The 72,089-nt window shown below is 45.3% G+C and overlaps 1 long non-coding RNA gene across 1 annotated transcript; it reads left to right on the forward strand.

The window, feature by feature from the left end:
* Positions 1-12,619: 12,619 nt before the first annotated feature.
* On the forward strand, positions 12,620-59,795 carry LOC149992349 (uncharacterized). The gene is made up of 4 exons (XR_016508335.1): positions 12,620-12,721; positions 39,217-39,332; positions 47,929-48,055; positions 59,259-59,795. It is a non-coding gene; the product is annotated as an uncharacterized LOC149992349 (long non-coding RNA).
* The last annotated feature ends 12,294 nt before the right edge of the window (positions 59,796-72,089 follow it).

Genomic DNA, 72,089 nt, shown 5'->3' on the forward strand with positions numbered 1-72,089 from the left:
ATAAAATAAGTATCTGAAAACTGCCCTAAGGAAACACAGGCCTCAGGCTTGCCTGACAAAGACTTCTTAAATATGCTCAGTGAGCTAAAGGAAAACTGGGACAGACAACTAGAAGAAATCACAAAAATGGCATATGAACAAAATGATAATATTAACAGAGAGAGAGAACTTGTACAAAATAACCAAATAGTCATTCTGGAGCTGAAAACTGTAATAACTGAATTGAAAATTTTACTGGGATTGTTCAACATGAGACTGGACCACAAGGAAGAAAGAATAAATGAACTTTGAGACAGGTCATTGGAAACTATTGAGCTTGAAGAACAAAAAGAGAAAAGGGAAAAATGGGAGGGAAAAAAAGGTGAAGGGAGCCCAGGGGACTTATGGGACACCATCAAACGGACCAATATGCACGTTATTAGAGTCCTGGATGGAGAAGAGAAAGGGCAGAGAGGTTATTTAAAGTAATAATGGCTGAAAACTCGCCAGATCTGAGGACAAATATGAATAATACAAGAAGTTCAATAAATTCCAAGGAAGTTAAGTCCAAAGAGATCTACACGGACACATTATGATCAAGCCGTTGAAAGTCAAAGTCAAAAAGAGAACCTTGAAAGTAGTCAGAGAAGAGGGATACATAAGGGGATCCTCAGTGAGGTTTCCAGCAATTTCTCAGCAGACACCTTGCGGGCTCTAAGGCAATGGGATGATATATTTAAAGTGCTGAAAGAATAAAAAGAGAATTCCTTTTCCGGCAAAACTGTCCTTCAAAAATGAAGGAGAAATTAAGATATTCCCACATTAAAAAAAAAAAAAAAATCTGGAAGAGTTTGTTACCACTAGACTTGCCTTACAAGAAATGTTAAAGGGAGCCCTTCAAGTTGAAACAAAAAGCTGCTAGCTCGTCAGTTACTCAAAGCTGTATGACGTATAAAGTTTTCTGGCAAAGATGAATCTATGGACAAATACAAAACCCTGAATTATTATTATAATTTTGGTTATCACTCCACTTTTTATTGTCTTATAGGATTTAGAAGACAAAGGGATAAAATAATTATAAATATATGTTAACGTGTATACAATTTATAAAAATGTCCCTTGCAACACCAACATGCTACAACATGGTGGATAAATCTTGTAGACATTATGCCAAGTGAAATCAGTAAGTCACAGAAAGACAACTAGCCTATCACTCTGCTTATAGGAGATACCTAGGGGACTCAGACTGGTGGTTGCTGAGGTTTGGGGGCAGGGAATGGGAGTTGTCCCTAATAGGTACAGAGTTTTAATTTGGGAAGACGAAATATTCTGGAGATTAGTTGCAGAACAATCTGAACTGTACACTTAAGTATGGTTATTATGATCAATGTTATGTTAGGTGTATTTTCTCACAATTAAAAATGTAACATTATGGGCTTTGGGACTGGACAACCATGATTTTGCGCTTTAAGTTTCTTGATGTCCTAGCTGAGTAACTTTAAGCAAGTAGCCTGTACACTCGAATCTTGATGGTTGTGCTGAAGATACAAGAAGAACACGCAAGTCAAGTACCTGGGACACAGTAAAAAAAGTAATGAGGTGAGACAACCACCTTCTTGATGGTCGTTCTCAAGTATTAACTATTTCAAAAGGCTCAGATAATTGTCATTTTATTTCAGGAGTTTATTTTTGCAAATGTTTATATGGGCCAAGATTTTGGAACACCCCAAAGCCACACGGAAGCCCTCACAGGGGAATGGGTGAGAACAAGGACAGCTTTCTCACTGCTGGTGCTGTTACTCCCCAAACGAACTTCCTAAGAGCTTTCTGGGAGTGAGGAGGCAGATGGGGGAGGGGAGAGGGACTAAAGGAGATGTATGGATTGTTTCCCATTCTGTAAACATGTTCTAATCGGATGCCTCACTGACAGCTTTCTGAAAGCCCACATTTTGTCCTTTCCCATCACCTCTGTCCTAAGGGCCAGCACCCCTCACACAGTGTTTCATGCAGAGCCAACGTCCACAAAGAAAAGGTCGGGGACACCCTCTGTTCTTACTCCTTCCGCCTCCTCTGCCAGCTCCGGGGGCAGAATCCACGGCGAGGCTGCAGAGACACAGGTTTCTTTTTTTACTGCAATTGAAGGCTTGTCTTATCAGCATCCCGCCCAGGGAACCCCAGCTTCGGCTTCGGCCAGCTTTTCAGAGACTAGTTTAGATTTCAAAACCCTTGTTTATATGGATTTATTTGGAAAAACAAAGGCTTAAAATAGAAGTCCAGGCTTATCATGTGAAGGCCTTTTCCTACTAACTTATAAGCAACACACTGTTTGGTTTATTCTTTCCTTCTCTTTGAGATAGAGGCGTTTCCGAGAGGAAGTGGGTGTCAAGTATGTGGACACACAGCTGAGATTCGAGGACCGGCCTTCCTGGGGTGGGGGAGGGTTTCTTTGATACTTGCTCAGACTTGTGCGTTACAGGGTTGCGGCAATTATTTTAAAAATGAAAGAGAGAGAAGGAAAGAAAGAAAAAGGAAAGAAGGTTGGGAGGGGGGAGGGACGGAGGGACGGAGGAAGGAAGGGAGGCAGGAAGCCATTTTTATCCCACTAGGAGAAAACCTTTTTAACAGACCAGGGGGGGCGCATGGGACTCTGAGCATCAGCTCGGTCATCACCCCCCGCCTCTGTAACTGGTCTCCAGCGCCCCGATGGGAAGCTGCTCAGGCCGCCTGCGGAGCAGGGTCTTCCCAGGGGAAACCCAGCCACTCCTGAGCCCAAGTAGGGAAGCAGGTGACTCCATGGGGAACAGTTCCCGAATACAAACACTTTTGTTTTTGCTTTTCTTCCCGGAAGCAGCTCATGCCTGGGGAAATGGGCCTGTCTCACAGTTGTCCCCATCTAGTGATGGGGCATGATGGACCTGTGACCTGCGCAACAAAGAGAACTTGGTGGAAAGCAGTGGGTTTGGGAGCTCAGGGAGGGCTCTGCAGGTTCCCGCTGGCCTTGCCCCCCCCCCCCCCCCCCCCCCCCCCCCCCCCGTCTACAGGCAGTGGGGGTGGGTTGAGGGCAGAAAGCTTTGAAGGAGACCTCAGGTTCAGGGGGCGGGTGTGGGGCAGAGAGAAGGGGACCAAACCACACTCTGGGGAGCGACAAGCCACGCTGCAGGGAAGACTGCAGAGCTAAAAGCTCCTTCCAGAGAGAGACAGACAGACAGACAGGCAGGCAGGGACAGAGAGACAGAGACAGAGAGAGAGAGATATAGAGAGATTACATCAGCAGATCAAAGCCAGCACATTTTTGTGGTGGAATGGAGATTACAGCCCAGAGTGAAGGATGTTAAAAGCCTCCCCACGTTGCAGCTTGGTGCAGCCCCTCCCCTTCTGGCCACGGAGACTGTTCCCTGACAAGCACTACCCCTGGAAGATAAATCAAATTCGCCCGTGGCCTAAGGGTTGGGGCTTTGAAAAACAGCCACAATACAAAGACAACGAGTTATAAACCCTGGAATCCACAGGGTTCCCAGGAGAATTGCCTTGTGCTGTGTTCGGTCTCCAGCGTCTTCTCTGGGAGGGCTGGAGGGATGCTGGGGAGGCCCAAGGCTTTCAGGGAGCAGCCCCCCTTGTTGCCAAAACCCACTTTAGTTGTTTGGGGTCAAAAGGACAGAAACAAAAATTGCTTCTTTGTGGGCTGGGACAATGCGGGCACGGTGAAATAATTGTCCTGTCTTGCACACCGGTTGAGTTCTGGGTCATCTCATGAATTGTTTTCTCTAGAAGAGCTTCAGAAGAAACCAGGAGTGGACATTGGAAACTCTCTTGGGCTGGCGATCAGTGACATGAGCCCACGAGGCCACGGCTCCCATCACTGAGTCACAATCTGGACAGCTTGCTCCATTCTTTTAGTCTTTCCTTTTCTCCTAAACAGTATTCCTTCCAGATCCAAGTTATTAGTTTTCCTTCTTATTGGTTCATTTTGACTCTGTTCCCGTCATGACATTCCTCTTTATTTTCCGATGTCAGAATCCCGGAGAAAGTTAAGGTACACCTGACATGTCAGTGCTGGAGAACTGGGGACCCATATAAGAATGACAGCCCCCCCGACCCGCAGCCCCCAGAGGCAGATTTAATGGCAGGCACACCAGGCGCGTGCCCTGGGCCCCGACTTCTGAAGGGCCCCACAAAACTATGTATTTTTATTTTCCCTGTCTCTCTCTCACTGTTTTTAAGGGGCCCAATATTTTCTTTTGTGCCCGGGGCCTGAACCAACCTTAATCCGCCTCTGCCCCTGCCCCCCCATCCCATTCAGTTCCTTCATTGGTGCTATCTCTTGGAGGCTGTTCAACCTGTACGATGGGTTCAAAGCTTCTTTCATGTTCTGCAAAACAAATTTTTTTAACTTCATATTCAAAATCAAGATTGCATCTCATAGATACCACAGGTCCTGTGTGTCATACAGTAGCCATTTCTAGAAGCATCTTTTAGTCACCAAGAGATGCAGAGAGTTATTTTAGAGTTACGGCCTCTGCCACAGACTAGTTGTCAGACATGCCTCGTATCAACTGCTCAGAAGCGCTTAAGAAAAATGAGTTAGAAGCATATTCTGTGAGCTTCTTGGCTGATGGTTTTCATTGGTGAAAGCTGTCCTTCATATCTGTGATTACATATGTCTTCAGCTGGGACCTTCTCAGTTCTACAGAGACTGTTTAGTCTTTCCTAGAACTCTGGGTTACATTTGAAAGAAGGACCAGGCTTTATATTAATACCAGGGCTTTGAAACCACAGTGGATAATGACTCAACCAGCTGCCTTTCGTGGTCTTTAAGAGTGACCTCTTTTTAGGAATAACTGCCACCTAATACCTCCCTCTCAAATACTGGGTCAACAGAGAATCATTTGACAGATTTTTCCATCAACAAGCTGGGGAATTGGGAGTTGGCACCAACTGGTTATATACATTTCTTTCTTCAGGCTCTCTCTGTGCCTGTGTGTCATATTTTAATATATCTCTGATGAATACTAGTTGCCTCTGGTCACAGTATAATGATGGTACTACTGAAAGCCTTCCCTGCCAAGAAAATACACTGGTCCCCTGCCCCCACAAACATATACACTCAAAACGTGTGCTGATAGCATCTTTGTTACAGATACAGGCTCTGGATATTTAAATAGTGTTTGTGTTCAGCTTCCATCCTTACCCATCACTCTTTTGTCTTTGCCCAATTATGAAATGCTCCCACATCGGTCAATACCAAAGCATCCAGCCTCCGAGGAGGAGGGTTGGTGAGGTCAGAGCTTTTATTCCTTGGGTAACAAGCTTTCTGGGGTCAGGTCATGGGGGCCGGTAGTGATTGGTTGACATTCGTAGCAAGCATCACAAGAGGAAGGAACCCCAAGCCGGCAGATGGTCCTTGGGAAGAGATGACAAACTCAAAATGAAGTTGCCACTTTTTGGTCCTTTGGCCAATGTCCTTCCCAGGGTTTCAGACTCAGACGGTAGGTGTGAGAAAGTCTCTTTCCTGTGGGGTTGACGTCTGGCTGTCATCGTGGGGCTAAGAGGCACGGTTTCCTCACAACTGCGACTTGGGCTGCCTCGCTTTTACATTTTTGACTGTTTATATGTTATATATGATCAACCACAAATCATTAGTGAATGTATGTATGAGTAGAATTGTTCAGTATGTGATACCGTAGGCATTGGAGTCGGATATTTGTGCATTCAAATTTTGTCTCGATTTTGCTAGCTGTTTGGCCAGAGGAGGGTCATTGAACTGAGCCTCGTGACTCTGATCTGTAAGACGTGGATAATTAAGTCTGCTTTATGGGGTTAGTGTGAAGATTCCAAGGTAATGGATGTAAAGTGACAGCTATGGGGTTTTGCATACATTAAACACTCAAAATAATATGTTTTTATTTTTAATAATATTGATAGTTTATGATTATGCGAAAGGATTGAATTTATAGAAAGATACACACTGAATGAGGAAATAGTGTCTGAGATTGAGTGATGACCAAGTTCAAGGTCGTCTTGCTGTCTCTTTCAGCTACATGGACATGTTTCCACCCAAGTCACTAGGACTTTCTAGTTCTTGTTCAAGGGTCTGAAAACCTGGGAGCCATTTGGCCTTTTGAGTAGACACAAGAAGTTATTCTCATTGACAAATATTACAATCAGCCCCCTCCTTTCCTGTGAGACAGATACATGTTTCTAGGCTTAATGAAAACATTACCAGCTACGCAGAATAGTTTTCTGGTGACGAAGGTCTAGGGAAAAGACATAAGCAAAAGTCCACAGTGAAATAGTGGGTAATTATTTAACCATCTAAGTGTGAGTGGGGATGGTTGTCACAATCAAGAAAACAGGATCTTTCATTTTGTGCCGAGGGTCCATCCCTGCCCCCGTGACACTGCTTTGGAACTTCAAACGGAGTAGACAGTAGGGGGAAAACATGGCTTTTATATATTTTTTTGCGGAGAATAGAGGTAAAAGACACAGTTTCTTTGAGGGTTGGGGGAAGAAAAGAGAATTTGAAGCCAGGTACACATTCCCATTGGGGTAATAAGTCTCCTTGGTGATTTAGGGCTGCTTACGAAGACCATTTACAATGAGTCCCCTCCTCCCCTTCTCTTTGCTCCGCTCTCGCTTTGCAAAGCCCATGTGTTGTAACTGATACGAGGCGCCAGCTGCCTTGCCGCACATGTGAAGTTAATAGAGGCAAATTTAGGTGGAATCGTCCAGTCGTGCCAGTGGGTTTTCATCAGTGGCAACATCACAACGTTAATATGTTTTCCAAGCTGGTGGTGGAGTTCGGCTTCTCAACATGAGGGAGGGGCAGGAGGAGCTCAGGTGTTGTTTGGAAGCTGGGCCCTCTGAGCAGCTTGGTTCTGAGCATTTAGGGCCAGTTAGGACCAGTAATCATAACAAGCAACCTTCTGAATACCAGGAGCTCGGCAAGGACATTACATCTTCACGGGCATTGGCCAATCCCAAGACAGGAGGCATGATAAAATATACTCATCCTATTCAAAGCATTATCATCTTGTTATGAATTACATTACCTTTGGTGGAACATCTCCCAGCGCTTCTTGACTATCTTTTATCTTTGTCCATCATTTGCATTCTTGGTCAAATCTCTAAACTTTCTACTTTGGAAATGATAAAACTTCCAGCGGATTCCAGGATTCTTTCAAAGTCTGTTTTCTATGTGTCTTTGGTAAAACCTATGGTCAGGATGACCTCTCATTCTTTTTTAAAGTTGGATGTTGTATTGTTCCTTGGCTCTCTTTCTTATTACTGGATTCTGGCTAATCTTTGCCGATTTTCATTAACTTCTTATTGCAAAATATTAAGTAGTAACTCAAGACTCTTATATTTTGAAAACCACATCTCAAATTTCACTAGTGATTCTCCGACCACCCCCCACCCCCAAAGCCCAACAGATTCTTCAGAATCAGAGGCAAGTCAGTGTCTAGTTTCCAACAGAGAACCATAGGTGAGTGAGACCACTTTTTGCTTTAACATGGAATTTTAGTGAGCCCATGTGGCTCCTTTGTTTCTTGCCGACCATGATAGCAGTGACTGGGTCTGATCCTCCAGGCTGTTGAGTAAGTTGAAACAGGATAAGCCCTTTGTGATCAGTGAGCTTTGAGACAGGCTATGGAGGAAGATGCCAGAACTGCTGATAGGCTAAGAATGTTAAGATGAGGGTGGACTCACGAGGGTCCTGGGGCTCTGGAGGGCCCCAAGGAGTTCTGGCTTCCCCAGGAAGGCTCTCAGGTAGTTTAGATAGAAACAAAATGCACACCATGCTCTGAGTATTTCAGGATTCCTGAGTATTTGCTCCAGAATCCCCCAGCCGAGGAACTGAATAGAATAGACCTGCCCTTGTAAACCCAGTTCTGAACCCAGACTGAAGGAGTTCAGAAGCTGGTTTCAGAGGTTTTAAAATTCATGGTGGGATTCCTCATGCCCAGTTGTGCCAAGATGAAAGGAATATGGAGGTGGAGTTAGTGGAGATAAGAATGAGAGAATGCGTATATCGTGGAGTGAGATGTCATTATAAACTGTGATTGGTATTTTCCTAAGTGTGTGAGGTGAAAAGGAAAAGGAAAGAACACTTCTTATTAGTACTTCTTGTATCTCTAGCAGGATACTAAATTCTGCCAACTGTGAGGAGCATTTGGACTGGTATGTTGCTCTGTGTTCATCTTATTTGCAAGCTCATTTGATCAAGGAACACATGGTGTTAATTACATACAAATGAATTGGCTCTGAGGCAGGATGCTAATGCCTGTTTCCCATTCTCGGTTCCTGCTGCTGCCAGAGAATTGCTGGCAGAGTGTCAGAGTCTGCTTTTCTTGACCTGCAAAATGGTGATGATGGTCATATCCCCAGTGGAGAGAGAAATGGCATCTCACAAGGCAACTGTGGCATTTTGGAAAGAGCATGGGCTTTGGTATTTAGAAAATCTTGACTAGGGTCAAAATGATGGCATTTATGTACTGTACACCCTGGTTGCAATCACTTAATCTTCCTAAGCCTTCATTTCCCCAACTCTGACGTGAGGCTAGTAATACCTGCCTCATGGGATTGTTATGCTATGAGATGACAGAAAATACATTAATGTGCTTTGCAAATTTAACAAACACTTAGGCTGGAGTTGATTTGGTGGCCAGAAATTCTGATAGGGGCTGAAGATAAGTTGGTCAAGATCTGACAGAGATGTAACTGACTGATTATAATGATTCTAACCCCATACGGTAATGCTCAGTGGTGCTAAGCAGAGAGCACAGTGGGGTTATAAAGAGAGCAAAATGCAGTAGCTTGGAAACAAAAAATGAGTTGAAGATTGCCAGGCAGACATCTCTTGGGGCGGGGTTAAAGGACGGGAATGCCAAGGGGAAGACATGTCACATGTATTACTATTATTGTCCAGTGTTAGTTAGCACCCAATCATGTAATCTGATGTGGACCATTTGATCATTTTATAAATAAGAGATATAATAGAGAGCATTTTACCATGTTCCTTTGAAACTTTTAACATAAGTAATGTTTTAAAAATAAAAATATAGTATTACATATATTAAAACTTCTTTCATCAGAGGCATTTGGAGCTGGGCTAGAATAATGGGGAAGCCAAGTCTGCTTATCCTATAAATAACATCGACACCAAGGCAAGCATAGGCATCAGTGGCCATTAGCCCTGATTGTATTTATTAGCAGATGCCTGATATCTAGCGGGATATCTGCTCATTCACCCTGGCAGTAGCGATTGTGGGTTCGGTATTAACCATCTGAGCTGTGCTGACACTGAACCCACGTAGGAGGTTGCCCCCAGAATTCTTTCCCCAATCCCTGCCCCATTCACAAGGTCCTGGCCTATCCAGAGTCTTCTGCAAGGGTTTGCCGTTCTTACTCTGACCCCCTGCATGTGAGGTGTGCAGTACCGCAGCATGGCCCAGCCTGCACAGCCCTAAATGGAAATCCCAACTTCTCTGTCCAGTTGGCCATGTCAGGATATGAGCACATTTCTGTCAAATCCAGCTTGAGCTCAAAGTATAGGTTTGAAAGGCTCCGTTTAGAATCTGGTCCATGTAGAAACTGTAGAACAGCCTCCTGCAGCTGAGCTGGGAAGCTCAGTGTCCGTTTGCAGGGGTGTCTGTGAACACCTCGGTCCCCATGCTGTCACAGCTGCCCTGACCCAGAAGGGCAGGACGGAACCTGGGAGGCCATTGCGGGGACTAAACTGACTCCGGGATATGAATGAAACGGAAGTTCACTAAGTGGCGACGGCCACTCTCTCCTCATTTCCTACTGCAGATCAGGTCAGAGAAGGCGGGGCTTTATAAAATCCATCATTTGCTAAGAAGAGTGTTTGAAATGGACAAAAAGGCCCCAAATGTGATTCCACAGTGATTATTATCTAACTGGCCTAAATCTTCCTCATTAACAGCTATTCATCACTGATATTAAGGAATTTTTAACATTCAGAAGCGCCACACCGGCTTGCTGATAGGCAAGTGGATAAAGGAGAAAAGCCAGCATTTTCTTGCAGACTTGTTCAGGTAATTGACGCGCATTACTGAGTGCCGCGACACGCCCATGCCTCTGCGTGACAGTCTGCGGAGAACTGGGCACACAAAATGAGTAACGAGTGATCTTTTCCTCCTAGATGCCAAATGGTTCAGTAAAAACGTTAACCATCATATCGGGCCCAACACAGGACATTGATTGGGTGGAAGCTTTGGATAATACTGGGAAAGGCGAAGATTTCAGGAGACGGTGGCATGGAGGAGAGTCAGTCCTGTGAAGGAGGCAGGATGCTTCGAGGGCGTGACAGCTGACTGTCACAATGCACCAGGCGGGAAAATGATCCCCCAACTCCCAGATACAAATCTGGGAGGACTTACAGTCGGATGCCCCTGGGACAATTTCCCAGTGGGATCAACAGATCCTGACAGTATGGGCTGTGGACCTCTCAGATACACACACAGAAAAGTTTCTCAAAGGAGCACGAGGAATTCGTGTTGGTCTGTGAAAATGAAGGCGTACATTTCCCATATTCAGTACATTCAGGACAGAGGCTTGTCAGAGGAGGCGTGATGGTCTCTGCGCCTGCCCTCAGATGTCAACCCTGTGAGACGCGTTCTAGCTGACTTCCTAGTTTCAGGGAGAAAAACAAACAGGTTAAAAAATAAGTAAAAGAATACGCCTTTACTTCCCCTCCTTTTCCAGAAGATTGCCAAAAGGAGCAATGAAGATTTAAACTAATGGCCTTTGAAAAGACGAGCTTTCCTCTTATTACAGAATCTTTTGGATCATCTGTGAATTCGTATGTATTATTTTACACACAGAAAGTAGTTACGTTATAATGATCAAATCAGGCTCCACCTATGACGAAACTCTAAAAGAAGGACGGTTTCCACGTTGTCCGGGTAGCGCTCTGCAGAGGCTGGGAACCTGGCTGCTTGAAGGAGGGGAATTGTTTACCGAATCGCGAACAAGAAGGCAGAGGACCAGGTGAAGCTGGGAAGGGGAACGTTTGTTACTTCATTTACTTATACAGCATCTGTGGATGCTTTTTCGCATCTCTGCTCCTTTGCCAAGAGTGTCTCTCTAGAATGTGGGGGAGAGACGCAAAGCAGACCACCAAACGCCCTGATCACACGTCTGCCCACGGAAGCTCCCAGGAACAGGTCATTTCTGCGGGAATCAGTTCAGATGTGAAACGTCAATTCCGGTGTCTGCGGAGCACCCTGCGCTCCCTGTTGCAGGCCTTGGGGTGGGGGGTCGGGGAGGTTGCCCTCTTGAATAAGATCTCTGCACGTACAAAGCACAGGCCTTGCTGAAGGGGCTGGGGTGATGATTGTGGTCGGGGAGGGAGCTAGATCATGGAAAAATGGACAACAGGTGGTTTTAGCCAGTGGGGCTTCCTGCAAGGGAAACGAACCACGTGACGCGACCAAGGTGTTTGTACTAAGTGCACGAGACGGGCTGGGAGGGGTACTGGACTTAAGCTGAGACCCAGCAACTGAGACAGAGCTGGCCCTGCAGAGAGCAAAGGGGAAGAGCCTTGGAGGCGGAGCAAACAGGAGGTGCAAAGACCCTGCGGTGGGAAGGCACTTGGCGAATCAAAAAGCAAAGCAAGAATTCACGGGGCTGGCGTCCAGTAAGTAAGGCAAGGAGAGATTCAGGATATGGTTGGGGCGGCAGGCAGAGGCAGGGGTGCGTGTGGATATTTCGGGGTCCTGAAGTTTATAGAATTGGGGGAAGAGTTTTGGAGAAGGAAAGCAGAACTACAAATCCAAAGTTAAGTACAGAAGTAGGTATTGTGTTTCTTTCTTTCTTTCCAGCTTTATTGAGATATAATTGACATGGGTCACTGTATAAGTTTAAGGTGTCAAATGTGATGATTGGATACATGTATCCGTTGTAAAATCACTGCCGTGAGAAGGTTGGTTAACACATCCATCATGAGGTATAATTACCTCATGTAATTATAGATACTTTTTTCGTGGTGAGAATATTTAAGATTTACTGTTAGCAGCTTTCAAGGATATAATGGAATATTGTTAACTACGGTCATCGTTGCTGAATATTACAGCCTCAGAACTTATTCCTCTTATTAACTGAAGTTCGTCCCCTTTGATTGACATCTCCCCACTTCCCCCACTCCCCAGGCCCTGGCAGCCTCCACTCTTTTCTCTGTGTCTGTGAGTTTGAGGGTTTTTCTCTCAGGTCCCACATGTAAATGAAGCTGTATAGTGTTTGTCTTCCTCCGTCTAACTGACTTCACTGCCAGTCATGTCCTCAGAGTTCATCCTTCTTTTAATGGCTGAATAATATTCCATTTTGTGTATATATATATATATATATATATATATATATATATATACATATACTATAACTTTACCCATTCGTCCATCAATGGACACACTTAAGTGGCTTTTATTATTCTATTGTGATTAATGCTGCAATAAACATGGGAGTGTATCTCTTTCCTTTGAGATCCTGATTTCATTTCCTTTGGATATAGTCCCAGACGTGGGATTGTCAGATGACATGGTGGTTCTATTTTTAATTTTCTGTGGAACTTTTCTACTGTTTTCCACAGTGGCTGCCCCCAATTTACATTCCCACTGACAGTCCACATCCTCAGCGACACTTGCTCTCTCGTGGCGTTTTGAGAACAGCCGTTCTGACAGGCGCGAGGTGACATCGCACTGTGGTTTCGGTTTGCATGTCCCCGATGGTGAGTGATGTCAGGCATCTTCCCATGTGCCTGCTGGCCATCTTTATGTCATTTGGGAAAGGTAGATTTGAACGCTTAGATGACTCCCACGCACAGGTATCTAACAGAAAGGAGGCTAGAGGAGACGGAAGCTCAGGGCGGAGACCAATTACCGGAGAGACGTAGGATGCTAACGTGGATGGTACTTAGATCCATGGGACAGAAGGTGGTAACCCAGAGAGAGCGAGAAGCTAAAGAAGAAAAACAGCCACCACGGAGCCGTGGGCCATCCAGCATGAAGAGCTTGCAGGAAAGGAGGAGCCAGCAAAGGCATCTGAGAAGGACTTGCTCACTAAGGGTTGGAGGGGACCCAACCAAAGGAGGAAAACTTTGTTTTGAAACTTCCTGCAAATCCCTGTGCTTACCCTCAAACTCTCCAATGCAAATATGTGTACTTACTTTGAGGACCACAAAGGAGTAGGGGGAGGGATTGGAACAAAACCCCAGAGACTTATTTAAGTCTCTAAAGTTTCTGTGAATGACAAATTGGGGTTAAAACACCATATTTGAATGATTTAAGTGTAAATGAGCAGAGACATATGGATTATATTTCCTTCCAATTGCATATGAGTTTAACAATTAAGCACAAAAGGGCGCTTGGAGCAAAAGGCTTACTGGGGCTTTATCAAATCCCAACTAGAAGGTCCGTGGTTAGAGTCAGCAGGGGAAGCTAAGAGCACAGGTTGCCATGAGGAATGGAACCTGGATTGTACTGTAGCCCACCCCCTCCCCCTGTTTTTCCAGGTCTCTCTCTCTGCCTCTCTCCCTCTCTCTGGGCTGCTTTTGTCTGGCTCCCCGGTCTTCCTCCCCCACCCGTCTCTGTGTCTCGGCTCCCATCTGGGTGCTCATGGACAGCTTGAAAGCACATTTCCCAGCTGCCTAGAAGCAACAGCCAGAGTTCTCTTCGTTTGTAGAATTCCACCAACGATTTCCAACTGGAGGGGAGGAGAAATCAGTAGCAGGTGTTGCGGCTCTTCAGGGAGAGTGTTGTTTATTATGGCTACTCTCTAAAGAAATATTAGGACTCGTGCTACAGGGGAGAATATATTGCTTCATATGATTTTGCATTATTTCTTCCTCCAGCTTTTCTCCTCTTTCCTTGACCCTCAACTTGCTCTTTGCTAGCCAAGCTGGATGCAAAAGAAAAGCCATTTTCCTTTTGTTATTAAGCATGGCTGAGGAATGTGTTCATAACTTAGTTCAAGGCTGTCTGATTATGAAATTATATAACGGTTATGGAACTGAGCGTGGGCTGTGGGCAGGGTGTTTCCCCTCGTTTTCAGGGCCTTTGAAGAAGCAGTACTGGGGTCTGGGATGAGAGGGTGGACCGAAGCCAAAACGAAGTGGGTTTATTTTTTATTCCTATCATTGTTTGAAAGTGGAAGGCTTTTACCGTCAAAAGAAATACTATAATCTTTATAGTATAATCTTTATAATATTTCAGAGGACTACCCTAGGCAATTAGGGAAACCTGGGCAGGCTGGAAAGTGTGAGCAGAGGGAAGTGGGAGAGGCAAACGTTGACCCTGACCTCGCTAGGGCTCTATGGTGATGGGAGCCATGGCATTCGGGAGGCCAGGGTTCTTAATAGGGCACAGGAATGGTGAGTGATTTTGTTGGTTAAGAAGCATCCAGTTGAATAAATTTCAGCGGTTTTATACAGTTGTGTAGCTACCACTAGAGTCAATATATAGAACAGGTCTTTGATATCAAAAAGTGTCCTCCTGTCCTGTTCCATACCCACCCTGATCCCCAGTCCTAGCAACCAAAGACCTGCCTTTATCACCGGGGTTGGCCTATTTTTAGAGTTACGTATAAATGGAACTGCAGAATATATTATTATTATTATTATTATTATTATTATTATTATTATTATTATTATTGGATTTCTTCGCTTAGCGTAAAGATTTTGAGACTCTCCATGTTGTGGCAAGTTCCTTTTTATTCCTGCATGGTATTCCAGGGAATGAATATACATCCTATCATCGGTTGATGGATATTTGGGTTGTTTTCACTTGGGGCTATTATGAATAATACTGTTATACACAGTCTTTTAAAAGTCCTTGAGTGGACATGTGTTTTTATTTCTCTTCAGTAAAAACCAAGGAGGAGCCGGCACATGTTTCACTTTGTAAGATCCTGTCAAACAGTTTTACAAAATGGTACCATTTTACATTCCATCGAAGTTCTATTTGCTGCACATCCTTACCCGTCCTTGTGATTTCCAGTCCTATATAGCTTAGCCGCTTAGGAGGCGTGTGGTGGCAGCTCACTGTGGCCGTTTCTTCTTCTTTATTATGGCAAAATGTGCATAACATAAAGCTTGGCATTTGGACTTTGTTTTAAGTGTATGTTTGGTGGCATTAGGTACAGTCTGTGTTGTGCGACCATTACCACGATCCATTTCCAGAACTTTCTTTTCCTCATTCCAAGGAGAGACTCTGTACCCAGTAAGAAATAGCCCCTTGTCCCACCTCCCCCAGCCCTGGTAACCTCCATTCTTCCTTCTGTCCCATGTCAGTGGGATCACACAGTGCCTAGCCCTTTGCATCTGGCTTCTTTCACTTGGACAGTGTTTTCGAGGTCCACCATGTTGTAGCCTGTACCAGAATTTTTCTTTCTTTTCTTTCTTTTTTAAAAATTTATTTTATTTTATTTATTTGTTTTTAGAGAGAAGGGAAAGGAGAAAGAGAGGGAGAGAAACATCAATGTGCGGTTGCCTCTCACGCTCCCCGAATTGAGGACCTGGTGTGCAACCCAGGCATGTGTACTGACTGGGAATCGAACCAGCGACAGTTGGTTCGCAGGCTAATGCTCAATCCACTGAGCCACAGCAGCCAGGAGAATTTTCCTTTCTTTTGAAAGCTGAATCGTATTCTGTATATATATCCAGATTTCATTTACCTCTTCGTCTTCATTTTTTGGATGAACATTTGGGTTGTTTTGACTTGTGTGAATAATGTTGCTCTGAACATTGGTATGTAAATATCTGATTCCTGTTTTTGATGTTTTGATGTTATATGTGGAATTGTTGGGTCAAACAGTAATTCTGTTTAACTTTTGGAGGATCCTCCAGACTGTTCCACAGTAGCTGTCCTGTCCCATCAGCAATGCATGAGGGTTCCAGTTTCTCTACATCCTCACTATTTTCTTTCTTTCTTCTTCTTTTTTTTTTTTTTTGATAATAGCCATCCTCATTGGTATGAAGTGGTATGTTATTATGGTTTCAATTTGCATTTCCCTAATGACTAATGATGCTCAGTATCTTTTCATGCCCTTACTGGTCATTTATATGTCTTCCTGGAAAAACATCTCTTCGAGTCCTCTGCCTATTTTTTGGTTTGGCATGCAGATCTGGCCTCCTTCTGTGGGCTGTGGTTCCAATGGCAAGTTCACTTCAGAACCTCTGCCTGGTGCCTTTAATTGTTTCCAAGGGTTATAATTGTATTTAGTGGGGAAGAGCAGAGAGAAACAAGTCTACACCATCTTCCTTGGACCAGAAGTCCCTGACTGATGTTGTAGACAGAATGGCTAACAATAAATGGATTATTTGTTAAGCGAATTTTCTTCAGGAAGTGAATGCTTGGTGGGCACATATAAATTTCCAAATTATTTATTGAGTTTGCTCATAGCAAATGGATGTTAAAAAACACACCACTCTCCCCAAATCTGCTTTTATGCAGGCATTGATCTGCAGTGAGAACAGAACTGACACATAGCAGGTCTCAGTAAATAATTGTTCAGTGAAAGAAATAGTGGATGGAAATGAAAGAATCTCTCCCCCAACTTCATGTGATAATTCAGATGGTCGAGTAAGGGCTGGATGATGTAGAATGAATATGACATACATTTTGCTGGATTTGCCTAATGATTGATTTTCCTGATTCTGGGCATGGAAGAAGTCCCCTATGTATCTATAAATAATACAGCAGCAGAACACCTGAATTTTGATAAATGAATGAAGAAGATAGATCCAGAGTGCATGCAGAAGACATTGAGGAAAACTTGTGGTTTGGTGGATTGGCCCACTTGGGTCAAACCATAGTGTGCATTACCAGTCACTTCGGGATGACCCGAATCTAGCTGTTAAGAGGCTCCTTCATCAGCTGGAGCTCCTGTCGTCTGGAGATGCAGAGAAGCAGGGGTGGTAGGTGCCTTTTTATCTGACGGATGGAGGGCGGTGTTCAGACAGATCGCCCCTTTTCAAGAGAGGACCCTGGAGGAAGATGAGACTGCTCCCCTAAACCCCAAGCTCTCATGTTCCTCTCCTCTCAGTGTACCCCAATAACTCCCTTCCCTTCTGAGGACCAGAGCTCTGGGGACATCTGAGAGGTCACTGCTCTTGGTCCCCGTAAGGCCCTCTTTTCCCTCTTCACAGCCTGGCCGGTGTGTCACTGCCTGACAAGCGGATGAGCCGCAGTCCTGCCCTGCATGGACACTGCTGCCGGTCGCTGTGACTCTCCCACCCCGGGGAGACAGCTGGGTTACCAGGGCACGTCCCATGGCCCTGGCCCCGGTGCCCAGCAGCAGGCCGTAGCCAGAGGCCCAGTCTCTCTGCATTCCATGGCTGATGAGCTCCAGCACAGGGAGGCAGAAGCACCGGCCCAGGCCTCTGTCTCCAGACTTCAAACACGCACAGCAGATGCGCCTGGTGTTGGTTAAGGGCCATTTGCAATTGCAGCTCCGGGTTTCAGCTGCACTTTTTATGTTTCGCATTACCTACTTTCCCGCCCCCCGCCAGGCCCGGGAGATGGATTGTGCAGGCGGGCAGACGCGGGCTGCGGGGCCTCCGTGGGAGGTGGGGGCCGGCCTTCACCTTGCACGTGGCCAGCTCTTGTATGTGAGGAGCAACACGTGACTCCTTCTTGGTTAGACACTGGGCTGCTTTATCTGTCACGGCACTGGGCAGGCCTGAGCCGTGAGCGCTTGGTCCCCTGTCCCCTTCCAACCAGGAGCGCATTTGGGGACTCTACAGTCTCCACCCCGGGGAGAGAGGAATGTATTGTGCAAAGCTGGGATTCCATTTAGAAACTTCTCCATTAGCAGGGCTGACCAGAAACATCTCTCAGAGATGAAATCCACACTGTGGGTTCTTCAGTCCCTCGTAGTCAGGAAAAGCTGGCAACTGCTTATGGGTCTCCCCCGAGAAGGAGGGGTGCTGAGTCTGAGAGTGAGCTGCCCAGTGAGCCAGTGGGCGGGCCCATTGGTGGAAGCATAAGGTCTTTCCTTAGGCTCCTCCCCGACCTACCTGTATCACCTTCTAAAGTTTTGGCATTAAGAGTTTTTATTGCATGCAAGCCCCCCAAGGAGAGATGTAATTTTGAGAATTAATTCTTATAAAAGGCACCCTTGGATTCTAAGGAGCTGTGGGGAGAATAGGAGAGGGAGGAGGAAGAGGAGGGGGATGGGGAGGTAGCTACAGCATCAATATGGTTCCTTTTGTTAAAGAAACAATATTACTCGAAGATTTATTTTTCCACTTTGAAAATTTTGTTTTAAAAAGTCATGATATACAGACATAGGGGGTCACATGGAAAACCCACCTTCACCTCAGTGCCAAAATAGGATCCCTCAGATTTTTAGACTTGAGGTGAGGCTGCTATGTGCTCTGGCCCCTGAAGAGCAGTCACTGTGCTCAGTGAGAGGACACACCAGGAGCATCGAAGGCCCACTGGAGGGGTGGGGTCCCTGTGAGGCCAATGGGGACTGGAGGGAGGAAGGGGGACCCACGGCCAAGGGGAATCAAGCCCTAATAAAGATTGGGTAAATCATGAGGGTAAGCTCACTAAAAGCTTATCCCCAAGATTGGGTGTCTAGAAATGCGCTGGGTGTCTCAGAACCCAGCGAATGGTTCTGAGTCCATTCTTCCGCTGTAAAAACATCGGGACTCATCAAACCGTGGTCCATCCAGGACAACAGTGGCGTTTTAGCCACACCTTACCTCTCCTTCCTTAACCTCAAAGGCAAGGAGGCCAGGAAAGCCATTTTAGAGACAAGAAAACTGAGTTTAAGGGGGTTCACAGTCTTGTCTAAAGTGCCCTGGGTCAGAGCAGAGACCGTCATCCCAGTTCCCTTGCGTTTTGAACACTCGGTCCACTGGGCTGCATGGCCTTCCCACTAGAAGTGTCCGGTAATGCACCTCCACAGCAGGTGGATTAGTGCGTCTCTCACTTACGAAGATGGAAAGATGGACTGGTACCGAGAATGCAGTGGAGAGTCCAGAAATGCTGGTATCTGCTTACTTGGCACGGGGCAATGCAAGATGCTTGTGGCTCCGGTCCCAGCCACGGCCGAAAGGAACTTCAGCTTTCAAAGCTAGATTTGCCTTACGTCTAAGGCCTGAGGAAGAGCTAAAATCTTTGAAGGAGCCTCTTTTGTCGCCAACATTCCGCTAGTTTTTCCATTTTACTCCATAACATGTCCTGATTTTTTTTTCTAATATAGAAATTTCAAAGCAGAAAAAATTGAATAATATTGATTTTTTTTTCCAAACTCCCTCTCTGGGGCCTTTGTATGTGAGATAAGCAGCCATTGACATTTGGGAAGAATAGAAGAACAGCATAGTGACTTCTGACCCTTGGAAACGACCGGGAAGTTCTCTTGGGGGCCCTGTGTGCTGCCAGGGATGGCTGTGTTGGGGAAAAGCAGATGCGTTTCCGTGCTGTGCGCTGTCCAGGGGTAGAATGCTCCTCCTCCCTCCCGCCTCTGTGGTGACAGTCATGGTGGGATGCCCATCTCTGCAGAGCCACCAGCCTGAGGTCCTACTACCAACCCACGTGACAACAGTGCTTCAAGTAGAAATCGAGGACCTGGGTGCAATGTCCCAGCAGAATGTAGTTCCAAACTCAGCTCTGCTGATTTCCAACCCAGTCCTGCCTGCGTATGATTTTATGGCCCACTGAGATTTAAAGTGAAGTCAGCAGACAGACCAGCTGAGCCTTAAGAAATGCTCTGGCCTCCAAAGCAACTTCTGAGGCTCAATCTCCAAATGAAGAAATGCTTCTTTGTTAGAAACAAACTTCCCTGCTGGAAGGAGTCCTTGACTTGAATGCAGGTATAACATGCTTTGAAGACGGATCTGCCTTGCCTGTCTGCCTCTTATTTACATGGAGGTCAATCTGTTGCTCTTTTCTAGGTCAGAGGCTGCCTGATAGGTTTTTCATGAGGCTCCTTTGAACCAATGAACACTTCTCTGGCTCATTGACATTTTTTTTTTTTTTTTTCACTTAACATGCACTTATTTGAAAAACAAATCTTGACATGTTTGCCATGAGGCTTGCTGCCTATAAAACCGTCTGTTTGCAAAGCCCCTCTCAGGGTCCCCTGCAGGTGCCAGGGCTCTGCAGCTGTGGCAGTTACACACGGTGAGTTTAGGGAACGGAATGGACTTCAGATCAAGATGACCGAAGAGATACACTTTACAACTCGAGCCGAAGCTGATGTTAAAAATTAAAAGGCCTTTATAGATGGGATTTGTTTCCCCCCTGAGCCTTCTAAACCACGAAGACGGCCTGCAGCAGCCCCGCATTGGGGACTTTTTGCATGGCCCTGCTCCCTGGAAAACCAGAGGCGCAACACACTTGCCCCAGTTGGGTTTGGAACAAGGAAGGGAGAGGATTACTGGGAGGGCTGCAGCGGGGGTCTGACGCCTTGCCAGAGAAGCTAGATGGCTGTTCCAAGTTGGTTTTGGCAGTCATTGATGTCACCTGCATTTCCAAGCTTCTTTGTGACTGATATTCTCCTAAGGTGACAGGTCTGACAAATGTCACAGCTAATGAGGTAACACGAGTTCTGGCTGTCATTCAAAGTAGACCAAATAAACATAGAGCAGACAGTTCCCTCGCAGTGTAGACGGTTTAAACTTGAAGTCAACGGAGAAGGATGCTCCAGCAAAACTGAAGGGGCGGTCCCCCTGCGGCGGGAGCCCTGCTTTGTTGCCACGATGAAGGACTTCTCCACTTTAGCAGCCTGTGGCTGTCGCGCCGTTCCCTAGTTGTCGGACCTCTCGGTGTACACATGCTCTTTCCTGATGATCCGGTCACAACTGCGGCTAAAATAAACATGACGAGCAATCTAAAAACATTTCATCCTGAGAGGCAGATGTGAAGAACTCGTGTCCTTCGTTTCAAATACTTTAATCCTTTAAACCAGTGGTTCTCAACCTTCCTAATGCCGTGACCCTTGAATACAGTTCCTCATGTTGTGGTGACCCCCAACCATAACTAAAGCATCGTGATGAATCACAAAAACAATATGTAATTATAGATGTGTTTTCCGATGGTCTTAGGCGACCCCTGTGAAAGGGTCGTTCGACCCCCAAAGGGGTCACGACCCACAGGTTGAGAACCGCTGCTTTAAACTAACCTTTTTGAAAATAAATACCCCTTACTGAGAAATAAGGCCACTAAGTCACCATGTGGCCCAAGAAACAAGCTCATCTTTAATGTTCTAATAGTAGCATTCCGAAATTCTTTACAGTGTTCTATGAGCCATCACCCACCAGTGCAGAGCTCGTGGGGCTGCTGTTCCCAGAGTGTGTCATGGCCGTGGGACGTGCTCTCTCCAGCAGCCTCGCTGGCAAAGGTCAGTAAGGGGAGCTTTCTGCTTTCAATGGCACGTCTCTTGAAGACCCTGTGCAAGGTCTTTGAAGATTTGCACGTTTAGCAGCAGTGAAACAGAGAGAAATGAAATGTTTGTTTGTTTTTTTGAAAAAAGGGCTCAGTGGCTAAACTCCCAGGAACAAGCAAGTCTGGATCTTGAGCCCAAATTTCCTCCAAGGGCTTTGAAGTTTGTTTCAATCTGTGACATTCTGGTAATGGTCTAAATTTGCTCCTCCACATCTGGTGGAGATAATTACAACAATAAATGGTATGGAGATGTCCATTTGTTCATGTCTCATTCATTAATTCAAGACAGTTTTGTGGAGAGCCTATGGGATACAAGAAAATGGTCTCAGCTCTTCCAGGAATAGAGATATAAGGTCATCCTTGCCCTCGAAGATCTTATTCTGTATTTGGGAGGAGAGGATCCCTAAGTACCTAATAGTACAATAATATGTGTTTCGCTGTATCCAATCCAGAGATGGAAAGATGAGTGATGGTGTATTTTGGGGACTGATCTAATGTCATAATAGGGTTTGCATTACAGCTAAAGAGTATGTTGGGGTTCTGTGTCTGAAAAGGTCAGGAGGTGTGGGAAGGTAGTCAAAGTAAAGGCACAACATGAATGAAAAGTATGAAGGTGGGGGAAATGCTAAGCCAGTTTGGAAACAGGAAAAAATTGAATTGTATTAAATTATAGGATGTCTGTAGGAGAGTCGTTAAGGGATGAGAGCTGTACTTTGATGCCAATATTATAGAAAGTATTAGATGTCAGGTGGACGTTATTAGGTGGATTTAATTCCTCAGCCAAAATATGGGCAGGACCTTTGAAAGACTGTGTAAGAACAGGAGGGAAATAGTAAACTCCTGTCTCAAAAAGAACTTACTTACTCCAGAGACAACTTCTACCCTTTCGTGGACCTGGATCACTCTGCCAATTCAACCAGTGGGGTCACTAAGTCACACCTCCCTTCTCTTGAACCTTCATTTATGCAGAATGAATGATAGTCCAGCTCTTCCTACTAAAGGAGGCCACGTCCCTTCTTCCTTCCACCACATTCATTCATGATTGTGAGTTCACCTTCACAAGTGCAGCTTCTACTGACACTCTGCCCCTCCACTACCCCCATCTCCAGACAAAGTCATGGGCACTCACGAGAAGGACGTGTCCAAGGTTTACAGAGCTAGTAAGTGGTAGACCAAGAGACTCTCCAATTAGAAAACTATGATGCCCTTGGATTACCCAAGACAGTGACATCCCCACTGGTCCCATAATCTGTCTTCTTTGATTCATTGTGTCATTGATTAATTTAACAAATATTTACTAAGCAGTTAAGCTGCAGAACTGGGTTAAGGGCCAAGGATATACTATCGAACTAGATGGACTTAATTTCCTCTCACAAGGGTACGAGAGGCCATTTGGAAAGGCAGACAGAAGAGTACTTCCTGCCAATCTCCAGCTGCCAGAGATCCAGTGCACCCTCTGGGGCAAGCATGGCGGACCAGTCCCCTCTGTTTCTCTCCTTCCCCTCACAGCCAGTCCCACTGGAATTCCCTTCTTGGAGTTTGCCGGCTTTTGGACTCCTTCCCATACAATGAGATACTCTGGACCTTTCTCAATGTCATCCGTTAATTAATCTGAAACACGAATACTGATAGTAGCAGAATGGGAGATGCAGTGAGTGTGCTTCTCTGGATATTTTAGGCTGATCAAAGTGGAAATTTAAAGATGGCAACTTGAGAATTTAGCAATGTTTAGGTGAGTTCGAGTGGGCAGAGTCAAGCTCCTCCTATGGTGTTTTTGCAGATTTAGAGAGAAGCGAACTGAAAGGAACGTTGGGGAGCCACATAAAGAGACTTCACTGAGGCTAGAGAGTGTCCCCCTGAAAGGAGAGCTGGTGGCCCTGTGGTTACCCATGGGAAAATAAAAGATAAAACAAAGCTACTAAATGATCATTTATTTTTGTAAAAGGGGTAAATCCTGACGTTCCTACCAACATAAAATGAACAAGTGTGAAAGATCTTATTAATTCATTAATTAATGAGGGAATGAGTTAGGTGTTAAAAACTTGTTCAGAGAAAAATATAAAGAGTAGGCACATGTTTAGGCAGTCTGGGAGGCTGGAATGGGTACGTGTAATAGATACAAAATTGGCTGATGGCACGGAGCAAGGTTGTATCAGTTGCACCTCCATGGGACAAAGCTCACTTGGATTTCTTTTGGTAAGTTACATTAATACCATTTTTTGAAAACTTTTAGAATGGGGGAGGGGAAACAAAGGGGGAAAATTTGGGACAACTGTAATAGCATAAACAGTAAAATATAATAATAAAAAAAAAGAAAAGAAAAAAATAGCTCAAAGACCATGAAAAATGCAGACCTCATAGAATCATAAACCTGGAAGGGTATACTAGACAAAGCCTAGTTTTCCACTGAAAAGCTGCTCAGTAATCTTTTTGGTCCCTTGAAAAGCCTTTCACAATTTTTCCTGACTGATTCTTACTGTCTTCTAACGGTTTGGTGGTTCAGTTACGTTTGGACGTGGGATCCTTCTCTGCGTTGGGTGACCCATGTGCAATGTAATGAGGAGCATCAGCCATGGCTCTAGGAAAAGACATTTAAGTATGCAATGAATGGATACAAACAAGTTCAACTGCGGTGCCATCTGTGTGCCCCCCAAGGTTGAGTTGAAGCAGAGGAGAAGCGGCGTTCCTTGTTTGAGTGATAATGCCCCCCTTGAGGAGTCAGGAATTGGCCTCCTCTTAACATGGAGTTAACTCATTAATTAACGAGGGGCCTCCAACAGGACTGGAAGCATGAGAGTGCTAGGCAGTAGAGCTGGTAGACAAGGACTAGAAGACGTGGTCCCCGAAGGAAGAACAAACAGAATGAAGCAGGAAGCAGCAGCGTCTCAAGTACTACGCTGTGCCTTGTGGTGGGCATTTGCGGGGAGAGAACAGAGCGCTACGGTACTGAGGGCAATTTGTTCACATGTGGGGAACGGGAACCGAATCAAGGAGGCCGCATTGGCACACAGGGATAATTGACTGTGGGCACATGTGACAACCAGATTTCTGAGTCTGACATATAATAAGCTAAATATGGAACCCATTATTACATAATTATGTTATTATTAGACAACAGAACTAGCAAAATGTTGCCATGGTTCATCGATAAGGCTATGACACGTAAGTAATAATAAACACCTACATCCCTGTAGCGTTTGGTTCGTGGATTTTCTCATTACCCCTAGATGTATGTACCGTTATTTCTGTCCTTCAGCGGAAGAACTGAAGTTAGAGGCAGCACTTAACTGGCCCTCCTCTCTACCACCAGCCAGTCTTTCTATTCTGCTGCCCTGGGCATATCCAGTATGGATCGCTGTGTGGAACTGGAGGCCAGGCAAGGAGGCCAAAACACAGGAAATCAAGACCAACCCACAAAATGTATGACTATGTCCTCAGGAAACCGGAAAGCTGGGGAAACTAGCGCGTACCTTGTGGCTGAAATGATGAATGACAAGTAATGGCCCCAGGAGGCCCTAATGGGAGGTGCAAACTTCTTGGGAGGATTGGCTATGTAAGTTACACTGGCTTTCCCGCGTATTCTTTCCAACAAGCCTATAATTATCTCTGTTTTTCAGACGTGGAAATTGAAGCATAGAGATGTTAGCGGAGTTTCCAAGGTCCACACCTTGTAAATGGCAGAGCTGGGACTGGAACCCAGGTCTTTCAGATTCTAACATCTGCCACTATTCGCTCTTCTGCCCTGTACACACAATGCCGTAAAAGTGATTGTGGTTAATTAGGGCTTTTTCAGGTCTGAAAGGAGTGTCTGAAGGAATTTGAAAAAAATCTTCTTTGGGAATAAAGTCAATAATTAGGTCCATAGTTTGTCTGACAATATTAGTACTTCGAAGTCGTTTAAAGATTTAAAGCAAAGTGAATCTTAAAAGAATCTTCCATCTTAAAAGAATACTCATGGTGTTTTAAAATCACAGTAGCTGTCATGGTAGGTCAAGGTTACAGGTGGGGAAAGAATGGTATGATTTAGTAGAAACTCTGTATTATATAAAGTTTTGAAATAAATTGGGTATTACTTGAGTTACTAGCCAGGAGATAGGTAATAAATAATACTAATATGGGTGCTATTGAGTCAAATAAGACAATGAAATCATTACTATTCATAATCAACTATGTTGCATGAAGACTATGAAAGCTGGGGAAAGACTTCTTGATTTCTCAAGCAATCTATTTTAACAGAGCTGCTGTTTTCGGGTGGATTTCCAATTACACACAAAGGAGACCCAAGGATTTCCCAAGTGTGATCTTTGAACATTATGCTGGCCTTCAGCTACTATTCGTTCTGAGCCAGTGGCATCTGATTTGGGGCAATATTACCATTTTCTCACAAACTGCCTCAGATGAAAATCTAATACAGTTAAAAAGGCTGATGTCTAGAACAACCACATTGCCACATATCCCAGCCTATCAGAGATCACTTTTATTTTCTTTGACGTCTTTTGTTTAATCTGCATCCCAGCTACCCGTCTGGGCTTGTTCAGGGCTCTCTCATTCGCCACTCCCTATCAATGCTGACTTCCGGTTCAGCTTCTCCCCTGGGGCGGGTCTGCTTACTACCCCATGGGGACATGAAAGTTCCCAGACAGGACATAGCAGACCTCTGGCTAGCTCTGGAGGGTGAGTTTTCTACAGAATCCCCGCCTCCATGGCACGTTCTTAACCAAAACACAGCGTTATCAGAGGAGAACTTGCATCTGGGTCACTTTATTGAAGCTCAGTGGTGACACCGAGGATAATGACAACTTTATTGACCAGGAGGGTTCTCTAAAGCAACTGAAGAGGCTGTCTTACTGAGAATTTCTGTGTCTACCTGCACAACCAAAGGGCAGGGAGGTGGGGGGAGTTTCTTGGCAATTTTTGAATAGCCCTTTTGTCCTTCCCTTCAGTCATCAAAATTTTAGAAATATTAAGGTCTACCCTTATAGAGCCTAGCCCTGAGATGGGGACATTAAAAGCACTATATTAAAAAATAATATTGACATGACCTATTTTCATATTTTTACTAGACCAAAAGTTAAAAATACTAGTTTGCAGTTCAACCCAAGGCATCTCCTTCACTGTCTCGGTAAAGGGCTGTCCTTCCATGCTGGACCTTGGTCAGGGCCATCATGTCCCCGCCAGTCTTGGTTGGGAACTTCGTTTCTTTTGAGAACTTAGCTCTCCTTGGAGGCAGAGGCTGTGGTCAGGAGATCTTGATTCTCCTTCACCTCCTTGTGTGCGATTGATTCTCTGCTTCTCCTCATCCTTGTCTGGTTCTTGCCTTTTTCCTGCTTTCCCTCGTGAATGATGAAGCTTCTGGCATTTTGCCTTCTGAATTTTTTGAGAGCTTGTCATGGCTCAACGCAGTGGTAACGATTTCATTTCATTTTCAAAATTATTTATGAGGACAATGGAATGGTTTTAATTTGATTCACCCACAGCCTTATGATTTTCCAGTAGATGGTTTTTTCCCCCTCATTGCCTTCTTTGGCAAAATCCCTGATTTGCCCTTGGCTAATTCAAAGAACAAGCAAAAGAGATATTTTCAGGTGTTCTTAATCTCAAAGTTGGTGATAAATTATGTAGTTATTAAATATACTTGTCTTGCTGCCAAGGGCAAAATAAATAAAGATGTTTGTTTCAACAGAGATAACTCTATTTCTAGCCTTTTCTAAATCTTGCCTGGATCTGTGGGGCATTAGCACATTAAAGAAAATCTTCAGCAGTGACTAAAGGCCTCCAGCCCCAAGATCATCCTCCTTCTACTTTAATCACGGCTCCGTGGGGCCAGGGCTCAGGGGAGAAGCACATTTAGGAAAGGATTTATAGATGGAAAACAACTGAAGACAAGTTGATGGAATGAGTCAAACCATCCCGAGGTAACATAACAAAGTATTTGGGGGGAAATAGCTATAATCCAGGGGCTTATTTTGAGTTGCTTATATTGGCGATTGGTTGTATATTTTTGCTTTCTTTTGGGTTTCTTTTAAGGCGTATACATTCCTCCAAATTCCAGAGGCCAATGCTCTTCTTGTCCCAGACCCCCTGTGGGGGCTGACCCTGCCCCCTCTCCCCATCTCCCAATTACTTGTTAGCCATCCCCCTCCCACTTCAAGGTCCCTAGATGTAACGTCTGTGATAGATGGTTCGAGCCTGGGCCTAGAAAAAAAATTACAAACTCCGGGAAACTTTCTCCAGAAGCTTTCCCGTTTCCTCCCTACGTCTCCCGTGCTAGAAATGACAGTCTTGCGGGCAGCATCCTGCGGTCTGGTGGCAGTGTAGGTTTGCATAACCTTCCTGGAAGACATGTTAAAAATATGCATCAATAGGCTTATTGCATTCATCTGTTTGACTCCAAAATTGTAACTGGGAATTTATCCAAAGGAAATCGTCTGGAATAGAGCAAGTGGTACCCATCAGGATGTTCACTTCTTCATTATTTATATTAGTACAAAACTGAAAACACTCTGAAAGTCCAGTACTGGGGGAATTACCTGTAAGCTGTAATACAGCCGGATGATAGAATATTACATACCCTTTAAAAGTGCTTTAACGAGGACCAAGTGCGGCTTATATGAGGTTACATAGTAAGTGGAATGTGCAGTGTGAGCTCAGTGCATATTCCAAGTTGTATAGGAAGAAGTAAAGGGAGGAAATACACAGCAAGGGGAATAGAGGGTTTTTCTGAGTGTGGAAGCGAGCCCATTTATTTTCTTTGTATTTTTCTACGTTTCCCAAAATCGATAGCGCAAACTTATATAACTTTGTAAACAGAAAAAGGAATTCAGTGGCTCTTCGCTGCCCCAGCCTAGAGAACGAGCAGAAAGGAGAGCCACGTGATAGCCGCCAGAGGCCCTCCTGGGAAGAGGAGGGAAAAGGAAAATTCTCCTTTCCCATGCAGCTCTTTGAGGGCCCCTCAAAGCCCACACCCTTGACCTGGACCTGTAGGGCCCTGTGCTCTGGGCGTAGGAAACCTACTGAGACCTCAAGCCTCAGCAAGTTTAGGATTAATCCCACCTGGGTGAGGGGTGTAAGTAGATTTGGAGGAGAGAAAGGGTCTCCAGGCGCCTAACTTGTGGGATTGCCTTGAGTGTCAAGACGCTACTGGACAAGGGGAAGGCTAAGGGCATCTGTGCTGCCTGCTGCGTCTCGGTGGTGTCTGGGCTCAGATAGGTCCCCTCCAAGCCAGTCCTCCTTCACCCAGTGGACTAAGCGTACAGATTCCAGAGTCAGACCGTCTTGTTTTCAAACCCTCGACTCAGCCCTCAGCAGATGAGAGACCTTGGCCAAGCGTCTTCACATTCCTGAGCTTCCATTTCCTCGTGTCAAGTGGGGATCAGGTTTTTTCTGCAGATTCAATCTGCACGAAGTGCTTAGGGCAGTGCACACGAAACAGTCAATGAATATAGGCGTTATTATTAGCTATTGTTTATTCATTGTGGCTGCTTTCAATTAGTTCTAAAGTATGAAATTATCTTTATTATTAGTTTGTTTACTGCATGTTTCCCTCACTCATTTATGATTTTTTTTTCTTGTTAATAACTTGTAAAAACAGAGTCTGGTATATAGGGGGCGTTCAGTAAGTAATTATGATGAGAGAATAATCACACAGGCACCTGATAAGGGTCAGTCCTCTACCCTGGCTGTAAGGGCATGGCTGGGGCTCGCGCGTGGGATACAGGTGCCATGAGAACAGGCTAGTGGCCGGAGGGTCGCTCAGCAGAGGGGGCCGTGAAACACGGGCAAGCAGGGAAGGTCTCCAAAGTGGTGGGTTTGGAGCACCGTCCTGAGCTGGAGAAGCCAGAGCATCAAAGGGCCAATGAGTCAAAAGCAGGAATGTGGCTGTAATGCAGAAGGTGAGGCGGGGTCTGGGCCAGCTGTGGCGAAGGCTGGCTTCTGTAGGACGCCCAGCAAGGTCACAAGCAGACAAGCCAGCTCTATTGCAAGGACGGAGTTCTTGACCGGAAGCACGGCTAGGACGTTGTTTATAGAAATTGATTAAGGAGTAACAGAATTTGAAAGAGTAGAAAAATTAAATAGCCCCAGAAAAATGATTCCCTGTCAGATGCTACTTGCATGAAATTTTCCCAATCGCTCCAGCTCTCTCCTTCGATGGCATCTCGCGTTCAGTGGCTTGAGTTTTGAATAATGTGTGTTCAGTCCTACCTGGACTGAGATTGTAAACTGAACTTTCCTCTAACAGGGCGGTGTTTCCTAATTTTGACAGACCAGTCCCACAGAAGGAAAGGTAGACAGATTCAATCGGGCTTCAAATGCCATTTGCAAAGCGTTTTTGAATAATTGTAAGTCGATATATTCCTGCCTCCTTCTGGGCCCCACACTGTAATTTCCCAGAACGGTTCTCAAATTCAGCTCTCTCTCTCGTTCTCTCTCTCTGTCACACACCATTACTGTTTGCGTCGTGACTTTTAAAGCCACGTTTGTTATCTTAATCTTGGGTCTTTCCATATGTTTATGTAGATTGCTGTTGTCTAAAGTTGTTAACTTTTAAAAGACTGACTTTGTGCCTCGTTTGTGTCTCTGTCCTTTGAGATAGCAGAGTAATACTAAGCCCTAATTTTGCAACATCCTGGAGGTATTTGTGGTGACATCCACTTTTCCTTTTCTGGTGGCTCTTTTCCTTTTCTGGATGACTAAATTCTTAAAATAATCTTCAATTAACTTTAATTTTAAAATATTATATTTCAGAAAGCTGTCGGAAAAAAATACAAACATTTGTCTCAACTCCCCAAAGGCGAGAAGTGGACTGATGAGGGGCTGAAGAGCTAGCAGTATCATAATCTGCGTCTACGAAAGTGACTTCATTAATGAGCTTCAGGCGCAGGACAGGCTGTTTTTCCTGTCGTGAATACTGTTGTTTCATTATGTGCCTAGTTTTCAAGAAGTCGGTCGGATTAGCAGTTGGATTATGACGTCATTGCCTGTGACTCGTGTGGAATCCACCCTTTCTGTCCAAACCTTTTGTTCTGGTGTAATTTCAGCTTCCAAACTCTTGGCAGCAATGAGAGCCAAACGCAGGCATCACACTCTCTGCGCTCTCTTTTTAATAAAAGTTGCTTTAGACAGATTGTGACCTTGATCAAGAATGGCACTAAATTCTAGGGAAAAAAACAACACTGAAGTTGTAAAGTCAGGGAATTTTCCACTGAAGTAAGTCCTGTGCTAAAGGGCAGCAGGAAGATGTCGTCGCTGGGTGGTCCTAACGTGGAGGCCACGTCTCTCCTCTCTGAGAAAAGATTAGGCGTAGAGAAAGGCTACAGCCTAGCTTTGCCTGGTGCGCTGTTATTTCCCTGGTGCCCAACTCTGAACCGGTAGGTAAGCAGTGGCCCTGGGGTTGTGAAGGAGCCGGTCTCCAACGACCAGGGGCCTCACTGCGGAAACAATCTCCGTAAATCTCAAGCTTCAGCAACGACAGCGAATTTCCAAGTGTTTTAACTTGCTCCTGCTCGTGATTCCTTGCGATGGGCAAGGTTGGTATTATTATCCATACGTCCCGGTCTAACTCAGTGCCTTATCGCCTACGAAGTTAGTACTTAAGAACTCTTTATAGAATTGAAGTTGTTGAAGCCACATTTTTCATATTAGTAAAGCGTGTTGAATGATTTCCCTGGACTCAGCCGGATGGATCTTTCCCACTGTATCCCATGGTCTTGCCATGGGCACCTGGGAAAGCCCCGTTTTCCCCCAAATGACTGTTGATCCCAAAGCAAAGAAAGCTATTGCTGGTGCTACTGAGCTGCAAAGATTTGAACTCTTGAGAACAGGCTTAAATGCAATGAGCTACATGCCAAAGAGAAAACGGAGAGAGAATGGGAAGGAGCAGAATGATGATAAAGGCTCTGGGTGTGGCTCAGAGTGGTATTTAAAATAAATACAATAAAACTCATCCTGTAATCAGTAAACAGCAATATAATTAGAATTTTTTCCCCTATTTACTTCCTTTAACATGCAATGGGGGGAAATGAAAAAAAAAAAAAGTCAAGGTCGCTGTCACACAGATGGTTCTCGAGTTGTTATTTTCCCCTCGATGTTGTTTACAAGAAGAGACGTGCTTAACAAAATGTGATTCACAGGTTCCGGAGAGACCCGCGGCTCTGTCTGGGAAGGAGAGAGGGACCCAGTGGAAAGTACACTCCGATCATAAGCTTTTATTATGCACATTATTATGCCTCATTAATTAACCCAGCCACTGTCCTAGTGACGTCCTGGGCTCACTCCACAGGAAAAAATTAGTCTAGATTGCCAAGTTCAATAGACAATTACAGGAAGATTGAATTATGCCTACATTGCATTCTGCGGGGGCGCCACGCCAAACTCATGTCAAATTCCTAAGACTGGGATATCCTCTCTCAAAACAGCCCCGAGCAACTGACGTCATGAGCTATTTGACGTCTGCGCAGAGGATGTCTTGATCTTGCCTGCGTTTCCTTTCTCAGAATCGCATAATAGGCCGAGAGGGGGCTCTCTGAGCATCCAGTTCTCTGACACACGCCAGCTGGCGAGACCTTTTGTTATGTCCAGTAAGACGCAATGTGGCAGGGCAGACACCCCCACCTCATGAGCTCCTGTCGCCCATCCTGGCTGGCAGCCGTCACAGCCCTGTCAAAGCAGCTAAGACATTTACAGAGAATAAGGGGAACTCCTTGTGCAGGTTTTCTGTGGTGGAACCCTTGGAACCGCCTGGGATCTCCAGGCAAGCTTTTCCATTTCAGAATGGCTGAAGCAGACGGGAACCCCGCACCAGGTTTTCCGGGGCCACCGTCCTGGAATGTCTAATGCTTCCAACACTGGGGACAACGGTGCCCTGGGGTGAATAAGGACAATCACAAGGATGCTTTTGAGTAGTGTGACATTTACCAGTGGTCCAGGCCTCAGCATGGAGAGTAACACATTTTATAACAAGCAACGAGGGGAGTTTTTAAGGATTGAAGTCTGGATACCTGGATGCAACTTGGAGAGAAAGCTGCTACCTCGGTCCCCTTCCTCCTCTGTGATCTTAGGTGCCTAAACCCGTTGCCATGTGACATCCCCATTGGGCAGAAAGCCCCCAAATCACAGCCTTGCCCTCCCGTTTTCTCCTGGATGTGCTGAGTACACAAAGATACGATTTTTGGTGTTTTTACTCTGGGAAGTGTAAGTTCGGATTCTGGCTGTAGGGTCCTTCCTCCACTGGATCAGCATCCCTGCGCATCCACCGGGCACAGGGTGCTTTGGGGGGGCGGGTGTCACTGAATATCTGTTCAAGTCTTCCCCGTGCAAACCTTCCATGTTGCTGCCCCCAAGGGTCTATGCCCAGACCTCTCCTCATTTTTCTCTTCTCGCTTTCCTTGGGTGACCTCATGTGTTTCCAGATCCTCAAGCTTCTGCTTGTTGAGGAGCCCAACTTTGGTCTTTACACCCCAAACCTTCCCCTCTCACTTGGGCTGCATCCTGTTTATTATGCTCTTCATTCTGGACCCCTACAGGTTTCAGAAAATTCACTTCAAAACATAAGTAGTTTTCATCCTCAGAATAGCGGCTGCTTATATGCCGCCCCCTTCCCAGTAGGTGGTCCTGTCCGCTCCGTCTCCTTTGGATTTCTTGGGTCTGCCCACTTGGTTACACCTGCCCCACTGCCACTTCCTTCGTCCACATCACCGTCACCTCTCCTGTGGTTGCAGCCACACCTGCGACGACACCTGTGCCCACACCCTCGGTGAGCTCTCGGGGTCCTTTGCAGAACACGCGCCGTCGTCTGTGGGTTGGCAGCCTGCTAATAACGGTTTTCCATTGGTCCCATCTGCTCTTTATGTTCTCTTGTGTTTGGCGCTCTTTCGTGTTAATTGAGTATTTCTCCGAATTCCATTTTATTTCCTTTTTGGCTTAGTAGTATAACTCTTACTTTATTGTGGTTTTAAGCAATGGCTTCAGGGTTTAGAATGCACATATTTAAATCTAGTTCCTCGAGTAACATTATTCTACTTTACTTCTAGCATAAGAACCTCCCAAGAGAGCATTTTCTCTCCCATTGCCGGAGACATCTACAAGCTGATTCCGCCCAGCCGTATATGCCAGTTGAGGTCAATACTTGCCTCGCAGTGCTTTTTGAATTTTGGAAAAACAGATAAGGGACTGTGGGTCAGTACACAGCTTGAGGTTCTAGGAATAAAAATCTCCCTGGAATATTGCTCTAGATCTGGGGAGTTTGTTTTCTAACTGGTACATGGGGGACCTTGGCTCGATTACATTGTGGAGTCTATTCATTCTTGAGGCCCTTTGAAAAAGACTGCAGATCACAACTGAGCTGATAGGCTGGCTTGATCCTGACAGAGCTGCAGTCACCCCAGTGAGATAAAGCCCACACATCTCAAATAATGACTGTAGAAAGAAAAATAAGAAAGAGAGAGAGAGAGAAAGAAGGAAGGAAAGGAGGAAAGGTCTGTCAGATGAGCATGGATAGAGGACTGAATTAGGGGTGCAGACAGAAGACCAACCACAGCCGGGCAACGTGGGCTTATGGAGTGGAAGGAAGATGCAGCTGTGGTTTGAGGCTTATTGAGGACCAAGGCTCTGGGAGCCCCAGGACAGCGGAAGCTGGGTGCAGGGCATCCAGTCAGTATCCATCCTCCACTCTCCGGCGAGGGAGAATTTCTCAGTGTGACAAGAAGTTTGGTCCTCAGAGGCTCAGGACTTGGGTGGGTCCCAAGGATGTTAACACACTTGAGTGGGTCCGGAACGGTCTGAGACACATGACAACTACCAATTCAGCAAAGTGTTTGTTTGAGTAAAAGGAGTAACTAATGAGCACATCATTTTTAAACCTCTCCTTAGAAACCACTGGATAACTTGAGGGTATCTAGTCTTAGATAAAAGGTGAGACCTTGCAGTATATTATCAGTTACTATCTGGTAATATCGTATTCTGGGCACAGGGACAGCGCACAGATTTTGTTTAAAAGCAGTATCTCATATCTTTCCTAGAATACATATGACTTGACTTCCTCTGAAGGTGACCTGCTGATTTGGACTAATGACCCTGCTCATGAATGTCACAAAGAGACTCCTGACCCAATATTTTCATTTCGCACTAGAAAAGAAACCTCTGCTTTGCAGTTAAGTGTTTCCCCTTAGGTCACAGCGGTGGCTTGGTCCAGAAGCCAGCACCAGAACCGGTATAATCGTTCTTGTGGGCACTTGCCTGGCTTCCCCACGTCCATGGGCAGTAACGGTGCTGGCGTGCATCCTAATGGCATGTCAACAATCATCTTTGTTTTATGGTACCCTGTCGTCAGGGGTTAATATTTCCTGGTGCATCAGAAAAGGATTCCATCTGGATACACAGGCTTCCTTCTCCTATTGAAGACCTTCGCAATTTGTCATAAACTGTTGCTCATTAAATAAGCATGTCTCTTAATTACGACAGGTCCAGGAAGAGTTTAGACTAGCCATCTTAAGAAAAAAACCACCCTTCTTTCCTACCTCAGGTTCCTTTTGGCAGAACTGAATTGTGTGGGGCTTTGTTCTGTTTCCTGCTTGGGGCCGGCAAGGGGACTTTGGTGTCCCTTGCTTGTTTGGAAGAAGGGACACATATTTCCTGTCACTCTCTCTGCAGGCAGACAGCTGTGCAGCTCCTGAACAGTCATTATTCCTTTGTTCCTTGTTCTGGAAAAATCTTGACTGAAATCACCCAAAGAATCAAGTAGTATTTCTCCTCCAAGGGCCTCACCTCTGGCACCAACAGTGATTTTTTTCCCCTTTCTCAGCCTGGGTGGTGAGTAACGAACTTGTGGGTGCTGTTCACGTTGCTATTGGTTATTTGGGTACAGCCAGCCATTCGGGGTACAAGGCTTTTATGACAAGGAGAGCCCTGAGGACACGTGTTAGACAGAGATTAGATCAATTTCAGACATGATACCATGACACAGAATTCAGCTGGATTCAAGCAGAACTCTAGGCGGCGTCTGTAAATTCATTTCCTAACTTAATGCTCGGTGGAAGCCATGGTTCTGCACATTAAGGCAGCATAAACCGTACCGCTGAGAGTTGTGCAGTATAGCAGCATATTTCACGATCCTTTTTTTATTTTTTAGATTAAACCCAGGCCTGTCCAAAGAAGTTATATATCCTTTTCTTCTGTCCTTGTGTTATAAAATAAAAATGGATACGGAAAATGATACAAAGCAAATGCAGGGCTTAAGAAGTTATTATAAAGATGAATATTCTTGCTACCATCACCCAGGCCAAGACGTATAAGTTGCTACCACCTCAGAAGCCATCCACGTCACACCGCCTCTCCCTGCCCCCCAAAGTTAATCATGGCCTCTTCTTTAGAGTGATCACTTTCTCAGCTTTCTTCACTGTTTGATCAATGATGTGAGTGACCATCCCTAGAAACTATGATTTAGTCTTGCTCATTTAAAGAAAACTGATGCATCTCCTAATAGTTTAATCCACAGGGTCTTCCTTCATACCATACTTTTCCTTACAATTTGCCTCTTGAATAAGGGGCAGTTTGGCCCAGACATTTCATCTGCAGCCTGGGTTTCGCTCATTGCCAGCACGAAGGTCAGTACAACATGCCCCTCCATCCCCGGTGTTTGCTGCAAACTGGATCCGGCCAGGATGTCTCGAATGGCTCCTGTTGTCAGGCTACTCAAACACCAAATACCAGGGAGGCTGCTGGTAGTCGTACTCATCCTTTTGTTTTCTGAAGATTGTGGGTATAGCTTGGTATCGAGTTCTTTTAATACGTCTGTTGATTTGAGAGAGAGAGGACGGGAGAGAGAAACATCAATGTGAGAAACACAGATTGGTTGTCTCCCGTACGAGCTCCCACTGGGAATCAAACTTGCAACCTAGGTATGTGCCCTAACTGGGAATCAAAACCCCAGCCCTTTGGTGTATGGGACTGCTCCAGCCAACTGGGCCACACCGGCCAGGGCTGATACCTAGGTTTGTTTTTAAATACCAGCCGTGCATTTTTGCTTTTGCTATGGTTACGCTGTCCTTTTCCGTGTTGGATTGTGGAAAGATTGGAAAACAATGCGCTGGTACTGCTGCCATCCATCCAGAATCACGTTTCAATTGGATCATTAAAAGTTAAGGGCTGGTCACCTGCCAAGTAAAATGTGAGTGAAGTCCAAGTGCAAAGAGAGGTCTACAGTAGGAGATACATTTTATATTTCATTAAAATAAAAGGACCGGTACTCCAGTTTTTACCCAAAAGGCCACCAGTCCTTTTTAAAGTGTCTCATTTCCAAGGTCACATTTACTTTATTACAAAGCACATAAGAACTCTTCCAGCCATGAATAAACCCCTGGCTTTGCTGTTGGCCTCACCTGAGCTGCACTCTGGTTATGCCATGAGTTATTCTGTGAACTTGGGTCAACGTAGTTAAGTCACCTGAGCCTCATCTACAATTCATACAAAATAACATTCATCTTATGAATCCAGCATTTCCGGGGAAATCCTTATAATCTGTCTCCCGCTTCTCCTCCCTCTCCACCCCCCCCCCCCGACATACCACAGATTCCACTTGCTGTTATTCGATAAAGAGCTCTTGACCTGGATCACATTTCTTCCTCTCCACCACTCTAAGGCAAACTCTCATCTTCTATTGCTTGGACCCGTTAAACACTCGCCTCAAGTCCCTACCAGCGTGCCCTCTGTCCCCACTCATGTCCGTTCCTCACCCTGAGCCAAAATAACTTCAAAATGTAGTTTTGTCAACCTCCTGCTTAAATAATACTGATTATATCAACTCTTGTCTTAACGCTCTTCAGGGTCTTCTCATTGCTGGCAGAATTTAGTGAAAGAGGGATGGGGGAGGGGAAAGGGGGCATAAAGGGTGATGGACGGAGACTTGGCTCGGGGCGGCGAACACACAATACGCTGTACAGATGATGTGCTGTAGAACTGTGTGCCTGAAACATACATAATTTTATTAACCCATGTCACCCCAATACGTTTACTATAAAGGGAAAATTTCACTTGACATGTGTTTGAACTAAAATAATCTGACCTGTGCCCGCCTCTCAAGTTCCTCTCTTTGCCTTTACCGTCTCAGCGTCGGTCACACAGGTCACACTAGTCCTCGCCATTCTCCCTCACGTCACAGGACTTTGCACAGGCTGTTCCCTCCTGAAGGCCATCCTTTCCCGTGGACATCGGTGCCCCACGGCAGCCTTCCCCCCTGAGCAGCGCAGGTGTCCTACAGAACGACACTGCCCGCCTGGGAAAGTCCAATAGGTACTCTCTGCCCTTTACGCCACTTGGTCCTCATGCCACGAGGACGGGGAGAAGTTTCATTTGCTTTGTATCTCCAGCCCAGTGCCCACACCGAGTATTTAGAAAAACTTCCTTAAATGCATAAATGAGTGAAAAATTGATTTTTAAGATTGTTTCAAAGATGAGAAAAGTTATACTTGTGCTGTGACTTGCCCTGAGCCACGGTGTTTTAGGCAACAGTTACATTCCTTTAAGTAAATCTCCGTAGCTGCCAGATTGCTGGAGGTCAGGAGGTAAGTGGCTTCCTCCCAACCTCACTAACAGGCTATAATGACCGTCAGTCTCAGATCACATTTTGCCACAAACAAATAAAAAACAGAAAAAAAGTTCTGTAAAGAGGACAGAGCTTTACAGTCAACTCCGGACTATCCAAAGAGGACACTCTTAAAGCAGGCCCATCAAGGGTCCCATGGTGTTTACATTCCTGGTCGATTGCTTTGTCTTGGATGATCACTTTTGTAAAGGCCCGGGTCCTAAGATAAAAGAGAGCAATAAAGAATGAAGCCGTTCCTGTGTGTGTGTGTGAGATGACTGGAGGAATGAAGCAAATTAAGTAGAAAGGAACTTCCTTCATTAAAAAACAAAAACTCAAAGTCATTGTTCCCTAGTCCCATAATAGTAGCTCCAAACAATTGAGATAATTATGATTTATAAGAACTTTCCGGGAGCACCTGAAGGCTGGCTTCTTGGGCCCACAATGAATGAGTCATTCTGACTTGTTTGTGGCTCCTGAGAGGAAAACAAGCTCGTATATCTCCCTCTGCACTGGCGATAAGGTGACGCTTTGTCAAAATAAAGGACACCGATTCACAGAGGCCCGCTTTCAAAGGAATCATTGAGACATGTCCTTTTGTCCCAGAAAAACAAATTTCAGGAAAAGGATATAATAATTATTCGTATTAGATTAGTGGTTCAACACTGAGTGAGTTTGCTTCCCTATAGGAACGTTTGGTAGATCTGGGGACAGTTTTGGTTGTCACCACTGGGTGGGCTGCCACTGGCTTCTAGCAGGGAGAGGCTAGAGATAAAACAGCTGCACATTCTACACAGCAAAGGACCCTACAAGGATTTAATTATCCTGTGCCCAATGTCAATAATGATGCTGTCGAGACACCCTGGGTTAGGTCACAGATGCAGGACTGCTGGGGTGTGGCAGGACCTTGCTGAGCATCAGGGCCATGTTGGGGTTTGAGGGTGACACAGGTCACCAAGTGGCTGAAAGTCAAGCTAAGCCCAAGTTCGCCCTCTCCTATCAAACCCTATCAAACGGCAAGTCTAGTTTTCTCTCCTCCGCGACATAACGTGAAGGTAAATAAAAGGTGAGCCTGACAGTGATATAAGACATTCAAAGGGAGATTCAAAACGTGGTTTAATTTTTTTAAGGCAGATCAATAATTATTCTCATATGCTGCCTTTAACACGATCTTCTTGTTTATCCTCCCCTCCTCCTCTATCCGCCGTTCTCCACCTTCCCTGTGCTGCTCCCTGTCTCACGCGAACAACTCAGGGGCGATCAGAAGAGACGCAGGGCGGGAATGAGTCTGGGGACCTGGCGCAGCTGAGGCCGGTCATGCACAGTGACCAGGACCGTGCCCTGCACGACAGAAGACCTGATTTGCAGCGGTGGGACCCTTCTCTTTTTGCTTCCTCGTTCAGTTGGTCCCTACACGGGGTAGGCTCACAACCCTAAATGGTGTCTTTGAAAGTCGTATCAGAGGGAAGAGACCTCAGGGACTAGAGGGCCAGCCAGGATGTGTGTAAATCGAACTCTGCTTTGTCCCTAATTTCAACCTGAATGGGGATGGAAGATGGGGGAGGTTATTTGTTGAATCCACAGCAGAGTTCCCAGACTTCTCATCCATGTAAATGTCCTCTTCGGGACAACAGGATGGGCTACGTTCAGTCATGGCTGTTTTAGAAAATCTGAATGTATGGGGAGATGTAACGACAAGCTAAGTTATAGGTGAGCTTTCGTCGGGCGGGGTGGGGGGTGTGATAACCCCAGTTCTTTCCCAGGCCCAGATGCCACCCCCAGCCCTCTCCCAGTGGCTTGTAGCACAGGGCACAAAGCAGGCGCTGAGCTGTGTAAGGAAGGGAGAGCCTGCGCCAGCCTCCTCCTCCTCCTCCTCCTCCCTAAGCTCTGCCCAGCTGCCTCCCCACAGGTCAGAATCACTGGAGAAGAGCCCATAGTGGGCAGCAGGGTGCCATTCTTTCAAAAGAAATGTAAGTTCATGATGAACAAGAGAAAGACAAATACAGTCGCAACCCAAACAAAGAAAAGAGAGCTGCAGGAAACCTCAGTTAGTACTACTATGAGGCCAACATTTAAAACTCGCCAAGAGGCCCTTGGGAAAGAAAGAGAGAATACAGATGTGTCCCAAGGATGTGACGGCAGGAACAGTGAAATCCAAATTGGTAGATATTTTAAAGAGTTTTCAGGGAAATTAAAAATTTAGGGGACTTCCATTTCTAGCAATATGAATAGATATCATTTAAAACAATGCCAACAAAAAAAGTCTTTGAAAATGCAGAATAAGTTGTACTTTATTAAAAAAGTAAACATGTATATTTGAGTCTAATTTCTCTTAATATATTTATATACATTTTTGATCTACTGAATTATATATATATATTTATATAATTACTCAGCAGACAAAAAAATTCAGTAAGTTTATTATCTAACAACATAACACAGAAGACTGCTCTCTATAACTGGAAAAGAAGACTTGTTTTCAAGTACTTAGATTATTTACAGACTTTAACATCTACATGGACATCAAGCAAGTATAATAAATTTCAAAGGATCAGTATCCTGCAGAGTCTCTTCTGCAACCACCATGCAGTTAAGATAGAACTAAATAGTGAATAAAGAGTAAAGGAGAGCTTTTTAACTTTAAAAAATGTAACCTTTAAAAATCCACAAAAAGTTAAAGCCAAAATAATCTGAGCAACACAATACATAAACAGATCACCTTAAAAATATAAATGATAAAAACCGATTCAAAAAGAACTTCAGGCTCAAAATGATTTGAGATGAGCGATTCCAATTTTTAAGGAACAGATAACTTTTCACACTAAATCTGCCACAAAGCTGAGGGTATCCTGACAAAGGGATCAGACAAGCCCTCATTCATAAACATGTATGCTAAATGCAAAGGGAAACACAGCAAACAGAATCCTTCATTGTATAAAAACAATAATATGTGATGACTAAGTTGAGTATATTCCAGGAATAAACAATTAGTTTAATCTTAGGTCATCTATTAGTGTCATTCAGTACATGAACAAACCAAACAAAAAAAAAAATCATTTAATTGCTTCAATGTATACAGAAAGAGCATGAGGTAATATTTAATACCCATTCATAATATTTAAAAATTCCTTAGTAAACTGGGAGTAGAGTGTACTCCCGCAACCTGAACAGGAAAAACATTTAGCAAAGTTTTCTATCTATACCAGCTTCCATTAGAAAATGCAGCGATGATACTTTATTTACCTCACTTAAAAATATAAAACACCCAAGAATAAAGATAACAAATATATGTGTGACGTTTTAAAAAATGTATTGAATGACTTTAAACACCAGTTGAATCAAGATACATACTATGTCCATGGTTAACAATATTATAAGTGTCAGTTCTCTACAAAATTAATTTAATGATATTTGTATCAATGTCCTAACAGTTCCTCATAGACTTTGACAGACTGATCCTATAATTTATATAAAAAAGCAAAGGGCCAAGAACAGTCAAGAGGCGCCGGCAGAAGGCCTTTCCCCACCAGGTACCAGACACTTACACAAAGCTTCAGCAATGACGCTGAGTCATAGAGCACCGGGGGTAGAGAGATCAATGCACACAGCAGATGTCCCAGATACAGACCCACACATTTGGGAAACTCGGTAAAAGCAAATGTGGTATTGTCTGTGGATGAGTAATTATTGGCACTGGAGATCTGGCTCTCACTGTGGAAAAAATTAAAGTGATACTGGCTTCATGTCGTGCAAGGCAGCGCCCCTCTGACATGCCGGATGATGGCGTTGTTCAAAAGGGTTCTGGGAAAGAGGCCACGCATCCCGCATGTGACTCTTACAGCGTGGTCACCTCGCGGGCACCAGCAGGACATCAGCCCTGGGAGAAACCTGGGGGGTATGGAAGGAGGCCATACCGTGGAAAGGTACAGAGGAAATTCAAAGTTCTTGGCTGCGAGGGAAGTTCATTTCATTTCACTGTTATTTTTTGACATGTACAGATATTGTTTTGTATGTATGATGGAGTTCATAATAATGGTAACTCTGAAAGAACCGATATCAGCAGCCCGTTTTTCTTCTCCTGAATGAAAATCCTTCAGAAAAAGCACATGAGTACTCAAAGGAGTAGGGGATGCCAACGGTCAGTCAGTGGGGGGAGCACCTCCTTTTTCTCGATCCCCTCACCCCGCGGAGGAGTCCATTCAGTTGCAAATTCACTGTCACAAGGATCTGCAGCTTGAGCCCCGGATCCCAGGGGGATCTACATAGACCCGTCAGGCACCCCGAGGAGGAGGTGTGCACCCAGGAAGTTTATCAGGGGCAACTCTTGGGATCAAAGCCTGTAGGGGGATAAAGACCCCATGATTAGGCAGAGTGAGGGGTTGAGATTGTGGTGCCCCTGGAAGGTATGGAGCTGGGCAGACCCTCTGAGCGCTGCTGCCCCTGAGACCAGCAGGCTGGGCATGCGTACCCCAGTGCTACTCTGGGCCCTGGTCTTGAGTAAGGGGGCTCACGGCAGCTGAGGGCAATTCCTGGTGGTAAAGCTGAGAGCTGTCAGCTGTGCCCACACCCAGCCGAGGCGGGAGGACACCTGCCTGAGTCTCTGGGGTGGGGGTGGGGGGACCATAGCATCCCCTCTCTCCATCCTTAGAGCTCCCCGCATTGCTACATCCTTCCGAGGAACGGCGCGCCTCATTCATGCAAAATCACACCGAGTTTCTTAGGCCAGAGTGTTCAGCGTGAGGCCCAAGGAGCAAGAGGTGCATTTCCCTCTCCTTCCTCTTCCCGAAATCTGTGTGAGTTCGCTTGCTTCTACCTGGAAAGGCTTCCCTTTTGAGACCTTGTCCTGCCAGTCCGCAGACCTGCCCTACTTCAGACAAGAAAGTCTTCCTGCCTTTAGTTTCTCTTCCTTCAGTTCGTCTGCCCACGTGGCTTTGATGATCCTATCACTCCCTTGCCAAAAGTCTTTAATGGTCAGTGTCTAAGATTCTTCCAAAACAATAGACTAGAACAGCAGGGGACTGTGAATTAGCGTGCTCCGTGGCTTAACAGCAGGGAGCGATCTCACCAGCAAGTGTCTGAGCCTCCCGGGGACTCCGTTTAGCTATTTCCCTTGTGGCCCCACAATGGCTCTTCTTTCTGTTGGCCCTGAGGACGTCGTGGCTTGTGGCACAGCCCCGGCCACAGGGGTGGAGTCCGCATTCTGCGCTGAAAAGCCAGCCAGTGCGTCCCAGTGCCCTGGCCACCGTGCTTGCTTCACGACTTGGCACGTGAGCAAGATGGGAGCTCCGTGCGGACACCCACGTTTAAGCCGGCAGGAGATCGGGTTTCCCAGCTGGGGTTTGATCACGCGCCTTTGAGGTCAGACGCCACAGGAGCCCGAGAATGGGGTCGACTTAGAGCTAACAGAGAGACGCATCCTGGGGATGTCCTCTGTCCACTGGACTCCAGCTGTGCCTGAAATCTAATGGGCGTCTTCATCGATGCAAACCATTCAATTCTCTTTCTGCTTACGCCACGTGCAGCAGGCGCTCCGTTACTGCAAGTGTGAAGGGCCCTGAGCTACCGAACCAGGATGCAGTGTTTTGTTTTGATTTTTAACCGTAAAGCATCGTAGGTATTACATAATAACTTCTATCATCCTTGTCATGGCATCAAGAACTTCCATAACATTGTTCCAATTTATGTTTTTTACCCTAATCACTTGCTCCTCTGGTCCCAAGCACACTAGTCTCTGCTGCTTTCCCAAGTATGTAATTCCATGTTGTCTGTATTTTTATGGTATTCTTCATTTTTCCCTGAAATGCCCTCCCCCGTTTCATGGCTGACCAAAACCTAGTTACATTCTAAGGCCAAGCTCAAATACTTCCTAGCATGGGATAGTATTGACTCTGGGAGCTGCTGGGATTGTTTGTACCATTTTAAATCCATATGTGGCGGTTCCGGCGAGTTGAGGGATCCGTTTGATAGTGAGACTCAAGTCTGTTCAGTTCCTTGCCCGTGACTGGGTGCTGGTTGACATCCCATAAACATTAATGAACTCATGGATGACCCCCTTAATTGGAAAACAGAAGATGGATGCGAAAGTTTATAGTTGGCAAATTAGTCCGAGCTCAGCAAATAAATGAAGGAGGACAGAGAAACCCTCCTTGACCCCGACTTTATCTTGTACTCACTTTGCAGGGCCCTTGCTCCTTAAGCACACGTATTTTCACAGTTTTACAGAGCGGGATAGCCCTGCTTGGTTCCTTTTCAAGAGAGAGCAACTGGCCCCGATTTGACAGCCTCAAAAAATGCAAATTTCCACCATTTCATCTTCCCTCGCTGAAGAAGCACACACACTCATTTGGCCCTCTGACTGTTGCTCAGCATGCACTCTGGGATTGCTGGCAGCGGTTTTCAAAGGGAACACAGAGATGGATGCCCTCTCTCACGATGGCCAAGGTTCACCTGAGCGCTAGGAGGGTTTCCTTTCAGTTTGGGGCTGCCGCTATCCCTTCCCCCACCCACACTCATCACCATGGACACTGTGCCTGGAGGGAGAGGGCATTCAGGGGCAGAACTCGCTTCCCGTTAATTCTTCCATTTCTGAACATTTTGAAAACAGATGCAATGACTTAAAGATAATAATAAAAGTAAAATAATTATTATCCAGACTACCTAAAATCATTTTACTAAGTGAATTTCAATTTTCCTTTTGATAGACCCGGCAGAGCAATCTCTGCCTCTCTGCCTGCCTCCATTCGGTTAATTAAATAATATCGGAGAGATCATTTGCATGGTAATTTTATGTAAACGTGTAGGTGGTTGTGTTCCACCCCCGCTGTAATATGACTCATTATTTCACATATTTGAATAACAGTGCTCTCTAAACAACAATATATTTAAATAGGTTACATAACCAAACAATAGAAAATTGTTCTGTACTACAAATACCAGCAGCCTGAAATATTTTCATTTCATTCAGTATGCTCCAGAAGTGTATTTAGGAACTACATTGGAGAATTTTATTCACTGGTTTATTTTGAGAAAAGGGGCTGGTTCTGAGACATTTTTATTATATCCACAGCATGAGGTTCACAGTAAATAGTAAATAAAGAGTGGTCAAATTAATGAGCCAATGACATCAGCATGGTGTTAGGGAACTGAGCTTTAATAAGTATATCTATAAATATTTGAGGGACCAGAAATGCCAGGCCAACAATTTTGGGGTGAACACAACCCTGAGGGTGTGTTTTGTTCCTGCTACAAACAGCTTCATGTCTACCGTTACTGGAGAAAGTGACTCTAATGTCCTAAAGGTATCAAAAATAATAAACAAAACCAAACAAAAATGCACAACAACAATAAAAGAAGTCTTCAAGTTCAACATGGTGCTGTGATACACGGTATGTTTATCTTCTCTCCCTGCCTAGACCCCACTGAAATAACTGTAGAGGATAGTATTGTTCTTTCTCACTAAGCACGTCGTCTATACTAGTTGATCACTTAATTCACATCTATGTGTGATGTAACTAAACCATTAATAAAGGCATCAAGAGCTCTCATAAACTTCATATTTTGACAAGCAAGGGTGAAAAGAAGAGCTTCCTAAACTGGTGGAAACTATTTTGAGGGTAACTTTTAAAAAGGTAAGTAAATAAAAGGGGCGAGATGATACAAAATAGATCCATAAAACTGCTTAATCCGGTGACACATGTTTGCAGACCACAAGAAGAGCACTTCTTCCCCAGGATGGACTCAGATGCCTCAGGTGTGCATTCTGGACCTTGCTGGAGTTATCTAATGTTACCCCAATAACTCAGGGAAGGAAAAAATCAAATCTCCTGCTCACACTTCCCAGTCGAGATAGTTTTCAGCTGCATCAGGTCAAGGATTGCCATCGGAGAACAGACAGAGGTAGAAACTGAACCATCAAATTGAACTGCAGAGTGCAGAAGCCAGCTCAGAATGTGATTTGTCTGTTTTTACCAAAAAAAGAATGTTTCTGGGAATAAAAACCTGTTTGCATGCTAAGAACATTGAATTTTACAAACACCAGATGATGAGATTTGGGAAGAGAACACATTTGTTTTTTTCCCACTGTTTCCCAAATCCGTTGGCCATAATTAGTTCTAAGCAACATTAGAAGATAAACACAAGGTCCAATGGATTACTCCTACTTAGATGAGGATTCGGAAATTATTTAGTTTGGCTTTGAGAACTTACTCTACATATGCACATTTATACTCACTAGCAGAAAAATGGCTTTGGCTTTAAAAATAATCTGGTCTTCGTGTAAGAACACCATGGCACAAGCAAGACTGCTTGTGTGAAGACGGACACCTGGTGGTCTGCATGGGGAACTGCAGCCCTGGAAAACATTCTGAGGATTTCCCCCCCCCCCCCCACGCCCCGTTCCCCTCCTGCTTTCTGGGTACTGACTGCTGTTGACGGTGGACATACTGCAGCTGTATGAGAGTGAGTCTCAAGTTCAAGTCAAAGGATTTCCAGAACAGTTACATCAACTCCATGAAAGCTGCAGGTCACAAGTTCTCTAAATTATTTAGAAAGCCAACCCATGTGGTGTGCTAACCATTTTTAAAAGCTCCTAAAATCTCTTAACCAAGAAGCTGAACAGGAGCCTTCGTGTTTGGGAGGAAAGTTTAATCTCCACCTCAGAACCTCCGGACTTCCTCGGCCAGGATAACGAGCTTCTGTTTTCTTTTGCGAAGGAAAAAGATGTGTCGATTCCTCTGGCACCACAAAAACAAGCATTGTGAGCTTCTAAATATGGCCTTGCCCCAGAACCGACCCTACTTTTTCCAAATTGAACTCAACAAGACAAAAATATGTAACTGAAAAAGAAAAAAAAAAAAGGGAAAGTAAAACCCCTCTTTCTAGCTGTTCCTGGTTCCTGGTTCCCGGTTTTGTTCTCTTTAATTTTTAAGTCTGGAGATAAGCTTCTGGAAGTCGGTGGAGAGCAATTTGCGAACTTCCTCAGGGTATATATACTTGGTGTCAGAGAATGACATCAAATCACAGGTCCTCGTTGTTATGTCTGTAGCTGTCAATGAGGAGGGAAGCTATGCCTCGGTGCACAGTGAGTCTTCCAGAAGGAATATAATAAATATAATAAGTGTAAGCAAGTGAAACATCACAGAGCTGAGATACCCTGATTGCCCCTCCAGCTACCCCAGAAGACAGCCTCCAAATTTGGGGCTGACTTCCAGATATGGGATTCCAGGCTCTGCCGCCCCTGAAATGACAAGACCTTGTGTTCAGGGTGGCCCCTGCCTGACTTACACTGGGCCATTGCTACGTGCGTCACATCCCTCCCCGCCCAGCCCCAGCTCCTGGTGGAGGGCTGAGGGGTCCTGTCTGAGCCTAACCCAGGTCTGCCGGCGTGTTTCTAGCTCACAGGTGCAAAGACCCAGGTACACCCCAATGTGAATATCTCTGATATTTGGGGGCTGACTGCTCAGTGTTTTGATTTCCTACCACAAAAACAATGGGAACAGCTTTCATAAAATTGTTACAAGAGAAAACACATTTATTTAGGCTGAATAAAGCGGTGTAAATAATGTCCCCACTCCCCTCCTTGGGCACATAAGTGAGACTTTCTGACAAGGACTAAACGATGCCTGAAGAAGAGGTTCCTGTAGCCACGACAAGAGCCATTTAAATTTCAGACACACTGTCCCCTTTTGGAAACCCTTGTGAAAAGATGTGTTTTAGAATTCATAAGTTTTCAGATGATAGAATATGTAACACAGTCGATATATTGAGTATCATGTAATCCCCTAATCCAGGACTGGAGAGGGAGTCTGTAATTAACACATGAATAGCCTTGCAGCACAATGGGTAAAGGGTCGTCAAAAAAACACTAAAAACAGCCTGATGCTGGTTCAGATTAGGTGGGTTGCCAAATGAATCTGACATACATGAAAAAACTTGCTTCTCAGACTTTTTTTGAATTTTATATTTCAGAACAGACTGTGGGCCTGTAGGTAATGAAAGAGCCAAGAGCCGTTACAGACGTGGTTCTGTCTAGAAGTCTCCAATAACTCTCTGGACTCCAGAGGTGCAAATACAACTAAGAAGAAAATATTACCAAGTAAGTCATTTCCTTTGGTCGTCAAAAGTCAATGTATTCACCATAAAACCATAAAACTTCTAGAAGTAACCACAGGAGAAACTTCATGATCTGGGGTGAGGTAAAGTGTTAGGAACGACACCAGAGCATCATCCATCAGTTGAAAATTGGTCTTTATCGAGTTAGAAACTTTGCTCAGCCAAGGCATTATCTAGAGAATAAAAAAGACACACAGTAGACTGGGAGAAGATAGTTTCAGATCGCATATCTAACATAGAACTTGTATCCAGAATATAGAAAACTCTTTCAATTCAACAGTAAGAAATTAAAGAACCCAATTAAAAACGGGGACAGGACTTGGACAGACACCTCACCAAAATGATATAAAAATGACAAAAAAATAACCCAAACACATAAAAAAGATGTTTAACACCATAGTCATGAGGCTAATGTAAATTTAAACCACAGAGATATTACTACACACCCCTTAGAATATCTAAAATGAAAAAAAAAAAAACACAAAACGGACAATACCAGGTGTTGGCAATGATGTGGAGTAAAAAACTCACATTGTTGGTGGGATGGAAAAATGGCGTAAGCACTTTGGGAAATGGCTTGGCAGCTTCTTATGAAGTTAAATATACACCTGCCCTATGACCCAGCAATCCTACCTCTGTTTGTTTTGTTTTGCTTTGTTTTGTTTTATACCAGATGGTGGAAACTTATGTTCCCATGAAAACTGGCACACAAATGTTCATAAGCAGCCTTATTGGTCATCGCCCCAGCCTGGAAGCAACTCCAGGGCCCTTGAGTGTGGGAAAGGATAAGCTGGGTGTGCTACACCCTGTGATACACCCCTACTCGGCAATAAAAAAGAACAGACTGTTGGTTCTCATGTGAACTGAGATGAGCCTCAGGGACTGTGCTGAGCAAAAGAAGCCAGTCTCGAAGACAGAGGGTCTGCAGGGACGCAGGCCAGCTCCCTGATGGCCGGGGGTTATGGGTGGAAGGAGGGCCTCAAAATAAAGGGACACCACCAGGGGGTTTGGGGGCATGATGGGAACGTTCTGTATCCTTATCATGGCGGTGGTTGTGCAAATCTATAAATATGTTAAAATTCACAGAACCCGTACAGGAAAGAAAGGAAGTCAATGTGAGCATATGATCAGTGAAAATATAAAAAACCCCAACGAAAGCCAGCACACTCACATGGGACCTTTGTGTTCACAGTTTAGCGTCCTCCTCCCCTTTACCTAATGGACGACATTCTCCTTCAGCCAACACTGCCTGCAGGACCGGGCGACAGGAGGCAGGGGGAGGCCTTGTGGGCACAGAGGTGAGGCAGGTGGGGGCCCTGCCACTCAGGGTTCACGTCCTGGGCAGAGGAAGGGGACAGAGAGGTGACAGGATGTCGATGAATCATGCCACACAGGTTCAAGGTGGGATCACCGCGGCTGTAAGCACAAAGAATGTTTTCTTAATTTGACCAAGAAGAAATAACTGTGTGTGTTCTCCGGTTTCTTATCAAGTATATTTTTTCAGGGTAATTTTGAAGATCCCCTTGCTTTGACCAAAGCATATATTAAATGACAAAAATCCCATTAGTTGCTGGGAATGGTGTGTGCTAGGGGGCAAGCTTATTGACACATGCCTGTTCCACTTGCATGGTCTAACAGCTAGCACTCTGTCACATAGAAATCCCACACTCGTGACATCGTCGTCGGCAGCCGTCCGTCTCGAGAGACGATGGTGTAGCTTCTTAAGAGTCTATCTGCACCGCCGAGAATGGCTGTGCAGTCCGACTCGGGAGTGACACAGTGTCTGTCTCCTCCCGTGTTGAATCAACATCTTGCGATGACGCTGGAGTGTCCTCTCCAGTGAAGCTGAAGCTACAGAGCCTGGGCAGGGTGATATGGAGGGTCTGCTGTTGCCCATGCAGCAGACCCCCCCCTCTCTTCGCAGCTGAAGGGTCCAAGGGAAAGACGGAGTCGATACAGCTTGGCTTCAGGTGCGCCGCAGGAGTTGCCGGTGTTGACTACAACGTCAAACCGCCTTAGGGACTCCGGCTCCGGATTTTCTGTCAGGGTTTACTCCCTTAGCCTTTCCCCTGAAGAGGTATGCCGCAAGGCAGCGGAGGTTTTTTGGAGTCAGAGTTTCCTTCTCTGATGTGCCCTGACTGGAAGATTGAACCAGCGACACTTAGCTCGCAGGCCGACGCTCAATCCACTGAGCCAAACCAGCCAGGACAGTTTAAAGCGTAACATAGTCATTGAATAACTGAATGAAAAGATGACAGCGGCGCCACATGTCATTCATTGCAAGCCTTTACAGTACTACTTTTTACTTAGCTGGCATATCCATCAGCGTAGCGTCTCTCCTAGTCATTGGGAGGCGAAGGGTGTCTTTCCATGAGAGTGCATGGCCCGTTGTCGTGCCGTCTGGGGGCACTTCCAAGGGGAGAGTCCCTCAAAGTGAGTCAGAGCGATTAGTCATGTCCTGTGGCATCAGCCTTTGAAACCAAAGACCATGGCGTACCCTCATAATACCTACAGGAAATAAATACAGGAATGGGAATGTCGATCCTTTTTAGAAAACCACTAATCCTGCTATGATAAGTGACTGGGCAGTTACTCAGGGGGGCTGTTGATGTTGCCATGGAAACAAAGTGGGTGTTTTCCCATGTTCTAAATTCAGCCTCCAAATCTAGATATAAAAATAGGCTGAATGTTATGGATCCAGTCCCCTAAACTCAGCCTTACTTCAGTGTCATCTATGACAAAAAGGCCACTCACCACCGTCTGATATGAATTCGTGATGACGAAGCTCCTTGTTTACATATATTCAAAAATGTCATTGTTTTTATTCCTATCTGGGCAAACGTGAGGTTCAAAGTCAGCGTTCCACCCTCCGGCCTCAGCTTCTGTGATCGCTCAGACCATTTCTGTTTAGAAGATACTTTTCTAAAGTAAGTGCTAAGTATTTTAGGCAAAGAAGCCCAGCTGTGAAAATACTGTTCACATTTGCACAGTTGTTTTATATGTGGATTTATTTTTACTTGCACTTAATTCGGTGCAATTTTGGGGAGAGACGTGTCTCTGCCCCCCCCCCCACCTCGCTGACTCTCGCTGATCCTCACGGGTTTTTTCAGCAATGACAGTCTCCCTCTCCAGTTCTTATGGGTCGCAAGTGTTCTGCATCACAGCACACCCTTGGCTAATTAGCATTAATAAGTGATGCTGAGAGAAAGAACCCTGGAGAACAAGCAGGACTGCTTTTGCCAAATTGGACTGGACCCAACTGGCAAAACTTCCCGGTGTACTTTCCCATTCTCCTGCCTCCAGTGTGTTCCTGCTGCCTAAACACACATTTCTGACACCAGGTCTTGGACACCCCGCGAGGTACACGGCCCCATGGCTGCTTTGTTCCAGGACGCATGCGCGCTTCGTTTGCTTTTATTTTACTTTCTTAACTGTAAAGTGACGAGGCATCATTGCTGCCCCCTATTACCATCCTGAGACACTTTAGCAGAGTGGGAGAGCACATGAACTCATTATTTATTGAGCACCTATTGTGTGCAAGGCATTGGGCTAGGAACAGATGGCAGAACTTTCCAGAATGAGCAGGATGTCAACAGGTGGGAGACCACAGTAGGACAGGGCAGGTAGGCTGAGTGGCCGAAGGCGAAACTGGGAGGTGGAAGAGCAAAAGGACAGTTGGCCGCTCTGAAGAGTGAACCAGAAGCAAAAGGGTGGAGGGGGAAGACTCGAGGTTCAAGTCCTCGCTCTTTCCTTGTGCACTGAGTCTCAGGGAAAGGAGAGGTAATGACTGAACTTGGTAGTGTTGGTGGAGGTAGTCAAGATACTCTACTCCGGAACGCACCTGGCAGTTTAAAAGATTTATTCGTGCATGCTGGGGAAGTACTGTCATTACTATCCAATACATGCAATTTGGGGATATGTAGAATCTTTCAAAATATGAATTCAAAAATCAAATTAGCTTTTGGTAGTGGCACACTGAGGATCATTTATTGACTCTCAGCTCTTCGTTTTACAAATAGGGAAACTGATGGCCTGAAGGAACGCGGGAATCAAGCGAGACGTGGTCCATGAAATGCTGGACAGATACTAGGAGGCGCTCACACAAGGTTTTCCAGGAGCCGGGCCCCATCCGCCCATGCTGCCTGCTTAGTTAATCCCTCCGACACCCGCCGGGTACATGTCCCTTCTGCCGTGTATTTGTTCAGTCCCCACATGTGTTCACAGAGATGCACAAAAGCTGCTGCAGAGACTTGGTGCTGCTGGAGACCTCGGTGGCCACTCTGTCTAGTGTCCACGCCTGATGAGCGAGGCCACAGAGGATGGCGCATTGTTGACCTGCTCAAAGTCACCTGCTTCTAGGGCTACATCAGCCTCTGGGGTCCAGGCCCCATCACATCACACTCCCTTCACGTGTGAACTGGAACGTAAATAACTAAGGTCTTGATTCCATAACGCAAGATGATAATAAGAAACTTAACATCAGGAAAAGCCCGCACTGAAGAACAGATTTTAAAACTGCATATCAAGAGCTTTTGGTTAATAAAAGTGAACAACAATTCTAAGTCTTACTCAAAAGTAGGTGACCTAAACAGCCCTATATCTGTTTGATTGTGATAGCCCTGTACCTACGGAATGTGAGGTTGAACACCTTCCTGTAAGAAAGCCGCAGACCCAAACTGGGTGTATCAAGATTGTAGGATAGAAAGTCAATACACAAAAATGAGTTTTATTTTTATACTTGTAGCAAATAATTTATAGTGTCGTTAGAAATAGACCATTTATAATTTAATAATCAGAAAGAGATAAATCTAAAAAAAAAACATATGCACACATATTTGATCTAGTGTTTTTCAACTATGGGTCCAATAATGAGCCCATGCCTATTAACAGAATGAATGAGCATATGGATAAATAGTCAACCTATAGTCAGAATTAAAAAAAAAAGATACAGTGTGCTAAAAAAAAATAGTAATTAAAATACGTTAATTAAACTTGGAATCAGAATTTTCATTTGAGAATTTTTATCCACACCGAACCCTAAATAACTGCCATTTTAAAATCAAGCAATAAATACTACTTAATCCCAATTCTAGCAGGTCCTGGCCATATGTCCCCAAGCAGCTCGGGTCTCGGGTCATGCTTCTTCTTCATGGCATGTTCTCTTCAGCAGCTCCGATTCTACTCAACACAGCCTGCAACAGGGAGCTGCCCAAACGGTTATGTTATTTGCTTGGTTTCTCCACCAGGAAAAAAAAGAAAAAAAAAGTCTTAGGGGAAGCCTTTAAGACTTTTTTTTTTTTTTTTTTAAAATAAAATGCTCTGATTCTTAGGATTTATTGTTCACCCATAGGTTTCAAATAGGAATCTCAGAAGCTTTAAATGATTGTACATTTTTTCCTTCTTATAAGGCTCTGGGCACGTAAGAAAAGGTCTGCCACGGTTCATTTGATTTCCCCATAAACAGACCCCAAGATAAGAATTCGCATGTAAGATATTTATTTGAAGGAGATTCCAGGAACTGTGGCCTGGGAACGGAGAAATGAGACAGGGGAGCGAGTTGAATCCAGAAAATATGTGACCAGAAAAGTGACAGCGGGGAGCAGTTTGTGGTGAATGCCACTGGGAAGCACAGGAACTATGGGTAACAATAGTTTCCAAACTTTTTGACCTCAGTACATCTTCATCATCTTAACAGTACCGAGGACCCCAAGAAGCTCATGTTGTTTGTGTGGGTTTTATCTCAAAATATCTTATTAGAAATTGGCACAGAAAACTTTTAAATTTTCATATATTCATTTAAAAATAAGAATAAAAACATTCTATGGTAAATAAATGGCAAGTATTTTATGAAAATCTATTATATTTTCAAATATTAAAAAATTATGTGAGAAAGATGACATTATGTAACATAATTTTTACAAATCCTTTCAATATATGGCTTAATAGAAAACAAGTAAATTCTCATATGTGTTTCTGTGTTCAATCTGTGGCTGCATGTGTCGATTGAAGTACTTTTTGCCTTTAACCAGACATGGCATTAGAAAAGGGGAGAGTATTTTAATCGTGTATATAATTATGTATACTCTCAGATAACTACGTAAAATCCTTTTTGATGTTACACTAAACCTTGACAATTGATAATTTCTTAAAGGTTGGTTTCAGTGTGACATTTGAAATCATACCCATGAACTTTGTCTACTCTCTTTCATGAAAATCCATCTTTCTATCCTGCATTTTGAACAATGCTTTCACCCGTATTTAATTTTGATCATGTGTTGGTCATATGAAAATGAATGGTTCACTGAGCTGGGTAGATATTCCAAATGCTGACATATTTCATTACACAGCCTCAAAAATTCACATTCATTTTTATCTCCACTTGTCTCACCAGAGAAGCAGTTGGGGAAGTCATCGAGTTCACAGGGATGGATGTAAGTTTTCAAAAAGTCAGATTTTCTCTTGAAAGCTCAGATTTTATGACTGGCAACAAACACCGTCAGTGGTTTCTTTGAAGTGACGGCCTCATTCCAAATCCCTTCAGTTTTGGAAAAATGTCTTCCAAGTGCCGGGGTCTGACTGAATAAGCAGAGTTTGTTCTTGCAACTCAAACCAGCACCACGTGCTTGTCCTCGAAACCAACATCATCCTCCAGGACGAAGTACAATTGCTTTCTATGTACAGTATTCCCTCACTTATCGCGGGTATTACGTTCTAGGAAAGTCCCCCTGCCCCCCCCCCACCACCCCGCGACAGGTGAAAATTCGCAAAGTAGGAACCTTACATTTATTTTAGTATTGATATATACTTTAAGGCTTTATAAACCCTCCCCACACACTTATAAACCATTCCCAGTCCCTTATTAACCTTTTCCACACTTTTACAAACAATACTTATGTTCTTAAACATATTCTACACTCTTAAGCCTATGTAACTTTAACAGCATATGTATACAGTACCGCAAAATCCCACGATATAGCGAAAAACCTGCGATAAATAATTAAATATAATATTTTTTAAAATCCTGCGATACAGTGAGGCCGCGAGAAGTAAACCGTGATATAGAGGGGGACTCCTGTAGTTCCCATTTTATCCAAAAAATATTAAAATGATTTACAGCGAAGGGCCATATTTAATAAAACGCAGTCTTTTTGTGCTGCTTCATCAAGGACAGTGTAAGTGAAGCTGTTGTTCGGGCCGCGTCGGCCCAGATGGTGAAGGACGAAAGGCTGCACCCGATGCTGGTAGGACAGGCACACAGGTGCCTCTGAGTCCTGGGAAGGCACCTTTCTGCCACTGACCTCGCCCTTGTCGGTGCGAATGGTAACCCAGCGAAAAGGGCGAATCGCACTGGAACATTATTTGATGACAGATTCTCGAGGACTTCCAGGTGGCCGGGGACCACCCTTGGAGTGCAGGAGCCCCCTTGCTCCCGCCTGAAGGGCAAGCCGGCCGGAATGTGTAGGCGGAGGGCTGCTGGGGGCGGGCAGGGACTCCCGCAGAACTTCTCACCCATGTGTCTGGGATGGGACAGGCTCAGCAGCCCAGGAGAGCCCTGTGGCAAGGACATGAACTTGCGTAGAGCTGGAAGGCAGGCGGGCGGGCACTGACATGGAAGAGACCCAGGGGAATGAGGTGTTTCAATAAAAATGGGTGCAAATAGCTCTTCGCGACCTTGATGATGATGATTCGACATAAACCCCGGGAAGTGGGATTGCTGGATCCCATGGTCGCTCTATTTTTAACTTCCGGAGGAAACTCCATACTGTTTCCATCTTGGCCACACCATTTTACATTCTCACCAGCGGGGCATAAGGGGGGCAGCTCTCCTCATCTTCACCAACGCTTGTTGTTTTTGTCTTTTAGAGGACTCTTCTTTTCTCATTGTGCACTCTCGGCACCCTTGCCGGAGATCAGCTGACTATATAGGTGTAGGTTTATTTCTGGGCTCTCTAGTCTGTTCCATTGGTAAATGTCTGTGTTTATGCCAGTATGATACTGTTTTGATTATTGTAGCTTTATAATGTGTTAGGAAGTCAAAATGTATGAAGCCTCCGGCTTTGTTGTTCTTTCTCAAGATCGTTTTGACTCTTTGGGGTCTTCTGTGGTGTCATATGAATCTTGGGGTTGCTTTTCTATTTCTGCAGAACAAAAATGGCGTTGAGATTTTGATAAGGTTTACATTGAATCTGTGGATAGCTCTGAGCAGTATGGACATTTTAACAATATTAAGTCTTCCAGCCCATAACACAGGCTGTCTCTCCACTTGTTAGTGTCTTCTTTAATTTCCCTCAGCATCGTTTTGTCGTGTTCAGTGTGTAAGTCTTTCGCCTCCTTGGCTAAGTTTATTTCTAAGTATTTTGTTATTTTTGTTGTTTTTTTTTAAGTGGGGTTGGTTTCCTAATTTTATTTCGATTGTTCATTTACCCTGCTTTTATAGAATGTTCTCCCCAGGGCCAGAAAACGGAGACATCCACAGTGTCTTTCTTAGAATTCTGTGCTTGAAGTGACTGGAACAGTCATCCCTTTACTAATGAGAAAATTGACTCGTCTTTACATCCATGCCCTTCCAAATGTTCTCAGAATCGAAACGTCTTCCCAACCCCAAGTTCCCGCTGATGAAAGTCCTCTGTGAACAATTACTGATATTTATGGGGAGAGGGCAGGCTTGAGAGCTTTGGAAGGGACCTCCTACATTTTCCCATGACTCAGTCTTTGAATGATTCTTCTTCATTGTGGACATTTCATTCTGGGGATTTGGAGAACTAACTTTCTTCTAAGTTGTGCTTTTAAAACAAACAGAAACCAGTTGAAGGTGTCATGATTTGCTACAGCCACTCTGCTGTGTCCCTCGTGGTCTCGTGAAGGGAAAATTTCACTCCTACACTGAAAGATTATCCCTGACGTTATTTTTTTCCTGACTTGTCATGGGACCGGACTCTTGGAAGGAGGCCCTGAGCTGTCTAAGCTGATCGCTCGGTACTACTGGCCCTGACGTTCCTCGGGATGGTATAAGATTGCCTCTCCTGGGATTGGGGGGTGGGCGGTGGCCAGGAAACGTTGCCTGGTCAGGAGTGAGAGCTGAAGGGGCCGGAGGAAGGCGGGTGAACGTCTATGCACCTGTCAGCTGTCTGGAAGGGGTGGTCCACACTCCCAGCACCAGCTCTGAGTGCCCCTGGGGTGGGGCTGCAGGGGCGGAGGCAGGGGCAGGGGGTGGTCAGGGCTCCAGACAGAAACTGCTGTGCAGAAAGTCATGGAAGGGCTCACTGTAGGCACAGGCCTGGGCCTTTCTAGAAAAGAGTCAGCCTCAGGCCCAGAACAATTTTGACGCTTTTACCTGCAAACCAAAGCGCTGTCCTTGAGTGATTCAGGGAGATACAAACTGCATCATCCCTCCTTATTTTTCTTTCATTAAAAGCACATGTAGCCTTGGCTGGGGAGCTCAGTTGGTTAGAGCATCATCCTGATACCCCAAGGTCGTGGGTTGGGTCCCTGGCCAAAGCACATACAAGGATCAACCAACAGATGCATAAATAAATGGAAGAGCAAATTGATGTCTCTCTCTCTCTCTCAAATTAATTAAAATAAATTTTAAAGCACATGTACACACAATAATGACAACAAAAAATTTTAAGTGCTCACTTTTTTCAAAAATAACATAATTCTTATATCAAATTAGAAATACAATGAAACTAATAATGATAATAACGATAATAACAGTAAGAATAAAAGTAGTGGCAGTCCCATTATTCAAAGTCCTCTCATTCAAAGATAAGCACTTGTGATATTTTGGCACTGCGTCTGCCTCGCCTTTCATTTTTCCTTTTCATTTCACATATATGTGGGATCATAAAATGGTTTTATAACCAGCTTTCATTTTTCACATAACGCTGTCCAATACACATTTTATCCAATTCATTCGTCTTCTGTTACATCGTATTAACCACATGCTATTTCATACTCCATGAAATGAGCCTTATTTCCTTCTCAATGACCGACGCTCCCTACGTTTCGGTTTCCTTGTCTGTGGACCAGGCTGACTGACTGCAGGCATTTTCGAGCTGCATGGAAGCCAGAGCCCCTGCATAGTTACCGCTCAGGAGTGCAGCTTCTTAGGGTCGCTTTCCTAGTTCCCCCCTGGCTACCAGAGTTTGCTCCACCAGCACCCCCTGTTGCATTTTCAAATGACTCCTTTTATTTTATAGCTATTTCATTAGCACAAATCGATCCTTGTGTTTTTAGACGAAATAACTAAACATGAACTTGTAGGATCAAGATTTACAAGATCAAAAATTGTAACCGGGAAATTCCTGAGTGTTTTTATTGTTCCATGAACGTGATCTGAACACCTCCTGAGTGAGCACCGTGCATGGTGCCCGAGTTCTGTGGACACACCCAGGGGACATGGCTGGCACCGGCCCACGAGCAAGGGAGTTAATAGGCGACATAAATGGGTATGAAAAGAATTCCGGCTTGTAGAGCTATCTCTTCGTTTAAGAAAAGAAAAGTACTACACAAGGCAGGAACCAAAATACACTGAACGGCTTAGACAAGTCGATGGAAAAGGAAGATGGCGCCTACTTGTGCACATCAGTGTGAGCGCTGAGCGCCGCGCTATCGGAGACAAATCATTGTACGTCGGGCCTCACACCCTCGTCTCTGCACATGGATGCAGTGACTGGGGCCGGGGTCGGGGGAAGGAAGCCGGTTCCTTGAGTTGTGCGGGGCTCCACAAGACAGTTCTGGGACCCCTGATAGTCGTGATGGGAGCATAGATATAAAAATCAATTCGATGGGAACCCAGTCCCTAAACTGTAGCATTTAGGGAACTGGTAAGAAAAGGGCATGAATGATGGGGAGATCTCACTGAGAGCAGGGGGGAGCCCCTAGGAGGGTCCAGGGCAGCAGCTTTGCTGGAGCTGGGTCTCAGAGGGTGAATAGAACCTGAATCTGTGTGGAGGAGGGCTGTGTACTCCCGGCCAAGAGAACTGAATGAGAACTGAGTCACGGTGGCACGTCTAGAAAGCAGCAAACAGTTCAGCTTGACCAAAGAAAAAGGTAGGCAAGAAAATAACCACTACTCCGTCCTGCGCTCTCACTAAGTAATAACTGTCGGGTTCGGGGCTTCATACGTTAGGTTGTTTGAACCCTGCAACTCCATCACAGGTTATAGTTTGCTCATTTTACAGATGGAGACGATGGAAAGCCACCGAAGACTGTAGGCAAGAAAAACTGCCCCTTTGGAGCTGTGCTCCTGGAAGATTAATTTGGCATCTGTGTGCAAGATGTGGAGTAAGGGAGGAAAAATGGGAATTGGAGACTCTCCTCATTGCTAAAGTCATGGCCACGGTCCAAAGGACAACTGGCGAAGATCTGAGGTAGAAAACCACAGCGGAGGAGAGAGCATGGATGCGGGTGTGTCGCAGGGGTTTGGGATCCAGAGCACGGGTGAGCTGATTGCATGTGAAAGGCAAGAAGAAAAACAATGCTAAGGTGTCCATCCTGGATGACTTTGAGGACAACGGGGCCACAAACGGGGCCGGTAGGAGGGCCTTGGTGACGGAGTTGGTTTGGAACGTGCTGGGTTTGTAGAACAGCCGGTTGCAGGGCTGCTGCAGATGATGGGAAAGGGGAGGCCAGAATCCAAGAGACAGAAATGTGAAAGCCAAGAAGTTATGAGCGTTACTAATAGGCCAGTAGCTGACATACTTCACAGACCTGGCTGCTTGGACAGACCTGCGTCACAGAGCTAGAGCAGGACAATGAATCTCCCGGATACTGGAGTTCCAGGGTGATTTAAAATTTATTATCACGAAGTCCTTTAGCTCAACATTATGTTTGATAAAGATGAATGAAGCCAGAATAGCTGTTAAAGATGCTCATTTTACTTTGGGGACAAACTTATTTCAGACAATGGCGAGTGTATGTGTGTGGGGGTGGGTGGGGGTGTTTTTCTCTAACGACAAGATAGAATAAAAGCCGTTTTTGTGATATGTCCTTCAAAATTGGGTAGCCGGTAGCATTTTTTTTTTAATCCCGAAAGCCAATGACTTGCTCTTAAATCTAATGCATAAATCATAATTGTGCTTTCTTTCTGGGGCTTCTGCCTTATGTCAAATTAACAGCTTTAGAAAGAAACACATATTTCCAGCTGACCTGCCGTTGGACCTCACATTTCTTCCCCAAACTGTTCTCAGACATTCTCGTCATGGAGGAGAGCGGACACACTTCCAGAATCTGCTGCGTGTGGCCCGGAATCCGTTCTCGGGCCCCAAGCCATTTAATCACCCACCTCATGGCGGCCACTTTTGGCTAATGAATCCTGAGCTCCAAGTTTCCCTTCCTCCTAATGAGTGCTAATAAAATGCATTTAACTCCACTAATGCATCAACAACAAAAAAAAAAATCGGCATTATTTCATTGCATCTACTTAATAAGAGCCTTGTTTAATATTGAATTACAGGCTGCTCAGCCAAAGCATTATACTGGGAGAAGCAGGACGGGGAGGAGGGAGTATCAAGTGCTCTAATTTGGACATTCCTCCTTACTATGCCCTGCACTCTTGTGTGATTGCTTAATTCATTTAGCCCAGCTAGTCTGATCCTTCTGCCAACTGTTCTGGAGAATTTACTGCAATGCTAGGCAACCAGTCCCACCACAAAGCTGGAAATATAGTATTGCTTTTCCTGGGACCGAGCTCTTAACCCTTGTCTGGGGAGGGGCAACGTGCGATGGAACAGATACTGTTACAAAAACATTAAAAGAGCTTTTAGAGGTTCCCCCTTTTACAACAGTTACAACAAATCTGACTCTTGTCGATCAAATCCCGCCCCCAAATTGTTTATGGTTCAAGTTCAGAAGCAATTCATCTTTATTTTTAGATTTCTCTTCAATGAGCAGTGATGTCTAATCTTGCATTTAGCTTAGCAACGGACTTCTCTGCTTTCTTTTGAACCTCCCTCGGCAACAAATACCTACTGAAAGCTTCCCGTTTAAAGAAAACAATCATTTTGTTGGAATAAATATCGTTTGAATTTGTTAATCTTAAGGTTTCAGGTCTATTGAACTTCATTAAGGTGAAGCACATCCGTGGTCTCATTACCTGGACATCGGAGATAAGAACCTTCCTTTTTACTCATTCCATGGAAGTCAGTGAGCTGTGAATGTTCCCGGTCTTCCTGTCCCCTGAGACGGACCACAGCCAGAGACAGTCCCATCTGCATGGATTCTTAAGGGACAGGATTCTTTTTGCTTTGGCGGCCTGCTTAGTAAACTGGTTGATCCACTTCTCTTGGGTTTTTAAAGAAGTTAAAAAGAATTGTGACTTCCCATGAATCTATGAAAGGAAAAGAAGTTGGAGGGGAAGGGGGAGACTTTCTTTCATCTTTGTATGTTTATTCAGGAAAACCTATAGGTACGAAAATAGTTTATAAACTGTTTAGGGAACTAACTGTGTAAAGGGGTAATAGTTATCTCTTGAGACATTAGAACTGGTGACCTGAAGGGAATATTGGAGAACAGGGCAGGAGTCCATTTAAGACAGAGCTAGTAGAGATCAGCTAGGGGTCGTTCAGACCTGAAGGTTGGGTTGCTGAATTTCTAATGAACGGTTTGAATCGAGATTTAGCTACGGCCAACTAAAAAGCATAGCTGCTCTGTTCTCCCTCCATCCCTGTTAATCCTTGGGGGGTAAAGTGAAGGCAGACCCTGGGTCTCTCCAGCCAAGGACAAGACAGGAATTACTGCCAGCCGTAACTGTGTTCCATCGCGTCCCGACATTTCAGAAGAATAAACGCACAGGAAATAAATAAACAAGAAATGCATCTTTGTTCAAAAGGCAGCCGGGATGAGACAATGCTGTTTGTACCTTCTAGTTATAAATTGAGAGGTTTTTTTCTTTCTTTCTTCCAAACCCTAGTTTCTCATCAGACTATAAAATAAATTTCAAAATATGTATGACTTCTGATAATGACATACAATAAGCCAGTAATAAAAGAGCCACTGTGTAGTGGGGGTTTGTGTGTGTGTGTGTGATAGGGAGTATTAATATAAAAATATGTCCTATGTAATCCATTTTTCTCTTGTTTAGAAACTGCAATTTTAGGTTGTTTGTTTGTAAACAGTGCTAAATAATTTTACATTTCTCCAACTGATTTTATAATACTTGCAGTGTATTGGTAGGGAAATGTTTCTAAGTAGCTTTGTGGTTCAGACTACATTTGTTCAAGGGCAAACGAAAAAAAATCCCATATAAGCTTCTGAGAAAGCAAATCAAATAGGAGGCTTTCCTTAAACAAACAGAAACTTAGAACACTACCCTTTTAGAAAGCAAGTTTTGTTTGTTTGGTTGTTTTTCAGAACGTAGGGAAGACTAGCCTTCTTCCAAATGAAGTCATAGCTAGAAGTGGCTGGAATTAACTGGCCTGTGAGTGGAGGTTTCTCTCCCTGAGATACTCAACTGTTGGGCTGAGGAGCAGCTTTAGTTCCTTCAGGGAAAAAGCTAAAGAGGGTTCATTCCGTCCCTAATGGGCCAGGGCTTCCCAAGGTAGCTGAGCCTCTGGGCGCCTAGAAGGAAATGTAGCACCGACCAGACCAGACTGGTCTGGAATTTAACAGGCTGCCTAGTTCTCTCTGTTTCAGACATTCTGGAAGGGCCTCCTAATTTAAAGAACCAAAGCTCTGGTGAGGGGAAAGGAAAAGAGGTCGTGAAACCTGCTTCCATTCTAAACGTTTAAGGGACCAGAAAAGAAGCGACTCTGTTCATAAAAAGAAGGGACTATGCAGGCTTTGTTTAATTCTTGTTTCTTTGAACACTAACTCATTATCTTTCTTATATTTGTTAAAAGTCAGAGAAGGAAAACTCTGATTCCAAAAAACCTCCGCTGCCTTGCGGCATACCTCTTCGGGGGAAAGGCTAAGGGAGTGAACCCCGACAGAAAATCCGGAGCCGGAGTCCCTAAGGCGGTTTGACGTTGTAGTCAACACCGGCAACTCCTGCGGCGCACCTGAAGCCAAGCTGTATCGACTCGTCTTTCACTTGGACCCTTCAGCTGCGAAGAGAGGGGGGGTCTGCTGCATGGGCAACAGCAGACCCTCCATATCACCCTGCCCAGGCTCTGTAGCTTCAGCTCCACTGGAGAGGACACTCCAGCGTCATCGCAAGATGTCGATTCAACACGGGAGGAGACAGATACCGTGTCACTCCCGAGTCAGACTGCACAGCCATTCTCGGCGGTGCAGATAGACTCTTAAGAAGCTACACCATCGTCTCTCGAGACGGACGGCTGCCGACGATTTGTTAAAAGTCACTGTGACTGACCTTTCCGGTTTGGGGACCCAAATCAAGGTGCTAATAGAGACTGAGCTCAGTAAAGCAGAGCAGAAGCTCATTCTTTGATCCAGGGACAGAGAAGGGGAGCCACGCTCTACCGCACCTTCTCCCGGGCTGGGCGGAGCCTCCTGGATGCATCACCTGTGGAGATGGGCGGGGATTAAATCCTTCTGGGCGTGCTTAGTCATTCTGTCCCACGAGGCCCTTTTGCACACGGCCCTTTGGTGCACACGGTGCGGCCCCGCCAGCCTGGTTGTGGAGCTCAGCCCCTCGGTCTCTGCACTGGGCACTCTTCAGTTCCTGGGCCGGATACGGTGTTTCGAAAAGTGAAACTAACCCGTCATCACACCTGCGTAAGCTGCCAGCTGGTACCCACTAAGCTTCTCGGTTAAGGTCTTCATCATAGAGACATCGTCCACCCCCTTGCGGGACTGAGAGCTGCTGGAGGAGAGCCTCACTCTCCGTTTTTGGTAAAGGGGGTGTATCCTTGTTGAAGCCCGTTGAATGATGCCAAAATTAGAAAGCAGCTGTTATTGCTGTCTGGGTCCTTCGGGCCTGCGCCTGCGCAAGACTGTGCTCCGCAGTTCCGCCTTCTCGCTCCTCCTTTCCTGGAACGTTCCCAGTGGCACACAAATGTGTTGTTTGTTCCCCGACTCAAAATAGCTCCTTCTCAACTCACTCAGCTCCCCAGTGCACCAGAGTCCTTCCAAGATGTGTTGTCTGTACTGACTGACCTGTTTTCTTCTGCTCAGCAATGGAGTTTTGTTTTTTAATCCTCACCCAAGGATATATTTATTGATTTTACAGAGAGGACTCGATGTGGTAGAGAAACAGATCGGTCACCTCCTATGCCTCCCTGATCGGGGACTGAACCCATAACCTAGCTATGCTCCCTGACGAGGAATCAAACTCGCAAACTTTTGGTATATGGGATGGCGCTCCAACCCAGTGAGGCCACCGGTCAGGGCCAGTTGAGTCTTCACCCCCCTTCCCCACAGAAAATATCTTCTCATAGTCACCAATGAACTTCTTATTTCAAAATTCAGTGGTCAGTTGTCATGGTTCTCATCTATCCAGGCCGATTGACACCATTTGAGATGGTCGATTAACTTCCGCCTTTAAAAATACTTTCTGTACATTCAACGTAATACATGTTCGGGTTTTCTATCTTCTGAGCACTCTTCAGTCTGCCTTGCTAGTTCCTCATCTTTTCCTTTACCTCCTCATGTTGGAGGGCTTGTGGAGTCAATGCTTGAAACTCTCCTCCTCATCTTCATCTGCTCCTTTAATGATTTTATCCAATCTGATGATTCAAATGCTGTCTGCATATTGATGATTTAAATTTTTATCACATGTCCAGACTTCAGTCCAGATTAGAATGTCCAGTGATACATTCACCATCTTTACTGGGATGCTGAATCGACAACCCAAACTACAGATGTCCAAAACTAAATTCTAGATCTTTCCTCAACCCTGGCTCCTCCTGCAGCCTTGTTCCTCCTGTGTTTCGGAATAAAAATCTTGTCATTACCCTTCACTTGCCCTATTCTGCTTGTCAAAAGTTCTTGGTGGCTGTGCATTAAAAATATAACAAAATTCCAGCACTTCTTAACACTGCCTCTAGTACTACCTGGTTCCAGATCATCAGCTCCTCCCTCCTGGATTAGTGCGAGGGCCTCCCTGCTGATTTCCATCCCTCCACTCTGGTCCCTGGGCGATCCAGGTCTCCAAACCAATCAGGGTCTCATGTCAGATCACGGCGCTCTTCTGCTCAAAACATTCCCATGGCTTTCAGTCCCATTAAAATGAAGTCCTTGCCCTGCCAGTGTGGCTCAGTGGGTTGGGCATCGTCCTGCAAAGTGAAAAGTCACCAGTTTGATTCCTGGTCAGGGCACATGCCTGGGTTGTGGGTTCAGTCCCAGGTTTAGGTGGATACAGAAGGCAACCGATCGATGTTTCTCTCTCACAGCAATGTTTCTCTCCCTCCCTTCCCCTCTCTTACTCGAGTGTCCTAGCTTTTTTCTCGAAGGAGGGGACCCTCTTCTGTGATTCCACCTCTCTCCCAGCCCTGAGAGCAGCGTTTTGCATGGAGTTAATGTGCAGTGAATGTTTGCTGAATCGCTGTAGCGCAAGTATTTTAATTCCTAAAAACAAAGCGCTTTCAGAGAACAAAGAGTTCTTGGTCCTTTCAAGTGTCAGAGTCTAATTAATAATCTGGCTGGCAGTGATGTGACCTTGGGTTAATCACTTAACCTCTTGGGACCTCGATTCTCTCATCTGTGAAGTGCAGATGATAACAAGCGCTTTCCTGCGTGGTCACCGAACTAGAGGAGAGGAGATGCCCCCGAAGCCTTCGGTCATGTGCCCCTGCTGCACCCCGCTAGGGGGTCTGCATCTGGGGGGCGGTGCAGATAGGGTGGGGGAGGAGAGAAGGGCCCTGAGTGGGTAGGGTGCACGGGGAAGACTCGCTGAGCCACTGTCACGCTTCTCCCCTTTTACCGCCTTCACAGAACAGGTGTGGGGGTCAGGGGAGGGTGAGAAGGAGAACCGAGCGCCTTAGCAATGGCCTGGTTGTTTATCGTTTTCACCTGTGTGGCAATAAATCAATGTGCGTTTTGTCCTTTTAATTAGCCTTCTTTCAGTCAGAAACGTCAAGGCTGTTAAGTGCTGATAGGGAGCTGAAAAATGGCCTGAGAACCGTGTTCGGAATGAGGCCCAGTGTCCTAGCTTCAGAGTGCCACTGGGCACTGGGGGAGGGGAGGGGTGCGTGAGGAGCCCCCCACCCCGAAAGGGAGGATTCAGGTTGGGGTAAGGCTGTGGGGGGTGGGGATGCTGAATGGGTCCTTTTCCCAATTGCCCCTCATCCAGACCTGTGGGGAGCTGTAGGAAGGTTGGGGGGGCGGGGCGAGAAATGAGGAGGTGAATGTCTGGATGTTTCCATCTAGTCTAAAGTGAGGCTGCAGAAATAAAATATACCAAAGAGTTGGGGACCCTTGCCCTGTAAAATGAGAACAGAGGGAAATGGAATAAAGCAAATCAAAGCTCTATTTTAAAGTTCAGCAAAGAAAATGTTGCCAACTGGATTTCCCTCCCCGGAAATGTACTGTCCTGTATCATAGGGAAGCCCGGAAGGCTCTTGCAAAGAGTGGGCCGCACAAGCTGCTTGCTGGCCTGTTGAGGGTGCCCCACAAGGGACTTCATGTCCTGATGTCTTTTCTCTTTGTCTGCTAAGTTATCCTGCCTCTACTTACGTTACAAGAAAGATTCTACATGGCAGATTAGATTCATGTTCAGAAATATTTACTCCCTCCCCATAAACCCATGGGAAGAGTTTAATGCCCCGCTTCATTCATGGTGAACTTGACTGTGTGAGTTGTTTTGGGCAATGAGGTGTCAGCAGCCATGAAGCAGTAGAGTCTTGAAAAGCATCTTCTTGCTTGAGCTTGCACTCTTGACCCTCTGCCATTTCTGCGGGGACAATATGCCCAGGACAGACAGGTCATCCCAGGAGGAGAACAAGATATACCGCCCCAACCAAGGCCAGCCCAGGTCAGCTGAGCCCAGGCGGCTGCAGATACATGCGTGAGTCCAGCTGAGACCCATGATATTGCCCTGCTGACCAGCACACCTGCGAGATAAATAAAAGCCTTTTTTGTATGTTCCTGAGGTTTTTGTGGCTGTTTCATGGGCAGGAATATCGTGGCCACAGTTTTCTGAAATGACCAGGAAACTGAGACCTGCCTGGCTGGTGCGGTTTCACGTTTCCGTCTTCTGAATGACATGGGGAGCCATTGCTTTTATTTGTTCAATAAATATTTAAGTGTGTACTATAGGCCAGGGGCCCAGGAGCAGTTACTTGTCCCTTGTACGAGGCACTATCCTCTGAAGAAAGCTACTTAAAGCAGCGTGGAATTATACCAGAGCCCCATTCCCAGTCTTAAAGTTATTATGCTCCAAGCACACACGGCGCTGCCGCACGAGCGGGACGTGTGCCACTGCTTCCCCATTGGCCTCTGGCATCCCTCCGCCTTGTGGACCGCGCGCGGGTGGTGCTTCGTTCCCCGCATCCCACCCGAGCGTCCCGGAAAAGCGCCGAAAGGCCGGGCGGCATTGTATTCGGGGGAGAGCTTTCCCCTTTCGGCAGTGCTCCAAGCTGCGCTCCCTGTCCCGTCCGCACCGTGAGGTCTTCCGGAGGAATCCTGCCTTCGAGGGCCTTCTGGAGTGTGGAGGAGAGGATGGGAACTGATCGGGACCCGCCGGGGCTCCTTCGGGATGCGCTCGCAGCGGGGCTGCAGGAGGCCCAGCGCGCAGGAGAGGGCGCCCTTGTGCAAAGCTGCGGCCGCTCCCCGAGAGGAGGCGAAGGGGCCTCGCTCCTTAGGACGGATGATTCACTGCTTATGATACTCAGGAAACGCATTCTGCATGCACGCTCTCGTCCTCTGCAGCCACAGATAAAAACTGCGAACTGCAGAAAGCGCCCGGAAACTCATTGGTGTCGAGGCTGCACGTCCATCGCCTCCGCTGCTCGGATAGGACATTTGCCAACTTTTATCTGCATCCGCCCCTTTGACCCCATCTGCCAAGCCCTCAAAATGGAAATTATCAAGGAAGAAGGACAAAAACAGTGTCTTTTTTTTACATTTTCAAGTTACTTTCACTATTTGGGAAATCCTTATCCATTAATTCATTTGTCACACAAATATTCATTAAGGGCCAGTTGTTCAGCTTTTTAATGCTTTTAGAAAAAAATTCTAGCTGCTTTCTTACCAAATCAGCAAGCGGCCTGGTCCCTGCTTCTCTCTCCAATATAATCTCATGATAACTGCTTTCTCTTGAGCTCTTTTTAGCCTCGGGCTTTTGTTCTCATCTCTCATTTTACTTGAATTATTTTTTGTTCTGGTTCTTATGTTGCCTGTTTTTTCCCCTCGTTTCCCAGAGCTTAGCACAAGCGTCACATTTTCAGGGAGACTTTCCCTGAGCTCGTATGTTAGCCATGGTTCTCCGGAGAACCAATAAGAGATAGAGAACTGGAGATATCTAGATATAAATTTATTCTAAGCAATGGGCTCATGTGATTATGGAGGCCAAGAAGTCCAAGGCCTGCTGTCAGCAAGCTGCTGGAGACTCAGGAGAGCTGATGGCATAGGCTTCAGTCCGAGTCTGAGTTCAAAGGCAAGGGAAGACTAATGTCCCAGCTCAAAGAAAATCAAGCAGAGAGAGAGAGAACTCGCCATTTCTGAGCCTTTTTTTTTTTTTTTTTCATGCCTTCAACTGATTAGATGAGACCCACCCATACGGGGAAGGGCAGTCTGCTCCACTCAGCCTATCGATTCTCATATTAATCTCATCCAGAAACACCCACATAAACAAAAACACCTGGAATAATGTTGAACCAAATATCCAGACACCCCGTGGTCCAGTCAGGTTAACACTTACAATCAGCGATCACAGTCCATGTCTCAGTTGTCCTCCTGTAATTATCAGACTATTGCCTCATCCTGTTTATTCTCTTCTTGGTGTTTATTGCAATGTGCACACATCTTGTTTAATTATTTGTCTCATTTACCATCTGTCTCTCTATAGTGTGAGCTTCATGAAGGCAGGCACAGGGACTGTCATGTTTATTTCTGTCTGCTGAGCCCAATAAACAATATATGTTAACGAATGAAATAATCATGAGTAAAAAAACAACAATTGAGCAATGAAATAAGAAAGAGCGGAAGACAATATTAACAGAATGTTATGACAACACGGAAGAGTAGGAGCCTAATTCTTTTTGGAAGAGTCAGGAGCAGCTTTAAAATGAGGAGACATCTTCCTGAAACACGATAAGAATCAGCAGACAAGGAGAGGAATGGAGGCAAGATTCGCACCACAGACCCGGCGTGGTCGTGGCTCAAGGGATGAACACCTTCCAGAAGTGGTAACAAAGGGTGTCCAGGGAGCAGAGCAGATGGAGGATGGTCTTACACGCGACTTCAGGATCCAGACTCGACTTGGCAGAAACTGGAAAATGGACCGAGGATCTGAGATAAGCTCTGTTGTGAAATGGATGTAACCAGTGAGGGCTTCAGGGACTATCAAGGAGCTAGGAAGACCAGCCTCCAAAATATTTATGGCTTAGAACCAGCAAAGATCAGCTCTACTCAACATGGCAACTAAGTTCGCCTTAGGGAAACCCTCAGCTTCCTTATACGCTCTTTGAAACCTATTAGTATGCTAAATGACATACCCCAGGCCGTGTGATCAGAAACAGCCCATATAAAGACACAAAATGGCTAACAACTCTTCTGAGAAGTCTCTGCCTCTTTCCCCCGGGAAGATCCTGAATAGTCTTCTCCCTTATTGTATGTCCCGCCCCTCCACTGAATGAGTCTCAGTAAAAGAGGTAACCCCGCTGGGGAGGGGTTGCTGTGTGCGGTAGCCTCTCTGTCTCTCTGCTTCACTCATGAACTCCCTTTCCCTTTAAACTCTATACTTGCTCAATGTTTGAATTCTTTCCTGAGCCAAGTCAAGAACCCACAGCAGGTCTGGACTCCCAGGTCTCAGGCATCAGCTAGTTTTGAACAGGAATATTCAAAACCTATTGAATGCTTTGAGTTCAACAAAACATTGTCTATGCTGCTTCCAGAGCGAAGGGGTAAGAATGGGGAAAAACAGATGCCCAGGGTCTGCACAATCGGCTGATGAGGGAGCAATCCTTTGTGGGGAGTGGACGTGGCTGGAAAGGAGACATTAAATGTACTGAGCAGTTCAAGCAAAATACAAGAGGAGAAAGTAAATCTGGGGCAACAGCTGGAGTAGAATTTGTAAGATCTGGTGAATAATTAGATATCGGGTGGCAGGGATGAAAACCAAGAAAATTTGTTATAGGAGCAAGGTTTCTGTGCCTGATGCTTCAAACAAAAAGGCCAATATTTAATACAAAAGGATTTGGAAAGGTTTATGAATCAAGAAGGCCTGGCTCGAGAAGATGGGAGTGCCTTATGGCATTCCACAAATCCATCTCAAGAGTCTGGAATGCAGGCATCTTTTATTGCCAAGGAAAGGGGAGGGCAAGGCAAGGGTGTGTGTAGGCTGTAGACTGGTAGACATGGAAAAGGAGCCAAGGAAGAATGTGCAATTTCTAAATCCCTCTGCTCCTGGTTGACCCTCGCTGACCTGCATCCAGTTCTGGAGTCATTACTTTGTGCATATCAGCTACCTACCTGGGTGCCTTATAGCCACCCCTCAATATTCAAGTGGTGGGAATTTTCTCTAAAACACTGTTTACCAACTAGGTCCATAGGGAGAAGATGCCCTGCCCAGTTCTGAATCTCATCACATTTCAGAACAACTCTCCGCTTCAGAAGGGGCACCAGAGAATCCATCCCTCTTGTCATTGTCACCATCATGCTCTGTCATCATTATCATCTCCCTTTTCATCTAAAGGAGCAGCAGCTTTTATCACTGAGCGCTTACGGTAATACCACTCAGTGTTTATTGAGCACTTACTATGTCCCAGGATTCTTCTGTCTTCTCCACATGTTCACCCAGTTAAACTCTGAGTGAAGTAAGCACATCAGTACCACTTGTTAGAGCAGAAAGAACCGAGCCATAGGGAGGTGAGGGATTTACGCAGGTAGGCAGGGCCATCACCCACTGAGGAAGTACTCTGTGTTAGTATCTCTCCAGGCCCCCATATATTTGGAGGATGATGACTCTTCCCATTTTATAGAAACAAGGACCACAGGATGTCAGGTAACCCACCTCAATTACCAGCTATAACACTAGAGTAAGAGTCAGGCTGCCCAACCCTTGACATCCAATTTAAAAAATACCTCTGGTGACCTATACCAGCTGTGTCCTGGCCCTCTAGTTCCACGGGGTGCAGGGCGAGACTTTGGTTCCAGGTGCAGCTGGAGGTCAAAGTTCTCCCCTCTGTGCATGTTTCGTCAGCATGACTTGCAGTTTGGGGCTATTGTTGCTGAAAAGCGAAACAGTATCTCCTTAATCAGGACAGGACCATTTTGAGCTGGTTCTGAGCATCAGCTTCTGTGGGACATTCTTCATGGACCCAGTTGGGCTGGGCTGGTGCATTTTCCTCTTCTTTCTTTTTTTTTTTTTTTTTTTTTTGACAGTTTTAAAGTATATTTTATTGATTATGTTGTTACAGTAGTTCCAATTTTTCCCCTTTGCTCCTCTGTGCCCAGTACCCCCCTTCCCTTCAGCAATCCCACCCCCCCTTAGTTCATGTCCATGGGTCATGCATATACATTCTTTGGCTTCACCCTTTCCTATATTATTCTTAACATCCCCCTGTCTATTCTGTACCAACCGATTATGCTTCCTAGTCCCTGCACCATTTCCCCATTTCTCCTCCTTCCCCCTCCCAGCTGATAACCCTCCAAATGATCCCCATAGCTATGATTCTGTTCCTGTTCTGGTTTGCTTAGTTGGATTTTGTTTTTGTTTATTTATAAAATTATTTATTTATTTGTTTATTTTATTTTTAGAGAGAGGGGAAAGGAGAAAGAGAGGGAGAGAAACATCACTGTGTGGTTGCCTCTCACTTGCGCCCCCAACTGGGGACCTGACGTGCAACCTAATAATGTGCCCTGACTGGGAATCGAACCAGCGACACTTGGCTTGCAGGGTGACGCTCAATCCACTGAGCCACAGCAGCCAGGGCTTTACTTTTATTTATTTT

The sequence above is a fragment of the Furipterus horrens genome, unplaced genomic scaffold, assembly GCF_987537825.1.
Source record: "Furipterus horrens unplaced genomic scaffold, mFurHor1.1.pri manual_scaffold_15, whole genome shotgun sequence".
Taxonomy (NCBI): domain Eukaryota; kingdom Metazoa; phylum Chordata; class Mammalia; order Chiroptera; family Furipteridae; genus Furipterus; species Furipterus horrens.